Below are 58,801 nucleotides of genomic sequence, written 5' to 3' on the forward strand. Positions count from 1 at the left end.
CACCAACAGGAGCCACCAACACCTCAACACAAAATAGATTTTACAGGTGCCATTTGAGTCCACATCCACCTTCAGACACCAATCTTCCCCAAAATCTTTACCAGTTCTTCAAAAAAAGCAGGTTGAAGAGGATTCCTGCAGCTAGCCCTCTTCTACCTGGAATGGTCACATAGATGAACAGGAGACTTTGAGGACCTGGTAAAACATGGAAAAGATACTACAAACAACCCTTTTCAGACCCATTGGAAGTAGTCCTTAATAACACAGAAAATGCAGCTTTCATTCAACATCTGACCTCAATGCTATAAAGAAACACAGGAGTCCACAGGTAATGATCCAATTTGATTCTGCATGTTGATTAACAGTTAATTGCAATGTCTGATGTTACTTACACAGGTTGGAACTGAAGAAACCCAATGGCATAACTAGATTCCTAGGCATGTCCTGGATGTTGCTGCCTCTACCACAGCACCATGGTATAACATTAGAACATGCACTGTAATCACTCCTGGACAGGAGGCACTAAAACAGAAATTAACACATGCAAGCCACCCTCTTTCACCCAAATTACACACAATTAAATTCCATCCATCACAATTCCTTCCAGAGTAAGAGGACACACAGTTGCATTAAAGGCGACATGATGGTGTCTGTTCAAGGTGATTCCAAACAAGGCTGGGCACGGGGAAACCAATGGATTTCCTTGGAGGAACAAAGGACTGAATGAAGATGCCTCAGTCCTCAGGTATGAACAGTAATACAGGCCAACTCCAGAGCATCAGCAGTCAGCCAAGACAGAGGACAGGTACAGCAAACTGTATCTCTTCCTATGGCCACAGTGCTCCTGCACCTTAACAGGCTGTCTGTCACTTTTTGTCACTTGGTCACACACTGCCTCAAGCACAGCCTTCCTTTGCACCTCTGCAGAAGTACAGAGAGTGGGATTTCACCAGGGGTGGGCAGTTAAACGTGCTGGAGATCAAGTCTGCCAATGTAGGGAGAGCGGAAGGATCCCAGGTACAGGTGCCCGTTGTGCTCGTGCGCCTCGCTGACATAAGCTACTGTCACTCCATTGGGATCATGGAAGCTTCTTTTGTAGGAGCCTGTCTCACTGAGTTCAACAACAAGGCTGTACTTGGGTACAAACTTTGTCACAGTTTCCTGACTCAGCAACTGGAAGAAAAGAAAAAGAAAGAAAATCAACAAAAGGTTTTGCTCTCCACAATCTGATCTCAGACATCTATACAGGCACAGACCACTCCACGCTCCTCAGAAGCAGCAGCTAAGAACACAAGGACACATTTTGAGTGAACACTCTTACACAGGGTTAAAACATCAATATCTGTAAAGCCAGCTTGAGAAGAAACAAAAGGAGCAGCAGAAGCTCACTCAACTCCAGAGGCAGGCTGAAAGGCTGCCACAGCAGCTTGCTCTGGTGCAGCTGATGCCAGGCTCCCCACAGCATCACTCAGAGCTCCTGCACTGCACCAGGAGAGACAGGGACAGCACAGACCTTGTTCAGCTGGAATGAAATCCTAAGCACTGCTTGCTTTTTTTTTCTGAGGACAGAAGTATTTTCAAGTCTTTGCATTGTTTAAAAAGCACCATGCTGTTTCTTTAGCCCTTAAAAAACCACATTATCCTTGCTCATCCTAAAGCGGGGTGACACAAAAAACAGGCATAAGTGAACCAGAACAAAATGTCACCTAACACCATCCACAACGTACACACTGTCTCCTAGGGTGCCTAGGGCAGTCATGGGAACAGCTCACACTTCCCAAATGCTCTTCAGACACCTGGCAATAAGCAGTTTAGGCACTTCAGGTGAAGTCTTCACATATCCAAATGCAGATCCTGTCTTGCTGCATGGTTAGAGAGAGTCTCTTTTTCTTTCCTAAGATCAAGATGGAAGGCAACTTAAGAGATGTGTACTTCCTACTCAAAGAAGCAAATGTTAAATTTTATTACCTATTAATATATAAAGGCTGTTCTAATAGGAGAAAGCAACAACAGTTTTAACCACAGCACCTAATGTTTTTTCAAATCTTCCTGTGAAGAGGAACAAACAGGACAAACAAATATTTATCACTTTCATTCCTCTACTAAAGGTGATATTTTTTAAAAAAAGTTCTTTTTAATTTTTTTTACCTTAAATATCATGCTTTTTATCCATGTTTTTTCAGATAAGAAGTCCAACAAAGAAAATCCGGGATTGGGTCTCACAACTGCCATAGCTACCCAATATCCTCCAGAGCTGCTTAACCTGATATTGTCTGGAAGACCAGGCATGTTCTCAACAAACATATCTGCTCCACCTTTCATCAGCCCAGACACATAATACCTGAAAAGTATAGATAATAGATTAGAACATCTTAACTCAATCAGTTTAAATAATAAATGACAGTCCCAATATTTAAAAAATATTTTTTTCCTATTTGGTACAGGGAAATACAGCACTGCCACACATTTCTCCCCAGGAAAAAAGTCAGCTTACTCCACTGTGCTTAAGGAGCCCATGATGGAAAGATTATGCAACCCAGATGTTTAAAGTGAAATAAAAAAATTAAGTATTGAGGAAGGCCACTTTCTTTGTCATTTTTAACTAGGCATAACTGAAGTGTAGGGTTTCTTTTGTCATTCCATTAATTTATTTAAACAATCCCTACACAGATTAGTAATAATTCCAAAGTCATACTCGCCTTCTGATTCTAGCCATGGTTGTCTCCTGCACCAGGACAAAGTCTTCTGCAGGAGAGAGCTGCACACCATTGGGAAACCTCAGCCCCACCATTAAGACTTTCACTTCTTTTGTCACTGTGTCATATTCAAGGAGGCTGAAAAAAAACCCATTTTTGAGTGAAGGTAAATATGCATCTCTGTTTCATTCTTCAGGCATTCCATCTTTTCTCACATGCACCACATTTAAGTTAAGAAGGCAAAATAGCCAGGAAGCATTTGTTTGTGAACACAAGAGAAATAACAAGGCACTTGAGAGTGGCAGCATTCATGAAGGATTTGGGCTGAACATAATGCTAACACCTTCACTTGCAAAACAAAGCTCCATGCCAGTCCTTTTGAAGGAAAAAGGGGAATCTCATTTATTTTGCTGCAGGCCTCATTAGCAACACCCACACAATTCCCTCACCCTCCCCTGCGCAGTGCAGTGTCTGCAAAGCTGGGTTTATAAAGAGAAAAAATGTGAAGATCAAGGAAGTGGTGAATTCCACTCCTACAGCTGAGCTGACAGCAAGTGAAATGCCCTGGGAAGGAGACACTTGCCGCCCATCATCTGTGCCTTCCATGAGCAGGAACAAGTAGTCTCGTCTTTGCCATTTACTGCTGGAGTCAGTGAAGTAGATCTTCCTCCCATCCCTGGTCACTGTAAGATCGTTTACAAATGACAACTTCTGGCCTTCTATCAGTGTTTTGGTTGACACAAGCATCTTTGTTGCACCTGGATACAAAAAGAAGGGAAAAAAAAGACACACAATGTAGCCACACCAAAATGCATCTCTTCACTTTGCACAGATTTGGGTTACAGGGAAGTGAAGAGCTTTTCACTACCACAGTGAGATCGAGGCAGAAACAAAAGTACAGCAAACATGACAAAAGGTTTTATGTATCAATCTTTTTCTTTTCCTTTTATGAAAACCAAAAGAGCTACAACAGAGCTCTATTCATGGAACCTAAGATAGCAATTTTAACAACAAAAACTACATAATGCCAGAAGATATATCACTGGTAGCTCTGATCCAGACAGCCAGACACAGAGAGGAAGTGATTGCTACAGGGAAATAAATATCAAGTTCTTGCATGACTCATTTCATCCAGACAGCTTCAAATCACTTTACAAGAAAAGACAGGCATTGTTTTGCCTGCAGCATCTGGCAAAATTGCAAAGGAACCCAGATTTGTCAGTGGAAAAAAACTTTGGAGCAGAAAAGTCATACCTGTATCAGGATCAACTTCATAGAGTCCATAATAAGCATCTGCCACAAAGAGGGTGTTATTTGGCCCCACTCGCATGCCAAGTGGTCTTCCACACGTTGGCTCATCTTCACGGCCTCCTAGGAAACATTTTAAAATGGTTTCCCAAACAGAAATAAATACAAGGCATTCAGGGTACCTGTACAGGTGTGCTGGGTCTGGCTGAGATGAAGAGCCCTGCCAGTGCTGTGCTTTGCACAGGCAGCTAAAAAGGTGTTTTGGCTGCTGCTGAGCAGGGCTGGCACAGCATCAGGGCTCTCTCCAACATTCCCCTCTCCAGCAGGCTGGGGGTGGGCAAGATCCAGGGAGGGGACACAGCCAGGACAGCTGGCCCAAACTGACCAAAGGGACTTTCAATGCCACATGGTGTCAGCTGAGATATGAAAGCTAAGAAAAAGGAGGAGGAAGGGGAAGCAACTATTATTTACATTTGCATTCCAAAATAAACTCTACACGTGCTGCAGCCCTGCTTCCTGAGAAGCAGTCAGACATCACTGGCTGATGGAAAAGAGAGAATAAAATATTTTAGGGTTTTTTTTTTCCTTTGCTTGCACATGTGACCTTTGAGTCAAACTGTGGCTTATAAACCCTATGGCATATATATGGCACATACATTTATTTAAAAATTATTCCTACTTTACTAGGTGGGAGTTTTCACCAGTCTAGAGATAATCATAGAATCTGTCAGGGTAGTAACTAACAGCTGCCCAAGCTGGGGTAAAATCAGAAAATTGGATTTAACAAAATGCTTCTTCTCTGAAAGAATCAGTTTTACTGCAGGTTTGGGGGAGGTGTGTGCACTCTGTTTTTTTAATTAAATAATTTTTAATTTAAAAACCCCATTCTTTTTCTGAGAAGCTGCAACACTGTCATGAACAGCTAGTTTCTAAACACAAAGACACTGAAGACTTCTATATGAGGAAGGGGAATTCTGCAAACCTGAATAATTTAGATAAATTCAAGGAGAAAATTGAGCCCTGAAGAGCTAAGAACTTCAGAACATCAGCAGTCTGAAAACCTTAGCAAGAGAAATTTTTGCAGAAGGCAGATGGCAACAGCCTTTCTACTTCCCAATTCAAGGAGCACAAAAGTCCAGGCTCCCCATTACCACTTTGGCCCCAAAGAACCAGGGCAGCACACCCTTCCCACCTCTCCCAAGCTGCTCAAGTCCAATGGAAATGAGCAGGAGAAAGGTGATTCTCCACACCCACCCACATTCATGCCTAAACCCAGCTTCCCATCAGCTGTCCTACCAAGGCTGTTCTACTTATCAGGCTGCCAAGAGAGTGCTGCCAAGTCAGCCCAGAGTCTGTTCATGTGAGCATCCACATAAAATTACACAGAATACATTATGAACATATTAATGAGAGCTAATAGGGACAGCAACAGTTCCTAACCTTAATTTCTAACTGGCAATCAGCACAGGGCTGCAGGACCTCAGGTGAGATTCTGTATCATTGCCACAAACAAAACTCCCATCAGTCCCAACAACCACCAGCCAGGCTTCTGAGACTGCCCAGGCACTGCTGAGATGGACATTAAGCTACTCACAGAGATGGTTCTGTCATAAATAAGTTGCTACCAGTTTTCCTCACTCAGTTCCAGAAATCCCATTAAATGAAGCAAATAGTTCATTGAGAAAGAGGTGCAGAATTCCACAAGAAATAACAGCAATTCAGCTGTGAGGAAACAAAAATACAATGACCAGTGCTGGATCTCTGCTAAAGCACGTGCAGCTACAACTCCCACTGTGCTTACAAACACAGGAAGGGAAATAGGTACAACAAGCTGCAAGGCAAAATTCCATAGATGGGGAAGGTGATATTTATATTCAGAAATCTCTAAGTAAGTTGCTGTCCTGTCCTGGGTAACCCAAAAAATGTGTATTGTACTCATAACTTCCCTACACCAACCTGCCCAAGATGACCACTGTCCCTTTAGAACCCAGGAGCTGGAAGAAGTGGGGTGTTTTAGCCCAGGCTCATGGAGGCAGGTGACCTGGGGTCCCTTTAAAAGAGAAGGAACAGGCACACAGAGCTCCTCTGTTCTCCTGAGGGCTTGGGAGCAGAGGCTGCAGCTTTTTTTGGCCAGGCTGCCAAGAAAGTTATCTGGGGCAGGTTCTCTGAGTCAGGGCAGTGCAAGGCAGCCTGGCAGGTTTGTTTATCTCCAGGCTTTGGAGGATTCTGTCACATCCTTCTGGCTGCTGTTGCCAGGGGCAGCCCGGTTTCTGAGCCAGGGAAGATGTTTCCTTCAGACCTTTACTTGCTGCTGCCACCCAGGACAGCTCCACCAGCACCATCCCCTCTCTCCAGCAGTCCCAGCCACTGACCCAGTTCCAGCTGCCACTGTCAGGAGAGCTCCTCTCAGGTGGTGTGGAGCAGATGGATCAGCAGCATTTGACTGGTTTTGGACAGGATTCTTCTGTTTTGTCCATGCTCCCTGGTGGCTGTTGTTTGGTGGATGAGGGGGTTCTGTGGTCATGGAGGCTTGGTTGCTGTGTTGATTTTCCTTTGTCAGCAAGATTCAGCATGTTTGTATCTAGTGGTTATTACTGTTATCTTGGGTGTTGCTTTATTTTTTAGTGAACTGCTATTTTTTCACTTACATCTTCTCAGGCACATCTCTCCTTATTGGTGAAAAAGGAAGGGTTAAAAATACAACGAGAGGTAACTCATGTTGGAGTGTCCTGTCTGTATAATTGTTTTAAGCCAAAATACTTTTCCACTCACAAATTAGCTCAAGTTCATTCACTCACACTTGCTCAGAAGTCCTCAGTTTTTATCAGGTGGCCCTTCAGCTCAGAAACTTGCTAACTTCAGCTTTCATAAATATTAGACCAGGTTGCTGCCCATTTTTTTCTTAAGACAGACGCTTTTTCTGGATGGACTAACAGGAAAATGAATGTTATTTGTGGTGCACTTCCCTCTTGTCTTCCTCCCAAGGTTAAGATGCATGATTTTCCACCAGCACATCATCCATGGTGAAGGCCTGGTAGTCATGACACAAAACCTCCTTGCATTCTTAAATTTTACAGCTGGAAGCTGTGTGCTTTGCTATCAAGACCACCCATTTCCGTTCTTTTGGCCCTCTGTTCTACTCTTCCTTCCAATGTTCCAACGTTTTCACTCATACTTCACTGATACATTAATATTTCTGCTACAAATTTCTGCAGAGCAAGATGTGCACCTGCAATCCAGACTGAACACAGTTTAACCTTGACCCAGACATTTTCAAACACACTGTGCTCAGGAGCTGTCACTCACCACAAGGACCGTGGCCAATTCTGGCTATTGTTTGTATTTCCCCATCTTCAATTTTGATAATCTTCCCATCAGCTGTCCCAGTAAAGAACACATCTGCAAAAACAACTTGTGTGATTAGGTTGATCACAAAACAATACTGGTAAGCATCCTTCTACTAGCATACAGTAGGGAATAAGGAGACTTCAACATTTATTCACAGGAAACTTATTCCCAGTCAGGTTGATTATTTCACTCATAGGTCAGCTGCCCCTTGCAGGAAGTTTTCCATAAAGAGTTTCCAACAAGACTGATGAAACCAGGCAACATAAAAAATCAATAACTTCAGGTAATCGCTTTAGCACATTGTTAACAGATAACATTGTGTAAAAAAGTGTCATCTGAGGAAAGAATTTATAGCAGCTTCTTACCAGGTAATGTAGTTTCTTACAAATATTTTACTAATAAATTAGAAGATAAGGTAGAAGGAAAATAAATGATATTGCACCTACTGAGCACCCAACTCTTGCACTGAAGGATCTTTCAGTAAGGGTTAAGAGTAGCTCCTAACCTTACCCCTCCTTCAGGAGTCACAAGAAACAACTCCTGCACAATGCTGGGCTCCCACTACGAGGATCTCATGGCATTAGAAGCACAGGGAACTGATTAAGAAATTGCTCAGAGATGGCATGGGTTTGACTTGGGAAGAACCCACCTGCCACAAGAGGAAAGTACAGGATGGCACCTGTGTTGGTTAGATTTCTTGCAAGAAGAATCCAAGGTTTTAGAGTTATTAATATGGAATATGAGGGAGTAATGAATATGGGATATTATAATAGCATTAAAATATAACTAAGCTATTAGCAATTTGAGATTTGTCTTCTGTCATAAAAGCAAGTATCAACACCACAAAACTCAGCTCACTCAGCAGCAATGAGTTTAAAAGAACAGGCAGTAGCTTCTAAATATTAATGCCCAGTTAAGAGCTAGCCAAATGAAAAATGGGACCTCTTCCTCCAAATGTAAGTAGCCCCTGACTCCATTGCTGATGCTCTCAGTGCTGGAAGAGAGGGATTTTTAATGTGACAACAAGATTTATTTCAAACTCATGAAAGAAGAGAAAAACAGCATAGAGAACCTAGATTTTTCTCCATAACACAATTTTAGAAAACCTGCACATTGGAAATAACTCCCAGAGTTTGTTATCTAAGAGGTCTGCTGCTGAACAAACTCTTACCAATGAAAAAACATTTAAAGAGCCTTCTTTAGAAGCTGGTGTTGTCAGTGCTTACCCCCAATATTGACAATGGACTCTGGTCCAAGCAGCTGGTTTTCCCACAGCCGTTCAGCTTTCCGTAACTTGGTGTTGGGCTCTAAAACACCCGTCAGGAGGGGGGGCTCCTTCAAACTACAAAACAGGAGGAGCATGTGATCCTTTGCACAAAATGCAAACACTCTTGAGCAACATATTTCATCATTTTTTCCCCTAGTTTGCCAACTCCTGCACACCTGACCTATGCTTTACATAAAGCATATTTCACAAAGTGTTGCAGTAGCTTGAGCACTTGGCCTTCAGGGAAAATGCAGTTCTTGTCTCACAGAAGGCAAGAGTGCACCTGTGCAATTACAAGCTGCACTGACAGCTTGGGTAGCAGACAATAATTTTCCAGATTAATGATTAAAGAAAGTAATTCAGCTCTTTCCATGATCAGCAGGGACATATAACTGCACAAGATGGCTCAGAAACAGACTGGGTGTGGATAACATTGCAATCACCCCAATTTCTCAATCCAAACAGAACCACTTGGCACTGCTAACTCTTGATTGCTGAAACACAACAACAGAGCACACAGGAGAAGTTAGGCTTCCAGAACACTTGCTTCAAAACAGAACAACCTTTTACCTTATGGGCTGAGGGTCTACAGGACAATCCAGGAGAACAGTCACTCCAAGCAGGGGCACAGCCACAGACACAGCCAAAGTCAGGAAGGTAACACGGAACACCTTGCTGCTGTAAGTACTGCCAAAACCAGAAAGAAATAGGATTAACATAATTTTCAGATACAACAGTCCTCAAAATATCTGTAGCAGCCTCTTTTCTTCAGAACAGGAAACAGTAACACTGTTGCACAGCCACCATCCTCACCTTCAAGATCCATTTTGAACATATTAGGGTAAGAGGAAGGTCTCAGGGTACTGGCATAAAAGGCTGAGCATTTTTATGTGAAGGTTTCATTCATGCTACAAGTTACAGTTGACTAAAATAGAAACAAACCAACAAAAAAAATAAGCCAAAACAAACCACCTGAGAAACAGGATGTTTTGGTTGTGGTTTGGGTGGGGATTTTTTAACTTGATCTTTAGTTTTGGTAATGGTTTCTATCCAGCACAAGTTTTGAATAAAAACTTCCACTAAAACAGCTAACACAGAGGAATGTGTGCTTAACTTAGTGAGCACTGGTTTGAAACTCAAACACCAGAACACAAAAGCAATTAATTATTTTCTCTTTACGCATTAAGCACACAATAAGTAAAAATTTCTTCCAAAGGAGAAAACCATATTTTCCTCTCTACAAGTTTTAGAGGAATCAATCAGGCATTTACAGAGAAAAGCAGAGAGCCAAGCTCAACAAATTCTGGCCTTGAACTGGAAAAGCAGCTGTCTAATTTTAGACATTCACTGGCCCAGCCAGCCAGGCTCCTTACAGGATCAGTCAAATAAAGACAAACAGTGCCTGGTGGTGCTGCACTAATCCCTGGACCACTTCCACTCTTTTGTCCTTCATTAGTCAATCATCCAGGCAGCAGGAAATATGAACCACTTCCCAGAGCACAGAAATCCCCACTGGGCAGCTACACACTTGTACTGGTATCAGCATCAAGGTAACCTTTGGGATTATCAGTGAGAACAGCAATGACAGAACTAGGCATTAGGATTTAAGCACTTCCTATTTTAACAGTAGGTGTCTTGAGGAAGCAAAAACCTCCCAGTCTCGTTCCCCTGGGATCTGGAATTGAGAGCAGGGTGTGTGGATAAAAGGCAATCCCCAAGTTTACAGAAAGATTTCAGCCTTTGGCCTGGTCTGTCCACTGTCCTTCAAGAGATGGAAGCTCAACAATATAAGATTAAAAGTACTGTCAGCAGACACCTGAGCTCCTCTGTGACAGCTGAGAAAGAGCTCACACAAAAGGAGCTGGAAATGAGCAGAAATAGAATGGGAACTCATCTGCCAAAGCCAACCTAATTAAAGCTCCTAAAAGCATGACTTAAGTAAGGGCCATATTTCTGATCCTCAAGCAAACTTGCAAGGAGCTCACAATAAAGAAAAAAGGCAGGAAGAATAAGGTGACAAGCAAACTCACTCTTCAAGCCTGCAAATTGCAAGCCCTAGTTTAGACACTGCTGAAACCACAAGAATTTAAATTAAACCAAAAAGCTTTACAAAAAAAAAAAAAAAACAAACTAAAAAGTCATCTACTCAGAATCCTTCTTAATCTACACAATATTGAATAGTGACAACTGTCAGTCACTGGAGAGAATCAGAGAATCACTGAGGCAAAGTTTCACCAACAGAAGACCTTAGTCAATTGTGTCTGTGATTAATCCTACATGGCCTGCAGCCACAAATCTCAATAAAGCAACCTACCAGGACTCCAGCTATAATTACAGCAATCTAGTTGTTACTACCAACTAAAAAGCCAAGCCATTAAACCAGCTCTTGAAGACAACAGTAAGCTGGCAGGATGCTACTATGGGTCACCACAGGCCAGGCTGCCTCATCCCCTGGCAGAAGAGCTGCTGGGCAGGAGAGAAAAGCATCTGTCCCCAAGAGTTTCTGGCTACCAGCCAGAAAAAGGCCAGGCCCAGGAATTTCCTCTATTGTTTTCACACAGAGCAGCCCCAGTGAACACTCTGGGTCAGTGACAGAGCCCTGGAAATTCAATGGATTTGAACACCAAGGGAGGCTGAAGGCAGGAGGAGCATTCTCTCAAGCTCAGAGATGCTGATGCTCTCCTCCAAAACCAGGGAGCAGTGCAAGCCATCAGTCTTTCATTCTCATGACCCTGAAGGGCAGAGATAAGGATCTGCAAAGTACTCAAATCAGAAGAGCTATAATAGATGGTGAAAAAAAGAATTACAAGTCATCAGCTACCTTATGCAATGAAAGGCAAAGTAAACACTAGCACTTCCTCATGACAGCTACTGCCTTTAGTCACAATGAAGTGATTTTCTGTGAAATTCCTAAACAGAAAATTGCAAACAGAATCTTTTTTCTAACTTAGCCACAAACAGACTGTTTATCAGGTCAGACACGCGTCGATCAGCCGAAAACCTGCAGATTACTCTCTGAACTATTACCACGACGTGGACACACTAACCACAGTAACACAGGACTTAATCACACCCACACTAAACCTGTACAAGCCACACTGGGATAGGTGTTACTGCTTGCCTGGCAAAAGATAAACGGGAGAGGGGAGAGAGAGAGAGGGGAAGAGAGAGGGAAAGAGAGGGAAATAGAGGAAGAGAGAGGGAAAGAGAGAGGGAAAGAGAGAGGGAAAGAGAGAGGGAAAGAGAGAGGGAAAGAGAGAGGGAAAGAGAGAGGAAGAGAGAGGAAGAGAGAGGGGAAGACAGGGGAAAGAGAGGAAGAAGAGAGGAAGAAGAGAGGAAGAAGAGAGGACAGGGGAAGGCAGGGGAAGGCAGGGGGAGGCAGGGGGAGGCAGGGGAGGACCAAACCGATTTTTTTGTTGTTAAAAGCTGTTCCTGCAGGTCGGCAGAGCAGGTGAGGCGCCGTCCCAGCCCCTCCTCACCGTCAGGAGGAGCAGGGGCCCAGGGGGTGCCGACACCCGCGGGTGCCCAGCGCCGGCCGAGCCGGCAAACCGCGGCTCCGCTCCGGTGCCCAGCCCCGGGGCATGCCCCCAGCCCTTCCAGCCGCTCCCCGGGCACCCCGAGCCCGGCCCGCCGCTCCCCGGCCCGGCCGCCGCCGGTGCCCTCACGGGGCAGCGCTGCCCGCGGCCGGGCCCGGCCTCGGCCCTGCAGCCGCAGCGCCCCGCCGGGCCCCACCTGCCCTCCTTGGCCTCCTGCGCCGGGCTGTCCTCGGTGATGACCTGCGGGCGGAGCGGCCGCCGCTGCCGCAGCCCCTCCGCCTCATTCATCCCGATCCCGGCCCCGGCCCCGGCCCCGATGCCGAAACCGCGGCCGCCGCGCACCGGAACCGCGGCCCCGCCCCTCGCAACAGGCCACGCCCCTCCAACCCATGGCCACGCCCATCATGGGGGCCACGTCCACTCATCAGGACCACGCCCATCATGACCACGCCTATCATGGCCACGCCCTTCAGGGCCACGCCCTTCCGCCCGGCCCCGCCCCGCTCAGGTTCCCGCGGCGATCTCCATCTCCCGGTGGCAGAAAAGCTCCACAGGCAGCCCTTGACCGTGGCAGAAGCTCCGCGGGTGCCAGAAGTTGTTTCCTTCCGTAAGAAATGTGAAAAACCTCCTTGTATTTAAAATTTTAAGAGTTTAATCGTAATAAAATGGTTATGAAAAGAGTAATATAATTAGAGTAATAAAAATTTGAGCAGTTTGGATGAGGACAATATGAGACAATAAAACAAAGAGTTACAGACAGTCCGGGTACCTCTTTCTGGGTAAAATAAGCCCAAAAAAGGGCACACCTTAACAGAGGATTAACCCTTAAAAGCAACAGCCTGTTGCATATTCATTCACCTCATAAATTATGTATAAATTCTATTCAAACACAGGATTCTGTCTCGTCAGTGTCAGCTTCTCCCTCTGAATCCTAACTGCATCTTCAGGGCTGAGTGAGGTGGGAAGAACTCGATAAGAGAGCAATAAATTCTTTTTCTCTGAAAGATTTAGGTGTCCTGTGGCTGCTATCTTGGTGCAAGTCCTCTTTTAAAAAAAGGTATCTTACATAGCATGGTTTCTATTATGTTACAATCTAAAACTACATTTAACACACTACTTAAGAAAATTAATACAGCATAACTTTCTAACATAACACATACAATAATCATTTTAATATTTGTGAAAAGCCAATAACAAAATATGCATTTTTCACAAGAAAGTTTTGGATTTTTGTCATGCGGACACGCTGCCATACACAGTGTGGCTCTTGCTCATTCACTGGGCCTCAATTGCAGATATTTTTTGGGATTTTGACATGTATCTGAGCTTTTTAAACAGATTTCCCTGTCAGAACAGTGTTTCCTGTCACCTTTTCTTTGTAACCACAAGAAAGGCACAAACAAATTTCCCCTTTTATATGAAAACGTCTTCAACAAAAATAATAGGATGGACAGGATAATATGATTTTCTGATTAACTAAACTTTTACTGACTCTCACCATAGTCAGGTTACTTGGGTTTCCTTTTCCTGCTTGAAGCCAAGGTTCAGCTTCAGACTAAGGAAGCTCCTCTGGGTGGGGTGACTGACAGCATTCAGGGCAACCTCCTTCTGCAAGGAGTCACCAGTGCACAGCTCCCTGCCACTCCAACGGCATGGAGACGGGAATGTCGACGTGGGAATGTGCTCAGCAAGTTTTTGAAAACAGCTGTTGGACTGCCTGCACATCTTCAGGTGGAAAAAGCAAACTCCAGTGTGGGAAGAGCTGCCCTTGCAGCAGTGTTGGAGTCAGGATTCCAGCCCGCAGCAGTTTGCAGGAGGTGTTTTACAATGCTTGAAGAGGGGGCACAATTCCACTGCTCTCCCCGTGCACTGGGGGATGCTGCTGCTGCTGCTCTGGTTTTGTGTGCTCCAGATTTATCTGCTGCTGCACAAGGCTGTTGAAATGTCATTCAGAGGCCTTGCCTTTCAGCAACAGACCCTGACCAATAGTAACTTCTGCTTATTTACGTGCTGAACTTTATGTGCATTTGATTTTTAAACAGCTCCTTTTAATGCAAACAAGCCTATGCACTAAAATGAAAATTTTGCTTAAAATTAAGTAGTGCATTTTAGTCCCAATTCATGGTGGTGTCTGATAAAAAACCCACATTGATTTATCCTATTAAGTACATGTGCAAATTTGCTGAAGTTCCTTTTGTATACATTTTGCTTACAGAAAGTTCCTTACCACTGCTAATAAAAGTTTGCTTAAATTATATTTACCATAGCTCAAGAACACCTTTTCAGAGACACAGTTCCTGTCTCTTGTGGCATGAAAGCTGTTTTGGGGAGTGTGTATAAACCCCCCCCAGTGTGAGGATGGAGAACATATTGCACTGTCTGTACATAACTGTTTTCTGCTGGGGAAAATCTTCAGTATTAGCAGAAGAAGACGCTTTGATAGTGCTTCTACATTTTTAATATTTCCTAAAATCTTAATAACTGACATTTTTTGAGAGGTTTTGTTTTCAAACATCTGTTCTACCTTTTAGCATGTAACAACGAAAGACATAACAATGTTGTGGTATATAATTTGAAAAAAAATATATTTTGTGCCCCATTGTGCGAGTGACAAAAGATTTAGAAGAAAAACCTGAAATTGCCAAGCTGGATTGGTGCTCCTGTTGCGTTTTTTGAGGGATGTGTGTGGGTGTCATATTCCCATTATGACAATATATCATCCACCTTTCTCCTCAGAACACCATCCAGCGCTGTAGCCAGATGTTTCAAGTAACTTTCCTTTGGTACCTTGGGGCAGTTTGTTCCCCTGCCGCCTGAACCAGGACAGGGAAAGACACGACCCGTTTGCAGTCACAGGCAGAAGGGATTACGGCAAAACCTCTTCATCTTTCCCAGCGCTGCAGATCCAATTGCAGACGCTTGGTGGAGCAGGATATTTACAAATTGCTCGTCACTGCACTCTGTTGGCTCTGCCTGTTCACGCCTGGTAGAAAAGCACATTTTTTCACCTGTTTTTCTGCTTGCCCTCTCTACAGAAGACTGTAGGAGGGCAAGGGTTCAGGCAGTTCATTAAGCTTTCAGTTCCTTCCTCGCCCAGGGTGAGAAAGGAAAGCTGCACATCCAGCTGTAGCGCCCTAAAGAATAACTGCTGGATCCTAAGCCCATCCTGGGCACCTGTGTGAATTGCAAATGGACATGACTTGCAATTGAAAATGGGGAATTTTGAGGCAGTAGTATTTCCCCTGCAAAATGCTTCTTCTGTGGGAGACACAGTGTGGAGGAAATGTCACTCTGCACATTTAGCTGTACTAAATGCCTTTGCAGATGTTCAGAAGAGATACTGAACGTTAATATTAAATATTTAATATTGATCCAAAGGGTGAGAGACATGGCTGATCATATATTAACCAGTGGGAACCGGGTCCAACATACAAACAGGGAAAGACACATACAGCACCTCTGCATAACCAGATGTTCCCATGATCCATGTGCCTGGAGATCCCTAAAGCTTGGATTGTGCGCACATGAGCTTTTCTGCTCTTCCTAGGAAAAATCTTGCAGAAATCTTCCTTATGGTGCTTTTGTTCTCTGCTGCAGCTGTGTATTGCTACATTTAGTCAGCCTAAGGACCTTCTTTGTCCTGTATTTCAAAATAATTTCTGTATTTCTCCTGTATTTCAAAGGAATTCATGTATTTCTGTATTACAGAAAGAGAACTACCTAAACCTTAGAATCAGGTGAAGTGAATTCCGTCAGAAGTACTGTAATACATGGCAGATACTTAAGAATAGAGGTGGAAATTAATGAGCAGAGAAAGGGAAAAAAAAATTGTACTTTCTGTAACCAAAATTATACAAAAGGAATTTCAGCAAATTTGCACATGTACTTAACAGGCTAACATTTGCAGAATTTCAAACCATTTGTTGTTGACAACAATGCTTTTAAAAAAACACTAACCCATGCTGTAACTATAATAAAGCAGCCTTTATACTGGCAAGAGAGTTGATGGTCCTGCTCCTGCAAATTTCTTCAAATATAATGATGATGCAAGGACCCAAAGCAGAACTATTTCATGCTCTTTCCAAGTTCTGATTTTATAATCTTATCAAGACTGTGAAAGCAAAGTGATGCTGTGGACAGAAGATGGGCATTAGAGTCATACAGAAAATTCAGTATATGTTTATATCTGCTTCACAGGGCCTTCAGGGAACGGAACTGTGCCAGGCCAGAAATTCAAATTCCCACCAAAACAAATGGGAATTGCAAGTCCTAGTATCAAATAAGACTGAACCTGTGGAAATGCAAATCTGAAAATGATTGAGGACATTATACCTTCAGCAGTCCTTGATTGTACATCTCTGTGGTTAGTCTAAAACTCAGATGCAGAAGAGCATTAAAATCTACAGCTGAAGGAAAAAATGGTTTCAAAGGAACATTTGATCCTGCTTGACCCAATTACAGCTAAGGAATTATTTTCCATGAAAATCAATGTGGCTGTAGCAATGCAATGGCAGTAAAATCACAAAAATATATGAGCCCACAGGATACAAGACTGTCATAAAAATACAGTTTATTCTACCTTTTTCAAGGTTCCCTAAAAACCACAGGAATTTTAAGATAAACTTGGTGTATTCTCACCCTGCATTGCCAATAAGGCCTTTCTGGGGGAACTTGATGCTCTGCTGTCACAGGCACATGCCTGAGAGTGTGCTGGGAGCTGGGGCACAAAACTGCAAAAAGATTCCCCAGGAGATGTCTGATATCTGCAAACCATATCCTGGTCTGCATCAGAAGCAGCACAGCCAGAAGGTGGAGGACAGTGATTCTCCACACCATTGACATTCCACCTGCTGTAATTCATCCGGCTCTGCAGGGCTCCCCAGCACAGACAGCAAGAACATGGATGGGCTGGAGCAGGTGCTGAGGGACACCAAGATGCTGGGAGGGCTGGAGCACCTCTCCTGCAAGGAAAGGCTGAGACAGCTCAGCTTCTTCAGCCTGGAAAAGAGACTGAGGCTTAGGCTTGCCCAAACCGTGGCCTTCCACTGACGGCAACCTACGGGAAAGCTGGACAGGGACTTTGTACAAGGGCAGGGACAGGGCACGGGAGAATGGATCCAACTGGAAAGAGAATAGGTTTAGATGAGGGATTCAGAAAAAAGACTCTCCTGGAACAGGTTACCCAGAGAAGGTGTGGATGCCCCATCCCTGACAGTGGTCAAGGCCAGGCTGGATGGAGCTCTAGATAAGCCAACCTAGTGCAAGGGGTGCCCAGAAACATCGGAGGGATTGCAACAATGTGATCTTTCAGCTCCCTTCCAAGCCAAACCATGCCATGACTCCATGATTCTGAGATACTTATCCTCTGGCAGAAAAAGAAACTTGGAACCGAATTCCACATTGCAGATTCTGTCTCTTGGCAGCCTGCAACTGCCTCAACAGAGGATGAAAAAAAATTATATTACGGACACGATTTCCCTTTTCTACTTGAAAATTAAATGCTCCACTCCAGTCCACTCTGGCACAACCACCAGGCAGGGAATTCTTCCCAGGGAAATGCCTCATCTCACCCAAGGAAGAAGAAAGCCACAAGCTACACTTTAGTAGTATTGATTTATTCGGTTTTTTCTTCTTCGGCTCTCTCCGTCCCGGCTGTGGCGCCGCTGGAGGTGCCGCTCGCTCTGCTGCTGGCGGAGCAGCGCGGTCCTTCGGCTCCGCCTGGCGCGGGCTCTGGTCTGCAGGCACTTTCCTTTCCACAGCAATGAGGACATCGCCAGGGGCTGGCTCTTCTTTCCACCCTGGGTGTCTCAAGGCGAGGATGCACCTTCTTACAAACGGTGGCCCTTTTCTACAGGAAACAAAATTCAGCCCCCAGTGTTTCGAGGTCGGGTCAGAGGTGGAGTCTGGAGCTCCAAGAGCACGCAGAGTCCGAGTTACTGGACTGTTGATGTTTGCAATATTTAGAGGCTGCCGATATGCATGTACTCACAAAAGCTTTGCCTCCATCTGGATTAGCTCTCCTTCCTCTGAGCCCCACATGCAGCAGGGAGAAGGAGAATGGGAAAAATGGCACCAGCAATGATGATGACAGAAGAAAAAAAGAGGAGTTGAGTTCAGAGGAAAAAGGATGTAAGGTAAGGAGACCAAGCTAAGTCCTGTGTGGTAGATTTTGGTTCATGTGCTGTAGGCATAGCTCTGAGAACTTTTCCTGTGGTGTGGGCCCAGGGAAGCATCTGACCCAAGGAAGAGTTCACTGGCTTCAAGCTGTGTCCAGAGGGAAGGGATGGCAGGTGGCCATGGGGAAAGCAGCCCAGAGCCCAGGCACACGATTGCCTTTGCAGAAGGGCCAGGACGTGCAGTTGTTTTGGGTGCAGGAGGTGGTAGATGAACAACAGCTTTGGTAGACAGAATGTCCAGTCCAAGGTTTGGGCACTTGATTTCAGCCTTGCAGAGAAAGGGCCCAGTGTATACAGGAACTGACCCTTTCAGTGAACTTTGAACAGGTCCTGATTTGGCTCTCTAGCTGGGCCAGAAATTATGGGATACAAGCATGGGTGTGCATCTACCCCAGTGCCTCGTCCCCCATTCCTGGCCCTGGCATGGGGACCCTGGAGCAAGTTGGGCAGGCAGAGACCTTGCAGAGAGCAGCATGGCAGGGAGCTCTGCTGAACTCCCTAAATGGCAGTGAGGCTGAGATGATGGATGTGTGGGAGCTGGAGAGCAGCGAGCATCCCGAGAGCTCAGCAGCAGCATCTGGGCTCCAAGGCTGCTGGGGAAGTGTAGGAGGGAAGGGCAGCAGCAGCAGAAATGAGGGGCTTGGGACAAGCAGGTTTGGACATGCTGCAGAATGGCTTTGTGGGGAAGTGGCTGGAGATCAGCACTGGCTGTGAGACACGTTAGGGGCAGGGAGAGAACAGTGATCTAAACCCACTGCCATGGCATCCAAAAGGCCAGGGGAGGCAGTGGCACCCCAGAACACCTTGATGTCAAACATGTGGATGCCAGCTGGGAATGCAGCCACACTTGCAGAGCAGTGAGCAGGAGGTGAGCACAGAACTCATCTAGCTAGAAAACTTTTGACAGGATCTTTTGGATCCATTGTCCCCCAGACATGTCAATGTGTGGCCCTGTCGTCATGACATGTTAAAAACAGCAGCACAAATGATACAAAGAAAACATGGCAAAAGAGGAAGAGGAGAGGCCCAGTTAGGAAGGGATGTGGTGAGACACTGGCACATCAAGTGAGCTGCACTCCCATAATCTCCAGGCTAGGAGATCCTGGTCTCACATTCTCCTTTGGTTTATTTAAATTTTATTCATTTTTTTAGTTTTTTAAAATCATCAAAATAAAATATATACAATTAAAATATGTCATCAACATTTAAATATACAATCAAACACATTTATTCAAAACTATCAGAACATAGATACATCTATATATATGAAGCCTAAACCTATTCCAAACTCCTAACTCCTATTGCGGATGAATCCTCTTGTGGATGAATTGTCTTCTTGATAATCCTAAAGCCTAAATCCTAACTTGAAACATTCTTTGGACAGTTGGCAGCTTCTTCCTGATCTTGGAGGAAAGAGCACTTCTGGACTGGAGGCAAGGACTTTCTTGGTAAGGGAATATCAGAAATGTCCAGAGAAAACTTCTTGGGAAGACTGTAGCCGGTCAGATCTTTGGAGACACAAAGTTTAACAGGGCCTGCAATGCACACCTAAAGCATCTGAAGCCCCGTATTTCATGGGACAGATTCCTTGGAAGCTTCTAAACAGCTGCACAGGAAAACAGGCTCCTGCTGGCAGCCACTTGAAGCAGACCAGGGGGAAACCCTGCCCCACTTCCATAGAGCTGCCACAGGAACAGCCTGGCCTCTGGGCTGCCCTGGGACAGCAGGGAGCCCAGAGCCCTGTGCTCTCCAGCCATGGCTCAGCTGCACATGCACCCTGCTGCTGCTCTCCCTGCCCCACAGCTGAGCAGCCCTACAGCTCCACGGGGCACTGCCAGCAGCACAGCTCATTGCAGGGCCACATGCAGGCCACAGCTGTTCCCTGCCAATGTGCACAGCCTCTCTGGGCTGCCACAAGACCCTTCCTCCCAACACAGAGCGTCCTAGCTGCCACCTCACCTCTGCGTGAGGCTGAGCCATGCTCACAAGGGAAGAAGTGAGTTTGGTGAACTCCCACTTTTATCATCACATTTTATGGGTGTCACACTCAAGAGGTTTTTTAATTTTTGAGAGTTTTTTTTTCTTGGAACTAGCCTCTGTTTAATTCCCCTGAGCAGTATTAAGTTGGAAGTCTGAAGGGAAGGATGGAAGGCTTTGTTGGTAAGGGGAAAAAAGATTCCTTCTTGAGGCTGGCCTTCTCTGAATCCGCTAGAGAAACCCACACAGCTCTGACTGCTATTTCTGCAAACCACAAAGACCTCTCAGACATCAGGCAGCCTTATTGGTGTTTCTATAGCACCATAATACCATCCTCAATGTTGGACCCAACCAGCAAGCAGAGGAAAAACGGGACATTTATCTGTAGTGACACCCGACACTGATGGCAGAGAAAGCAATAGGACTTTCATCCCCTGACCATGTCCAATTTGGGGTCAGCTGAGGCCACAGTCCCTGTCCTGGCTGACAGCATGAGGGATTTGGCCACTGTTAAAAAGGAGAGAGCAGCGAAAACTAATGATAGAATGTTGTGATGCCATGGGTGTGCTTGCAGGATCATCTGCAGCCGTCAGCCACGTACTCTGACACAGAGCAGCACTGACCACCATGGACCAGGTTTCCCTGAAATCTGGGGAGATTTTTTTCCCATTGGCTTTGGCCTTTTAGCTCCCTTCTAGCCTCACCTTTTCTTTCAATGGTTTTTCCTTTTCCGATAAAATCCATCTTCAAACCCGTGCTTCTGCCTGGCAGAAGGATCTGGGTTTGACTCTGGGATCACTCTCAGAGTTGACAGCGACGGGAGCTTGGTACCCAGCCTCAGAACAAGGTCGGGTGGCTCCGATCGCCAGCGCTCGGCACAGAGAGGCAGAGCCAGACGCGTCTGCTGCCGCTGTGGCCGTGCCAACCACAACCTTCACAACCTTCACAGCCCCACCGTGGGGCTGCCTCTTTGTGACACAATACCCCGTGGGGCTGCCCCTTTGTGACACGCTCGCCATGGTTCTCTCGTTTTCATGGCTGCAAAAGCCCACCCCAACTCCATCCCCTTCCATTCCCTTCCAAAGGGCAGCCAGCCCTAAGCCCAGCCTGGCCAGGCCTGAGGGTTTCACACTGTCTAGGATGTCAACCCTTTCCGAAGCTACTTTTGAAGGCCTTTATATCTGTAATTCCCACTCAGTTCTGGGTTGCAGCTTGTTGGTGGGGGATTTTGTTTCATTTTCTTCACATCAAAGTGATGGGACACAAACAATGGCACCAGGCATTGGAAGTAAAAGTAGCTTTGCACTCCCCAGTAGATGATCCCAGAATCCAGTTGGCCAAGAGCTGTAGGGAACAAATTCACCATCCAAACATTCCTCTTTTGTTCTACTTCATTGTTCCAGGCATGCATTTCCTGCTTTCTTTATTGCAGAGACACCCAAACCAACATAAACATGATCTGTGTTCAGTGGGCAGATATGATCCATGTATCTGTAGGGTGTAAATTTGCCATGCAAAGTTCTCCTTCATTGTGTCTGGGGCTTATTCCTGCTTGCTTTCCTGCAGCCACACCCAAACCCAACATTACAACACCTGCCTCAAAGCAATTCTCATTTTGACTGTCCCTGAAAATCCAAAACAATCCTCAGAGAGTTTCCCTGTCCCCAGGGACAGGCTCCAAGGTTGGGCTCTCACCTGCAAGGAATGAAGAAGAGTGGCTGCACTTGCCAGTGGCCCCAGGGTCTTGCAATCATCGCTTTGAATGCAGCTTTTGTCCACACTCTGCCCCCTGAGCCCAGCAGCATTCCCGGGCATCAGCTACCAGCACCTCATGCTGTGGAAATGGCACTGCTCAGCCTGCCAGTCTGGGAAGGCTGGAGGGCATTGGGTGCTCATTTGCTGTCAAAAATAAATAGTTTTGTTGTCGTCATTGCCATCATTGGAGCGTTTCTTTCATCCTTTCATCCCCGGGGCAGTGGGGAGGGGCAGCACTGGCTGCATTTCCCTGAGCGGTGGGCAGACGAGCATCAGCGAAGGGCACCCTGGGGAAAAGGGCAGGCAGAAGGGCCTCGGGTGCTCGGGTCTTCTGCTGTCCAGATGACCCGAGAGTCTCTTTTTCCAGCCCGCCAGCCGAAGAAAGAGTTGGGATTCTTCAGCTCATGTTCACACAATTTTATTGCCACTGTTTGTAGGCTGGTAATTTTTGCACAGCCATGATCATTCCCACTGCAAAAGGTGGTTATGTCCCCAGGTCCTTCTATCGCAGACAAAACAGGGCTGAGGTCACTGCCATGAAAAGCATGCTTCACCTCTAGAGTCAGCCAGAAGGCAATTCCCTGTCCAGAACTGTTTTCAAGATGGAAAAGGATCATCTGTTCCTGAGTAATTTAAAAACAGAAACCTGTTCCTGAAATCAGTTTCTGTGGCTTTAATTGGTCACAGAGACAGCCCTTAAAAATAATTGCGTTAGACCAGAAAACAGTCTCCATTTTACCAGTAAATTATCAGTAAATAGATCAGAACAGCTGTTGCATTAAGAGACAAAGTGAGGAGATGGACACCTGCTTTTCTGCCTAGACCTTTCTGTGACTTGCCAGAGGGTTATAAGAGCTACAAGTGGCACTGGAACCTTTCCAGCTGCTGCAAAAAAGCAGCTGCTGGAGATAGAAGGCTAATGGTGTTCATCCCCTCATTATGCCTATTGTTTTATCCACAGGGTAGGCAGGGGATCAAACTCAGTCTTTCTCACTCTTAAGGGACAAGACACCCTGCAGAGGATGTGTTTTGTGTCACTTACAAATGATCCAAAGCACCTGGAAAGAAATTCCTTCTCATCTGCTTGTCTCTGGAACAACTATACACTTTGTACACAATGCTGTCTCTCACGTTGCCCACACACACCCTGCTTTCACTCCTTTTCTACTTGTGCAAGGTGTGCACAAAGCAAGGAACTGAACTATCCATATCAACTAATGGTAATTAAATATTCCCACTCCTTATTCTCTGTTTGCATCACACAGGAAAAAGTGTAAAGCAGAGGGATCTAAGGATTTATAGGGGACATGCAGTTTATTAACATCCAAGCATTCTTCAACTTTGCTCTTTTTTGCAGTGGCAGTTTTCTGGCATTATCTCCTCTGAACTACTGCTTAGAGAAAAGGAGCAAAGCAAAACAGCAATTTGGATCACAATTCATTCTGATCTCAAACTCCTTTGCCTTCCTTTGAAAGCTCAGAGAACTGAGGAAGTCCCAGACCCTTGAGAGGACAGAAGGTCTGACACCTACAATGGAAAGCCAACCCATCACACCTATTTCCTTTACTGAAAATATGAACACAGAGATCAGTGAAGACACTGGTTTTGATTGAGGACAAGAAATGTGTTTAAAGCATGATTACAAGTAAACAAAATTCAGTTAAAGGCTTAACATTAGACTTTACAAAACATACTTCTAGACAGATGGAGCTTTCCCTTTACAGAATTGGAAAAATCATGGTCTGTGTCTCCACCTGGGGGGGAAAGCACCATGACCAGGTCTTACTGGCAAACTGAGTGGGGAAACAAAAGCATACTGGCCCTTTGCAATAAATGACAACAGGTAAAACTGACTTTGAATCTCTTTTAATGAAGATACAAAGGCAATCCAACAAACAACCCATACATCACTCATGAACACACAAAGGTTTAGAAAAATTCCACAACTCTGCTTTTCTAAATGAAGCAATTGCCCCCAAGTTTGTCCTATGATCCCATTGATATCTGACCACTGATTGGTGAAGGCTCTTGTCTTAAGAGCCTTGCAGGCCGGGGGTACTTCAGAAATTTCCTCCTTCCCGGCATTTAAGGCACTGAGGAAACCAGTTCCAATTCTGTGGGCTGAATCCCTCCCTGAGCCACAAGCCTGCTGCATATGAAGTAGAAAGCATTGTCACCACACAGGAGTGCTGTTGTTGATGAAAATGCAAAGCTCAGCTCAAGTTGAAGAGGCAACTGCTGCAGTTAGCAGACACAGGGGGTAGAAAGAAGAAATGGGGACTTCTCTGGATGGAAACTTTAAACTCTGGAAGGAAGATATAAAATTTCAATTTTAATTTAAAGCTTTCTATGAGTAGCCTGCTCAGTAAAGTACAGTGTGCTTCTTTTCACAAGAAGTGCCCTTTCCAAGCCCTGCCTAGCTGTGTTTTTACCAGACTCAGGGTGCCATTGCATGGGCTGGGCACAGGCCACTGACAGAAGTGCAGTTTTACCAGGAGACTGAGGCTGCCCAGCACAAGCTGTGCCCACTGCAGAACCCCATGTGGGCAGCACAGCAGCACCACCTGCTCTCTTGGAACACCCCAGGTGGGCCTCTGAGCAGATGGGCATCCCAAGCACCACAGCTCAGCTGTGGAAATGAGCTTTGTATGGAAAGGACCTCAAGGATCATCTAGTTAAACCCCCCTGCCATGGGCAGGACACCTGCCACTAGACCAGGCTGCTCACAGCCCCATCCAACCTGGCCTTCAACATTTTCAGGAATGGGGCAGCCACAACTTTCCATCTGCACCACAGCTGTGCCAGCTGTGAATTCACTGTGCTTCTGCAGCTTCCCGGTTATCCTGGAACCTCCCTGGCAGCCATGCTCCCTAAGCCCATGCAAGCTGAGACAAAAGGGATGCAGGTGAGGGAGTGCCCCCATCTCTCATTTTCCCTGAGCAGAGGAATTGGATGACAAATGTCCCAATGCACCAAAGCACACTGCTCCTCGCACAGAGAGTGTTTGTGAGACAGTTCACATTAATTAAACCATGGGTCTGTGACCACTGGGACAACACACAGGGAAATTTCAGGTCGACAAGACAAGTTCTATGTCCATAATATAAGAAATGCTTTCTTGATTAAAGGAAAAGTGTGTAATCTTGTTCAAAAGTAATTTTTCTTCCTCCACACTGTTATTTCAGACTGCGTGGAAACAACTTGTTTAAACAAGTGAGTGCACTTTTTCTGTCAAAAATATTAACTCTTGTCTGCTTCCCACTTGAAAATTACTTAATGAAGCAAGTTGGTTTTTTTTATTTTTTTCATTGCAATGGCAATAAAGTGGTGTCTATCTCCTAAAATATCAACAGCCTGTCAAACCTTCTGATCTTCAACTTCCCAGAAAGTCCACAGGGTGTCTACTTACCTTAGGTAAAATGCATTTCAGTCAGAAGGATGGGATATTTAACAAAGCATGTATTCCTTACTGTATTATTCAGTCCCTAGAGACATTTAAAATAATTTTTTTAAAAAACCAAATGCAGCTGGTGTCCTTGGAGGAAATCTGGGATCTAAGACAACACACCTGGTCTTTGAGAACATATCATACTTCAAGCAGCCTGCTTCCCACTGTGGTACCAGAATCTCTGCTGGCCAAAAAACTCCCCACACCTTTCCCAGTCCTACAGATCACTCACCCATTTCCCTCCTGCCTTCCCTGCCTCCAGTTAGGTGCACAAATTATCCTTCTGGTACACAGTCCCCCTGGAAAAAGCAGTGTGGATCCAATTAAACTCAGGAGTAAGCAGGCCTACTAGCAAATTCTTCTGTACAGCCCAAATGTAAGGAGCACTTCAACTGGAATGTGGTCATGATAAAATGAATCCAAAAATAAAACACTGACTACATTAAGTGCAATTTTGCATTTAAAGCATAGGAACAACAAAGGCAGTTTTTCCCTGCTATTCTGAGGTTGCTGGTCTGGAATGCTGCTTCACTTTCCAAAAGGCAAGAGGCACTTTCATTTTTAGAGGACTGTGCAGTTTGTGGGTACCCACATGGAATTAACTCTTTGGTAAATCAGCACGGCAGCAATGCACTGAGGATGTGTAGGAAGTCCAGTCATGGGCTTTGTGGCTCCTTTTTGCAGCTGCAAGTGCTGCTGCTGGGTTACCTAGGTGGGACATGAAGGGTCACAGGCTCATCATCTCTGGGAAGCCCCAGGACACCTGGTGGTAGGAACAAATCCATATGAGGAAAGCCAAAGGAGATATTAGAATAATGGGTAAAGTCAGGGAAGAATTATCAGAGTAGCCATGTCCTTCTCATGTCCCTATCAATGCATATGAATCACCTACCAGAACAGCCAGAATTGCTGGAAAGGCACCACAGCTGCAGTGAAATACAGCTGCTTAGACTCAGATACCCAAGCTGAAGGAAAACATTGAAGAAGTGGTTTCCAGGGCTTCTTTTAAAACAGCAAGAAGTATTGTGTAAAAAACATTTCCCTGTACAGTAACATTAAAAAGAGGAACATTAAAAAGAGCATCTGCATCTTGCTTTAGCCCATGTTAAATTTCAGCATAGCTCATGGAAACCACCAGCAGCTGCTCGACAACAGCCCTGAGCACAAGGAAAAGGAGTTCACTGATGGTGGAAAACTGCTGACTGCTTCTAGCCCTGTGCCATCTCAAAAATGTTGTGGAGTGGAAAATCTTGTTCCCCTAGAAGGAAACAGTATTTTTTTTTAAAGCACCAGGATAGAACTATGTTGTTTGCCTGGTTATTTGAGACCTTCCACATTTCCGAACGAGAGAAATTCCAGAGCCGCCTGTTACGAGGAATTCTTCTCCTTGTATTTCTGGTAAGCATCCAGTATCTCCTTGACAACACTTGGATCATCAAGTGTGGTGACATCTCCCATGTTGCTTGACTGTTCAGTGACTACTTTCCTCAGCAGCCTTCTCATGATCTTCCCTGATCGGGTTTTAGGGAGGCGCTTTACCACCTGCAAAGAAGGGAAGGATGCACCTTTAATAGAACTTGAGTCCTGCTGGAAACCACACAGAAATCTGACTGGACTGTCCTAGGCCTGGCACATTATTTCATGGCCACAGCTCCTTTGAGACTCCTGGGAAATAGATCATTCACACAAGATTACATCCAAGGAAAGGAGTGCCACCAGCCATACATTTTATTCTTATTTTGAGTGGATTTTGTTCCCCATTTCCACGTCCAGACTGAGCACTGTAGGATGCACAGCTCTTTTAGGAATCAGGACCTGAATATGCTGTTAACTATTAAAATCCAATTACACATGAAAACTTAGGCACAAATGGTGACACAAATCTCAACACATTGCCACAACAGACAGAAATGCATATATAGTCAGCTTTACAGAGCAGGAATATAAAGCAACACAATTCTGCACATCAGCTGCAGGGTCTCCTACTCAAGGAATATCTCTTGTCTGCTGATATTTCTCTCTGCCTGGTATCTGTCAGCCTACACACCTTCCTTCATAACCAGAACAATCTTAAATGCCTTGGCTAGACCTCCTGGGAAGGACTTAGCAGCAAATAAAAGGCTTTAGCATAAATGTGAGCCTGATGAAGAGTTCTCAGACACTGAGCAGAGACACCAACAGGTCTCACATTTTGCCACACACTCAGGCAGCAGGCTACAAAATTCTATAGCATTAACTGACATGCAAGGAAAGAGTTAAGAGGACTTCTCTGCAGGACTACCCCAAAATACAGAGAAATGGAGGCATTCCCTTGCACACCTGCAAGTTCTGGAAACTTCTCCAATCCACTGATGATATCCTGGGGTGTTCCAAGTTGAAGGAGCCACTCTTGGCTGCTCCTGTTGTATTCTGTTGCCTGTGCCTTGGTGTCCACCTTAAATGCATGTGGCTAAAGCAGAGCCCCTCAAAGAAGTATCTGGTCACTGCCTCCAAGAAGAGAGAAATGATGCAGGCAGACCTTGGGGGACAGCTACAGGGCAGCTCTGTGAGCTCTCCCTTAACAAATAAAGGGTGCTGCTGAAAGGTGAGGAGCTTGAGACAGAGCTTGAGCTCATCACTGCTTCCAGGGCCAGGCCTGCTGTGCAACAGACACAGTCAGTGCTTTGAGGTCTGATGTTGATGCTAATCATCACTGCAAGCTAGCTGGGCAGTGTGACTGCCTCTCAGTGCCTCTCTCACATACAGACAGACCTCTGCACTTGCCCTCCCCCTCCATGGATCCCTGCTGCCAGTCCTGTTTTCCTGCCTCTTTATCCTGCCAGAGCAGGACAACAGCAGCACTGCAGGCAGGACATCGAGGGTTGCTTGATGTGACCATTTCCTGTTGCTGGTTCCAGTTTCAGTCTCCCACTTACCAGGATGTGGTCAGGCACAGCATACTTTGCTATCTTGGAAGCCACTATGGTTTTGAGCTCTTCTTTGATATGGTCTGCATGAGCTGTCTGCTCCCTTAGCACTATGAAAGCAAAGGCACCTGGAAGACAAATGAGCAGAAGCCACAAACATCCTATTAGATACTGTCTGGAAAGACCAAGGATGCTCATTTGAATGCCAAGGAAGGTTTCAGACCATTCCTATGCACATTCTAGGGGCTGACAAGAAATCCATTGATCTTTTTTACAAAAGCAAGTCAGACTGCACCCCTCAAATGATGGCCCAGCCTTTTCTTGGAATCTGTGACTGATGTCCGTGACAATGACAAGTCAACATAAATTACCAAAGTGTTATTGGGATCAAAGGTTGGCCAATGTAAATCAGCCATCCCCATTCTGTTCAAAGGACATTCTATAAAGGAAGCTCTACCATATACATGAACATTATGGATGAAAACAGCTTAGGGAGTAACACCCAGGTTAGGAACATGTAGCTATTTTCCTGGCTGTCTTTGTCTCTTGGGGCTGCAGTGCCAGTCAGCCTAAGGAAAGCTGCCCTCCCATTCCCTCAGCAACTCCTAACATGCAGCCTGAGTTAGAATTTAAGGGAAATAGATGCAGATATCATGTCAGGACACTGCTTTTCACATACCTTCTCCTTTGATCTTATGTGGATACCCAACCACAGCTGTCTCAGGGACCTCAGGGTGATCAGCCTTCACAAAAAGTCAAGCAAAAACACACAAATCAGAACTGCTTCAAGCCCTACAGATTTTGTGCCAGTTGCTCTACAAACAAAACAGCTTGCTCTCCCCTTGACAGCTCCTGCTGAAGGGACAACAGGAAAGCTGGATGCCAGCCTCCTGCTGGTGGCCATGGCCACAGCCATGTCTCAGGGAGTAACTCTGTACTGGCCCTGCTTTCATAAACAAAAATAACTACTCCACGGCTAAGCCCACTGCACACCAAGCTGAATTTGCAACAGCTGGAAACCCTCTTTCTCTTTCTTCTGCATGACTGTGGTCCCAAATGACAACTGGCCACTGCCAAATCACAAGCAAAACCAGTCTTGCAGTGCTCAGTGCTACAGAGAGCTGTGGCCAGCAGAGGTAAAAAGTGAAGTTGCCAATATCACAGTGCACACTGGACTTGTGTTTATATATGCCTAAAGCATACCAGAAGGCAGAAAGAATAAGATTTCTTCATTCCCTAACCCAAATGCATTTTTGTTACTATGCTACACATCAGTGATTACTTCTATTGCACTGCAGAGTTTAATTTAACATTCTTCTGCAGTAAGAAGTGCACAGACCAGAAGAAAACATGCATCTGCATCCCACACTAAAGAATGGATTATGTTATCTTAAATTAGCTTAAAATATGAAAGTAAACACCATAGAGAAATCTAGGCACATAAATATATTTTCTTTACACATGCATACACAAACACAGATTGTGAAAGGAACTGGATCCTATAGTAGGATCAGAAACTTGCACAGACAAAAGAATTACTCACAGAGGATAAAGTATGATTCTGTGCTCCATGTAAACACAGCTCAGGTTCATCAGATGTTACATTTAAGTGCCATTTGCAAGTAAGGCACATAATACAGAAATAAATATACAGGTCAAGCTTTAAATATAAACCCTCTGAGGACTTTTTGTTTTCAATTCCCAGAGATAATACTATTTTCTCTCAAAATGATAGGCTAGCTTTGCAGCTGACATAAATCAGTGTTGCTTTGTGTTTAACACTGCTGAATTCTCAGGCATACTCAGCCAGTTCAGATAGGCAGGAACCACAGGTTTAGGAAGGAAAGGCCAGCAGAGGGGAAGGAAGAAATAGGAGAGACACTTATAGAGTGCCCACCAGCATCCAAAATGACAACTGCAAAGGCACATCACTGAGAGGATGTGCTCTGACAGCTCTGACAGCTCAGTTGCAGGGACTGCCCACAGTGTGGCTCCCCTCACTTGCTCATCTGCTGTCTCCTCAATACGGGAGCTGTTTCCCCTTGCACCTTTGCTGTTCATTGTGCATCAAGCTGTGTCTGTGCAGGGGCAGAGGTCTGAAGGCAAGAGACAAAGCTGCTTTGAAAGGGTCACCCTACCCCACAGACATGCCCTGTCAAGGGACCTCCACCTGCTTGGAACTTACCATTGCATCTTCAATTTCTGCCGTCCCCAGCCTGTGTCCACTTATGTTAATGACATCATCCATGCGCCCTGTGATCTGGTAATAGCCTTCGTGGCTCCTGTAAGCACCATCCCCTGTGAAGTAGTAACCTGCAGCAAGACACAGGGCTGATCAGCAGCAGCAAGTGTGCCCGTGCTGGGCTCTGACAGACCCTGCTCCAGGGTGGCCATTAGGGCAGGGTGCCACCTTTGCAAGCTCGCACCTGTGTGACCTGCCTCCCACCATTTCCCACCACTTCCCACTCCCCTCTGCCATCCCTGCCCTCCTCTGCTCTGCCTGGGCTGTGCTGGCTCCCAATAAGCACCTGAATAGCACCAAGATGGTGAAGCTCAGGTCTCTGCCAAGATGGACAAATCGCTGCAGGCAATCAGCAGCAACCCGTGGCTGATGTTCCTGTTGTAAAACCAAGCCCAGCCACACAACCCAGCCATGCTCAGCTGGACTTACAGAACCAGGAGGGGCTCTCTGTTCTCTCTAGGCTTTGCCTGCCTACATCTGCACAGCAGCTGCGTGCTCACACCTCTTGGTGCACACAGTGCTAAGGTAAAATCACTTCAAATGCCATTTGCCATCATGCCACAGGCTACTGGTCAAGCTCAGAGCTGCTGCTGGCAGCACAAGTGGAAAACTACAGCTGTTCAGCTGAAAGGGAGCAGCTCTATTACATTTTGTACATGGGAACACTGCCAGGTTTTTTTAAATCACTTTCACTACGATGGATGAAAAGCCATTTTCCCTCCCAGCTAACAGAGATTCAGATCCCAGAGAACAGTCACTCCCTAGCATGTGAATGTGGGAGAAACACTGCTAATCAGATCAGCTAAAAACTCCAAACCACCCCATGATAAGCATGGAGGGTCTAAAACATTTGATGGAAACTGGAAAAGGCCCAAGGTTTCCTGGAAACCCCAGTGTCACTGAGGAACATCCTGTAACACAGATTGTGTTGGCTCTTCACCAAGCCCATGTCGGGATCTGAACTGTTCCAGTGGCACATCTGAGAAGCAGCAGGCAGCTACTGCTGTGAAATCTGAAGGTGGTTCTTGCCAGGACCCATTATTGCCCTATTCATGGACTTTCAGTCATGTTTTCTGCCCTTCCAGATCAATTAAACAGCTATCAACTAAACACCAACAAGATATCAGATGCAAATGTAGTGAGTAATGAGAGACTATGGGGTCATTCAATTCCTTGTACCAGTTTCCCTTTTTATTATCTAGCTCATTTTGTACAATTTTCAGGATTGCCTGTCTAATTCTTGCACTCTGTAGCTTTCAAATCCCTTTCAATTTCTTCTGAGTGGTAACAGTTGTCTTGTCCAATGTCCTTCCAAAAATGTTTCCCTGCCACTTCTAGTTATTTGCCAGACAACTTGACCATATTTTAAAAAGGAAGGTTGTATCACAGGGTTAAGATTCAGTGATGCATGAGGTATTTCCCATCCAATATGCCTTTTTCCTAGTGAGATACAAAGCTCCAGAGAAAAAGTGCTTGGGCATTAAAGTTTTCTAGAAAATACATCCCTTTTGACAGCTAGAAAGGTCAACACAACCTAAAACCATCAGGGCATGCTTACAACCTGTGACACACACCCCAAGCCACCATGAAACAGCAGAAAGTACTGCTGAAAATACTCAGTGTGCTTATACTGCAGTGAAACTGCCTTCCCCTGGCCCTTTCCTTACCTGGGTAGGCTTTGAAATAGGCATCAATGAAGCGCTGGTGATCCCCATGGATTGTTCTTGCCATGCCAGGCCATGGCTGGGCAATGCAGAGTGCACCAGACACATCATTGCCCTCTATAACCTCTCCCTGCAGGTTCAAGCACAGCAAGGATGAACAGGTGAACAAAAGAGGAAAAATAAAGAGCTTCTGTGGCATTGATCCAACAAGAGTCAGCCTGTTGCTCACTGCAGACTGCCAGTGGAGGGTCACAAGTGGAGAAAATAAATTGCAAACAACTCTTCTAGACACTTGCAATGCCCTGTTGGCAAATCTGTATGGACAACTGAGATATGCTCTCTCTCTACATATATAAATATATAAATATATTTATATATCTATATACAAATATATTTATATATAAATATATAAATATATACATATATACATATATAAATATATACATATAAATTGCTCATCTATTCTACCATTTTTAAGGAGAAACAAGCATCCTTCTGGACCCTGCTCCTTTGCCATCCAAAAGGTGATTAAAGCAGAAGCACACACCAGCTTCTCATTTGGGCACCCAGCACAGCTCCAACTCACATTCTCATCCATGAGCACAGGCACAATCCCAAAGAAAGGTCTCATAGCCATAGCTGGAACGATCTCAGCTTTCTCCTCTGAGGGCCTTGGGGCAATGCAGATGCCACCAGTTTCTGGAAGAAAAATGAAAAACAAAATATTTGTAGTCCATCCACTGTGGGGTGAAAGCAAATTCCAGTTTTTCTTAGGTCAAGACGAAAACACTGAAGCCACCTTGCAAGAAAGAGCCACTGGGAATGACTTCTGCAGGACCAAGAAGCACAGACACCTCAAAGCAGCACAGGCATGGGCAGTACTTAGCAGCCCCACTCCTACCCAGAAGTGATTTTACAGGGAAAGCATAAGCATGTCAGGGGATTTATCTCCCTCTAGTGTTTCTACAGCTGTCTGAGGTTAGCAGGAAAAGCACTTCAGGAGTCTGAATTACTGTTATTACAGAGTATGAATATTAACCCACCCCGTACAGGCAGGTTGAGCTTATCTTCTATTCAAAATTGAACCTTTTAATCATCCTTTTTCATTCCTGCTGGGATGAACATTAAATCAGACTCCAACCTTAATGAGGTCTTTTCTATTCTAAATCTAATTCAGAAACACAAGAGAGAAACAAAAACAAAGGAGAATAAGGCTTTTAAAACACAGCTCTATAAATAAAGGTATGTTCTGCCACATGGAGAGTGCATTCCTCTTCCAGCTTTGCTGAGCTTGTGAAAATTGAAACCAGGGATTGGAATGGCTCATTTTGACCCTGAATTTGCATCCAGCTCTGAAGAAGGGTCTCTGATGTCCTTAAGCTTTAGATCTCTAGCAAATGTTTTCACATGTGGCTCACACATAGAAGTCTTTCCCATTTCATCGATGGGCATGCATTCCCTTCATGTTTCTGCAAATTTTGAAAAGAGGAGCTTGAATTGTTCCAGGAAGAAGCACCCCAGACACCTGCTGTGCTCTTTGCACAGACAAAACCTGCATCAGGACAAGGACCCTGACTGAACTGAAGGCTGCTCTTGCTAAGCCAGTCCTCATCCTACATGCAGCACTGAGAGCTGTGTTTCAGCATGGGGTGTTTGCCACATCCCCCAGATCCTGCAGCCAGCCACACACCAGGCAGTAAAGTCTCACTCCTGAGGGAGCTGCATGGTAGCAAGGGTGTCTTAAAAATTATTTGCACGGTGAAGACCTATTTTAAATTGGTTTAGAAGTACCAGTTTTAGCCCCTGACAGATGACATCAAGCAAAACTTCTAGGCTCTACCCTGCCCTTTCTATTCAGAGGCAGAGCTGGCAGAGAAGAGCTGTGTTTCCACATTGCCTGTGCCCACGCTTCAACAGGGTACAAACCCACCCAGACTTTGGGCAAGGACAGCAGAGTCTGAGCAGGGGATGGGTGCTTTGAACAAGGCTCCCCTCTGCCATGGAGAGATCCTGTCTGGCAGCAGAGTAGAGCAAGTGCTCTCTACCACAGACAGATTGGAGTGACTGCTCTGGGGGAAATCTGTTCCAGAGGCACCAGCCCAGTCTAAATCAATGTAAGATGATACCAACAACAAAAGCTTCCATAGGGTATTCGGAGATGTCTTTCAAAACCAACTTCTGTTCATGGCTGCTTTTTTTTTTTTTTTTTTGGTGAAATCAGTGACAAAAGTGAAAATACCTAGTGTCTCTTCTGCATCACGAAAAACTACACCTAAAATTCAAACACAGCTTTGATTCCATTACTCTCAATCACAACCTGGTATCTTAACAGCAAAATCCATAGGAATTTTTCATCTGCACACACTACACTATTAAAATTGCCTCTCATGATTGCTCTCTCATTCATTTGCCTCATCCAAAGACTTTAAAGTGGATTCTTAAATCACCATTTGCTGATGCCTGCCAGGCTTTATTAGCTGGCAACAGGTTGCTGCATTGGAGAGCAGTGTCCCGTGGAGGACACTGCACACAGCAGCACAATTAACCAGCTATTCTGAAACTGTATAGGGAAGGTGACACTGCAGGACCACAGCCAGCATCCATCACATTGCTCCTGTGATCTCTTCCCACGCTCCTTTTATGTTTAAATGGCATATATAATCCTTCCAAGATTAAATTGGCTTCCTCTTTATTAAAGCATCAGCTGTAGAAAAAGATTGATTCCACTTTCTAATAAAATCAATGTCATGAATATTTATCATTAATTATGCCTCCAGGAGCTGGTAACTGTTTATTTACAAAACTGGTGCTGGTTCAAGGCAAGACCAAGCATTCTGCACTAACAGATTGTCCAGTGAGTGTTTTTTAACCTGTCACCTGACAAAATCTCAGAAGAGATACAGTTTAATACAAGATATAACACTGTACTTTGGAGAAAATAGATAACACAGCATGAACACTGCATGTACCAGTTAAACAAAGCAAAAAGTGTTAGGGCAAAACTGGATTCTTCTCAATTACATCAATGTGCAGCAATCAACTGGTTCTCCGTGGTGTTTTCTTCCAGAGCAGTGAGGAAGAAAGCATATGATGAGCAAAGACCTAGCCATCACCTTTCCTTCTGCTCAGCATGTAGGAACTCAAAAGATTTAAGAAATCAGTAGGTGAAGGAGATAGCTGTTAACATTGCTGCTCTGAATTCTGAGGTGGTTTTATTTCAAATCTGAAAATTAAAAAAAAAGAGCCTGCAAGTCTGGTCTGGATTAAATGGAACTTGGTTGTGTGCCAGGAGAATATTTATCACACTGAGATAGAGAGCCTGCTAGCAGGAATAAGGATGAAATCAGGAGCAGCTTGACTGGAAAGGGAATGAATATGCTGCTCAATGGTAGTCTAAGACTATTTTTCAGCAGAGGCAGAATGCCAGCAGCTGTGCTCCTGTCTCCATGGCAAACTGGATCTCATGACTTGAGAAGGACATATTGCAAGACACCTCTAGCAACTGCTGAGTGCTGGTGCCCAGGGAAGGGAGGACTGGGTGCTGAGGAAGGAGCCAGGAAGGAGCTGCAGGACTCCTTTGAGCAGAGGGCCCCACTGGCAGTACAACCCCACTTTGGGTACAGCACATGGCCTCTCCCTGCTGCTGGCCAGGGCAGCCAGGAGGAAGAGGCCAGCTCTGCTCCAGCTTGTACACAGCAAACAAACCTCAACTGCTGCACACAGCTGGGCCAAGCACGCTGCCAGTACACAAGTGCATCCTTTCTGAGGCATCAGAGCTCCAGGGCCAACGCAACTACAGAATATATCATGGGAGAAGGGGCTCTTCAGCAGCACTGCTGGGTGATGACCACTGTCCTCCAGCCACCTGATGGGCAGCCAGCAAATCTCCACTCACTCCTTTCCAATCTGCCAGAGTAGCTACACCAGGTCCCTTTGGCTACACAGTTTTCCATCCTCGCCTGATCATTCCCAGAAAAGGGAACAAAGCACACCTAAGTACAGATTGTGGCTATGTGGTGCTATCAGTGCTTTAGCATGATAAGACCATACCAAGGTTAGTACAGTTAATAAACTGAAAATGAGTTTTGCAATCCAAGCTGATTATTGCCAGCTTTGCCCAGAAATTCAATCTCTGCCTCATATTTCTAGCAGCAATTGGCATTTTCCAGCACTCAAAATATCAAAGAACATTTAGAGGAAAACAAAAAAACCAACACTGCTATTGCTTTTACATGTTGTATAAGACATTCTGCACGTAACCTTGCTGTTATGTGCAGAAACTCCCCAGTGACTTTCAAAAGCTTATCCAAGTGCCAGGAGGGATATTTTGACAGACTTTTTGGATCAAACTGAAATGTGTTAAACCCTCTCTCCCCACCAGCAACCTGTCAAAGGTCAGGGTCCCCTGTGCCCCCGAGGCTGCCTCTCACCTGTCTGCCACCACGTGTCCACAAGGGTACAGCGCCCTTCTCCCACCACCTGGTAGAACCACTGCCAAGCTTCCTTGTTGATGGGCTCTCCCACTAGACCAAAACAAGAAAGAAAACAACCTGAGACCCAGGAGACTGCAGGCAGTTCATTCTCCCTCTGGGTGCACAACAAGCTGAACACGTGATCTCCAAGCGGAATGCTCACCACACTTTTCCTGGGATGCACAAAGGACTGCAGTGCACTCATGTAACTGAGGACTGACTTCTTCCAGAAGGATCAAAAGGCAAGAAATTAATATCACTGAAAGTAACTGATCAATGCAGGTCATGTAATAAGAACCTCCAGAATAGAAAATAATGCAGGAAAATTCTGCTTGGGTCACCTATGCCAGTAAAATTCAAAGTGATGCCCTTTGACATTAGATAAATCTTTTTAGCCAAGAATGTGATCCTGAAAAATAATCTAGGAAACAGGCAATCATACAAAAGTTCAGTGGACCCAAAATGTGATTTTATTTTTTTTTTTTTGCTTCTTCTGCTGAGAAAATATTTTAAAAGCTAGACACAGAGCCTGCTTTATCATCTTTTTTCTAACCACATCCCGTGTGATCAGCTGAGCTCCTCTGGCATCTTCATTTCACCAGACAGAACCCTTTGTCTTTTTCAGATGAAGATTTCATGTCCCTTACCTGAACCCAAAACCTTCAAGGAAGATCTGTCATATTTCTTCACCCACTCCTCTCCATAATTCAGCAGCAGGCGTATCGCTGTAGGTGCTCCGTAGAACTGATTAATTTTCAACCTTTGCACCACTTCCCAGTAACGACCTGCAAATCACAAACTGGCTTTTTACCCTTCCAGCACTGACATACTGCTGCAAACGCTCAGCTGAAAGGTCAACAGCTAAAGCTGGAGCTGTTACTGCTGTGAGTACAAAGCAAAAGCAATGACAGCTTTTTTTTTCCTACCCTGGATTCACAGATGTTCCTGAGTGTTGTACACACACGATCCAAAGCAATGGACCTTACCTCACCTGAGCAGGCAGGTCATGCTGGACAGGTCTCTCTAAACCTCTTTGGCCACGTCTAGCCAAACCTTTTCCCACCACTTCCTCACCTGGGTCAGGGTACACTGGAGTGCTTTCAAACAGGACAGAGGTGGCTCCATTGCAGAGTGGTCCATAGACAACATAGCTGTGTCCTGTGATCCAGCCAATGTCGGCCACACAGCCAAAAACATCTCCTTGCTGGTAGTCAAACACATACTGCAAAGATAAAGGTAAGGCCAGCTGATTTCCTGTAGGCAGGTGCTCAAAGCTGGGAGCAGGAGAGGGCACGGGGCAAGTGCCACACAAAGACCAGCCCGAGGTGAGGAGGCGAGTCAGAGTACCAGGGCTCCCAGGCTCCTGACACGTTTGCAAACACACAAGGAAGCATGGCTCTACCATCAGCTGCTCAGCTGGAGCAACAAATCCCCAGCCAAAGCTCAGAGCCTTGGACACCTAAGGTTGCCTGCTCCAGGGTGCTCCACATGGTAGAGCTGATTCTGAGTCGCAGGGATACTGCAGACCACAGAGTCTCAGACCCTTCACCAATATCAACAGATTTCTAGGAGAGATCTAGAGGAACTCACAGGTGCCCATAAAACATTTCCTGAGAAATATTCTTAGCTGCTCAGCTTCTCTATATGAGTGCATCGCTTTCCAGATGCCACCCTCTCCTTGCTCATCAAATTCAAGATAAAGACCTTGGAGAACTCATTATCTTCTCTTGGATATGGCAAATGCTTCCACTGTAAATCTAACTCCTCTACCATATGGTGAAGAGGTCCTGACTCATAAGGAGTCAGGTTTATGGATGAGAACTAAAAAATTCCCCATGAGTGTGTGATAAGAGTGTCACATGTGAGTGTGCAAAAACCACAGAGATCACATAGATCAGCTGATCCCTGTACCTATAAAAGACAATTCTCACCTTACTTTTCCAAGTGCCTTTCCCTCTCATGCACTCTGCAGATGGAGAAAATGCACCAGGGTGCAGATCTACATTCTGGACTAAAAAAGAGATGCCTTGGTGTTTATGCTGTCACTTAGAAAAGGTGACGTAAAAAAAAAAAAAGTGCCCTTCATGCACAGAAGTCTGATACTTCAACATTCAAGTCTTCTAAAAATTCAACCATGTCAGCCTAAAGAAAGAAAACCTTCACATGAATTGTGTGTGATTACAAACAGGGTGATACCACTAAAGCCAGATGGAGATCTTTCACCACAGTCCTCTCCTCATTTCACTGTTACCTTTCAATATGCAGACCTCAGACCAGAAGCTTCAAGAAGCAGTGCCTTGACTCTTTCCTTTTTCATGAGAAAGGGAGTTAAAACATTTTCCCTAGATCACCCAGAAAAGCAGAACAGAAGTGCAACCACAAGAGGAGAAATGCAATTTTTGTTCTTCAGACAAGTACAGTGTGAAGAGGCTGTTTTAAGCGTCCAGATCCTCTCTGAAATAAAAAAATCCAGCAACCCAATGCAAAATACTACAATAATATTCACATTACCAATGCCAGTAAGATACTTTCCAGAATCTCCTCAGCTGCAAATTTTGGGCAGCCAACATTGGCACATTTTAAATGCAAGAGCAGCACTGTCATTTCCTTGCTTTCATAATTCTATGTTCAGGTTTGAATAGTATCATATTCCTCAGAACAAATCCTGAAGATTAATGACACAGTTCAGATGTTTTCCAGTTTGTTTACAACCAATAAGCCAACTGGGCAGCAGGCAGAGAATCCAGCATTCCTCCCTGATCCAGGTCTCTCCTGTCAGCACTGCTAAAAGGTAAGTGAACCTTTCTCAGAGGAGGCAGCTGAGTTACCTTGTGTGTGAGAGCAGCATACAGCAGGTATCCAGCCTGGGTGTGAACGATTCCTTTGGGTTTCCCAGTGCTGCCTGAGGTGTACAGCATGAAGAGCACATCTTCACTGTCCATGCTCTCTGGAATGCAGACAGAATCTGCCTTGGTCATCTCCTAAGAAAGAAAACATGGTAAAGACAGAAAGACTGATTATGTGGAGCCAACCATCACTCCCTCTGCAAGCAAGGCCACAGGGACAAGAGCCCCCATTGCTGTTGCCCCTCACAAATGTCCACGGATATATCATAGATGAAATGGGCTCACCTGGTGGAAAAGTTCCTAGTATAGCATCTAACATTTCCACCAGTACCTCTGCTAGGCAGAGAAGTCAAGGAGAACTGGCCAGATAAAATAACATTTCTGGGGAAAAAAAATGGTAAGTCATAGCTGCCTACATTTCAAGCCTTTGCAAGCTGCTGGTAGAAATCCAAAATGTGACTGCAAAAACTTGACAGCAGCAGCAAGGCTGGCTGGGTACTGCCTTGTACCTTCCTTTTCTTGTAAAAACTGCAGTGCTACAGTTAAATGGTGTGTTCATCTCCCTTCCCTGGCCCCAGCAGTGGATGACTGTCCTGTCCATTTGACCCTCAAGTTCTAATTTTTCTACGCAGAAGAAGAGTGCTTTACTCTCCTGCCTCCATCACTCTCTTCATACTCCACTATTTGGCCAGCTGGGTGAGACCCTCTCCTCACCCCACAGTCAGAACCACAGGAGGGAAGGATGCAATGCCCTGCTAGGTCAGAGCCTCTCTCGAGCTCTGTACTGTCCTGATGAATAATTCCTGCAAGAATTATTAGGTGGCTCCTTGGAGGAATTTCTTGGTACTGCCTTTTTATGAGAATACACTGTAAACACACTGCATTTACAAGTGAACATTACCATCAGTAGGTCCAGTTGTTTAAAAGAGTCTGACAAACAAAGCTTAATAAAATAGGGAGAGTTCACAAAATGTAATTCTTAGCCTCTGAGTTACAGCACTGCTGCTCATCTCAGGTATTTCTCATGACATTTCAGCACATCCAGTTCAGGTTGACTTGTCAGTTTTTTAAACAAAGATGGCATCCTCATATGCTCCATTACAAAGAGAGCTTAAATTTTGCAGTAAGCCATTGCACAAGAGCTGGAAAGTACAGCTGCTGTAAAGATCAGTAAGGACAGTTAACACCAATAACTGTTTAATTCTTGTTCTATTTCAGATCCCAAAACTGACACTGGGATGAGCTCAGCTCTTAGATCACTGAAGTACCTCAGGCTGTTTGCAGACCAAGGAAAATAATCAGAACGTCCTTTGTGGAGTAAGGAGTAAGACAATTTCTGAGTAAACTTGTCTTCTCTGTTTAACTTACACTAGTACTTCCTATCTCACGTGACCAGCACAGAGACTCTTGAGCAATTATCTTGCCAGTAGATTAGCTTTTTCCAGGCATTATTAGCATGAGTAGTTCCTGTTTACTGCTGCCAGCAAACTGATAAAACTACTTCTGCATTAGGCTGGAATCCCATGTGTGCCAGCTAAACACATAAAAACAACTGCTGTTTTCTTCCCCAGGAAACACAGGCTCTAAATATTTCCAAGCCATCACTATTCTACCACCATGGGACAACCACAACTCTATTCATGTCTGGATAAAGCCTCTCTAGGAACTTCATTATTTCTGCTCTGCCTTTCAGCAGTGTCCAGTCTGAGTACACATGCAATCCATAACACAGTGTCTGAAAATAACAACAGCCACGATGTTCTCCATGGCCTCTGGGTCTCAGGAAACACTCCTTAAATCTCAGCACTATTTGCAAGACTTGTGAAATGGAGCAGCATAACCCCTGCCCACGCTGAGATAAACCAGACATAGATTGAGCTGCTTCGACTCACACTCCTAGCAGACTGTAAATACAGGCAGTCCATTTGAGGGTGAAGATCCAGATGCTGTAAGGAGCAGAACTCAGGTCCCAAAAGCACTCATGGAGAGAAAGATTATCCTAGCCAACACTCAGGCCTGAAAGGAGTTATCCAACAGCAACATACCTCTTCAAGGGGAATATCACGGTCACCCATGTGGACTTTGTTATCTGTCCTCTGAGCCACAAACACATGTTTGATGCTTGGACAGTTCTTCACAGCTTCATCCACAGTTGCCTTCAGCTCTATGGTTCGGCCTCCCCTGACTCCCTGGTTGTATGTGATAACTGCTTTGCATCCAGCTAAAAAGAGAAAGAATCAGCAGACATGCCAGCCTGTCTTCCAGGCTAGTATGCACACCTAACTTTCATTACTTTGGGGGTGATGTATAGGACACATGTGTGACAAATACTCAGAACTGCGGTCAGTCAAAACCAGTCAGTGTCACTGAAGAAAACACTTTAAAACCTGAGACACACAGGTTAAGGGAGACCCCTGAGATTAAGGGTCCTCCCCTGGGACCTCCATAGGTTATCCAGTCCAACTCCCCCACCTCAAGGCAGGGTCTGCTTCAGCTAAACCAGTCCAGCTACCCCTTCCATTTCCTAAAACACTCCAATGGCATCTGCTCTACCCTCTCCCCAGCAGTCCACTCCAATGCCTATCATGAATGTGAGGAAGTCTTTCCCAACATCCAGCCCAAGTGTCATTCACTGCAGTTTAAATCATCCATCCCTGCCTTCCAAAGCTGACATGCAGAGCAGCTTCTTCCCAGTTCCCTGTGTGAGGGATAACTAAAACATGTACTTGCCCTCTGCAGATCAACACCACTAAAAAGAAGAAAAGAACATGACAATTTCTGTAAAACTTATTCCCTCACACTAGCCACAAATAAACTGATGTGACTGCTAGGACGTGAGCCACTGGCTATTTTCTTCTTCTGTTGCTATTTTTAGCATCACTTTTTACCTAATCACAATATACAAGTACTTTGGGGCTGAGAACAGCTCTGTCTGCTGGTAGAAGGGCTCACAGAACAGGGGCAGGCTGCCAACACTTCCAGTACTATACATAAATCACAGGATCCCAATTGAGAATGCAGAATTAGTTCTGTCCAAGAGTATCAAAGAAACATTGCAATTATACTGCAAAACAACAAATCAGGCCCTATTCCTAAGCTCTGGTTTTCCTTCCAGTTTCACTGCTGTCAAGCAACAACCCAGTGTACACTGAATGTTAAGCAATTTATTAAGTATTCTAAGGCCAGAGGACACTGCAGGTGTCACTCAGGAAAAGGCTCCTCACTGCACTCTGCAGTGGAGAGTGAACTGCCATGCTAGGAGAGAATGAATCAAGAAAACTCTTTCTGCCAAGAAAACACAGGGCTGGGAAACACCTTGGAGCACTGAAACAGAGGTGTTTGTTCCCCAGTCTGCAGCTACTCACAGTCCATGATTCTCCCAGCCAAGGACTCAGCGCTGAATCCAGCGAAGACCACAGTGTGAACAGCCCCGATCCTGGCACAAGCCAGCATGGCTGCCACTGACAAGGGGGACACAGACATATAGATGGCCACCCTGTCCCCCTTCTGGATCCCATATTTCTTCAGGGTGTTGGCAAGGCGGCAAGTCAGATCCTGAAGTTCCCTGTGGCACAGAAGGAATGTTGTCATGTGACTGCACAACCTGATTTACACGGGGTGAGCAAAGATGAACTTGGGCAGAGTGAGGCTTCATGATCACCTCTGCACCTCATCTCAGCAGTGCAGGGCATCTTAAAGAAGATGGGGGCATGCTGGTAGCCAGGCTGCTGCTGCCATTGTGGAGGGGAGAAGAAAGGGCAGAGTGGTTCTGACAGGAGGGAGAGCTGCAGGCACTGTCCAGAGCTGCCAGGCTGTAATGTGGCCACAGCACCCAGCAAGCCAGGTGCTGTCATGCTGCCTCCAGAAATCAGGGTTCATTTCAGTCACTGCCGATGCCATTTTACCCATGAGGCTCAGTCAAAGCCACTGGGAACACAAGTGGGATAAACACAAGATGAAATGGAAGTGTTGTCCAAAGATTTGCCGCACTGTCTAAGTGGGGCAACAGCTGGAAGTGCTCCACAACCAGGAGCTTCTCTTTAAATTGCAAGGGTAAGCAACACGTTTGCATGCACAAGGAAAGAAAGGAGAACTCTGGAGGCACTTGTATGAGGGGCAGACTTTACAAGATTCTCATCAAAGCTGCATCACCTGCAGCTCAACAGCCTTGCAGAACACAGGTACTGCTGCCACTCTTGCACAGAGAAACTCAGCAGCACCAAGAACAGGAACAAAGTCTCTTCTCATGGGACTCTGCTATGACATGGTGACAACAGCAAAAACGTTCCTCTAAGGAATGAAAAAGCACTTTGTGGGCAAGGGCTTGCACATTCCCTTATTCTGATGCCTGCACAGGGGATAACACAATTGCAGGTACAGCTGGGACCAGGATGCTGCCATGGGCTGAACAGCTCTGTACGCCTGCAGTGGAAGGGCTTTGGGAACAAGGGATACTGTGCCAGGTGAGGAGTGGGCTCATGCCAAGGGAGGGTGCTGACAAAGGGCAGCAGAGCACTCCTTCTGGGGCCAATCATCAGCTCAGAGGAGCTGACTGGCAGAGTCTGCCAGGAATTGTCCTTTGGGTTCACGAACTCTCCGAGTACCAAGGCTCAGAGAAGAGACACATCTTCTACTCTCCAGCATGTTCATCATCACCCTGCCACCTGTGAACCCTTAGGGGTTCTAAGCTATACCACCAGGGACCCCCATAACTTTTAACAAAGAAATTCATTTGGGGGGTTGCATTCCCTAACAAGCTGTAAAGCATGAATCTTTATCTTAAGTATCCTCTTCTTCCATAACTGGCAATAGCTGCAAAAAAACCCAATTTTCAACTGCAGCTAAGCTGCAAATAAAATGAAAAGCTGTTCCTGGTTCATCAAAAACTATTTTGTTCCTTTTTTTAAACCCTCGCAAGTTGGAAATAAAATCTGAAGTGCTCTGCTTTGGAAATATCTTATCAAAACTATGGGCTAAGAATAAGTAATTTTTGGAGTGTCCACACCTTAACTTGTCTTAAACCAAGAGAGAAGACAAGGAAAATGAGACAAATCCAAGGCACAGCACTTCATGCTATTTATTCTAAGACTATTCCAATAGCATCAAGTAAACAGTCCATTTCTGAACCCGGAGAGGTGGCCAGATGTGTTCAGTGCCTGTTCTCTGGCAGTAGCTGGTAACAGCTGCCCCTGCAGAGACCACAAGCCTGCAGAAAGCAGGGATGGAGTAGCTGCACCCCAGACTGAATTCTCTCTAATCCCTTATAGTTTAAGATCAGCCTAAACTCTAAAGCACAACACTGAACACCTCTTCCCAAGCCCTTCATGACCATGGAGGTGCACAGTCAGACTTATTATTTTGCTTTTACTGAGTTCATGAACTGAGCAACTCTGTGAAATAATGAATTCCCACCCAACCATTGGTTTGGTGTCTTGTCCTAAAAGGCCACATTTTCAGGTCTGGAATTTACCTGATGCTGAATCAAAGAAAAGTTTCAATGTGGATAAATAACAGAGGCAAAACAAAAGCTGCTCAACTACAAAGCACATGAAGGGAAACCAGCCCCAGAGAGACAGCTGTGAGAAAGAAAAATTGAAACTACTTATCTGCAATGGAAAATACTCATGTGCTTTCTGAGCTGCAGCCTCTTTCTCCCATACAGAAATGCCAGAGTATCTCTGTCTAAGGTTTGTTTTCTGAGCAACTCCATGACTTCTCTTGTTCCTTTTGCTTATTCAGGATTTGGTGACCACAATGGCAGAAGCTCTCATTGTTTTTTATTATTAACCCCAATTTGACATTTGCTTAATGAGCATGTGTAAGTAAGATGATAGACAACATGGATCAGTCTTTACCCACGGATCTATCTGCCTCTTCTTTGTATGCTGAAATGCTGGGATAGAAAGACCTTGGATGTCCCTCAGAGCTGCAGCACATGGAGGAATGGACACAAAGGTGAGGGAAAGGTGAAGCCAAGAACTCCAACAAAGACATCCACAAATCCCTGAGCATCAGGTATGTCTTTTGGCTCTTGTGGCAGCAAGTCAGGCTTGCTCTCCAGCTCAAGAAAGGGAGTTAGCAAAAATACTGTGTCAGGAATCCTTCCCTTGACTCCTTCAAGCACATTTTGTAATCTAACAGGCAGGCAGCTGGTACAGGCAGGCAGCGTGTTACACACTGTCAGTCCTCAACCCAGACTCATCCTGGGGAGGAATGAGCACTGTGCAGTCACTGCACCTAAACAAACTGAGCAGCAGGAGACCACAGCCACCATCACCCTCCCCATCTGCTACTACTGCCAAGCTTGGCATTGTAGCTCCTCCATCACACAAGGTCAGAAGAGCCAAGAGTAACTGAAACCCTCAAACCCACTCCTAACACAGAGGCAATGGCATGGAATGCTGGCCAGAAGGTGTGTTGGCAGCATGGCACATCCACCTGCTGCCTGCATTCCCAAGGATTTCTTCAGTGCAGGCACTCAGAGCAGGGCACTGCACTCAGCAGAGGGAGGCAGGAATAACCACCAGAGAGGAACAAAGCCATGGGGCACACAGAGGGTCCTGGGGCACACAGAGGGTCCTGGAGCACTCAGCTCCCTCTGTGCAAGCAGGGCAGACAGCAGGAGGATCTCAGCAGAGCCACTGCAGGAGAAGGAAATGTGCTGCAAGCACAAGGAAGTGCCCAGCCCCTCCTGACAGAGACGGGCGAGAAAGTGAGAAACCACAGAGTCAGTCCATGGCAACAACAGTCTGAGGATCCTCTGCAAAAGCAAATTGCAAGAGCTGAGAACAAGTAAGAGAACAAATTGTACAGGAAAACACTGCTTCAGTGGGTAAAGTGTCAGAGCAGCGAGGAGAAACGGGGAAGCAGCAACCAGAAGGGGAAACCATTTGCTGAGGAGAAAGAGCAATAGATCCAGCCTGTGCATTTAGAACAAAGCAAGCCAGGAAGATGGCAGATGCATTAATGAACACAAAGGACCAGAAAGAGACATGTTCACCTGCTGCTGGACAAATGTGGGTATCGGTGGTAACCAGCAGGACCTATTTCTTTCTGTATGATTTAGGATTTGAGTAAGAAGATTAGAGTGTTAAGGGCTAAAACTAATAATTAACTCTTGTGTCTCTCTCTATAAGGTGTGCTTCCATTTTGTCCATAGATAAAAGGCTTTGAGCCTGTTGTCTTCCAGACTCATCACTCACTATGCAGGCATCTCCTCAGCTACCACAGCATCATTCCTAAGCAAGGCTAGCCCTCCAACAGAGCCAGCACATCATTGCTCAAGCCAGTCCTGTTTAATCTGACAGCCAGCACTCCTCTCCCTGTCCTTACATCTCTGTTCAGGAACTGACAGACCATATTTCTCCCAGATCCCTCCCCAGATACAGCTTCCAGAGCCCACTGCTCAGTGCAGTGTCTGGAACAACTTCTGTAACACCCATCAGCACCACGTGGCACTTCTCTGACGCATTTCAGGGATGCTTTGCACAAACAGCCTTCCAGTAAGCCTGATGTTACCTTTAGCCACAGCAAGACAGCGTACAGCTTTCTAAAACAAAGGAAGCCAGTTCCTTTTACATTAAAAAAAAATTGCATCAAGACCTTCTTTGGGAAGCAGCCTTTTGCAAAATGATTGTAAACTTTTTCTTAATATGTTTAATGACATATACAGGCTTTGAGAGTACCTGGTTTAGAGCCTTAGCCCAAGCCATGTTCTCTGCTGTCATGACACAAAAGCTGGGTTGACTATTTCTTGCAGCAATCAGTTTATTTCCTGGAACCATAGTTTGGATTAGGCTGAAACTGTTTGAAAATTCAGGCCAAGTGTCCAAACTGGCCATCAGAGAACAACTGCCCAGCCTTCCTGCAGACATCCTGAACCCAAGGCAAGGGAAACCCCTTGTAACCTGTTTCAGGTGACAAAGTGAAAAATCCATGAGCTGTCTTGGATGGGGAAATCTGCAAGCCTGAGAAAGATTTACTTGCAACCTCAACTTACAAAGACAGCTCTGGAAAAGAGTTTTGCTGCCAATGGCAAGTACCATCATGGCTTCCAGCTACAGTCTTCACTGTGATCTCTAATACAATTTCATCTACTTTAGCTCAGGCTGAGGAATCCATTTTTAAAGGCATAGCTGTCATGTTGCTCATGAAGATGTCCAACCACTTCTCTCCCACCTACCCAGGACCCTGATTTCTGGTCCTTTAGCTTTCCTCTCTCCCTGCTTTGTATTTTGCATTTTGAACTTTCCCTCTGGCAGCAACATTTTCTGCACCAAAATGATCACCCTTCTTTTGAGACCTGCAACCCTCATGAAAAACAGTTTAGCTAATGCATTCTGCTGCCCACTTCCCACAGCTCCCATTGACAACAGCCATGGGATTTTGCAGATCCACTGGGTCACAGGTGGATAAACTGTAGAGACCATGGTAAACCAGGGAACGCCAGAGAGAATAAATAACTCCATGTCAGACAGGGGGAGGGCTGGCTAACTTTAGCTGCTGTCTCCAACACCTCCTGTTGTTGAACTTAGAGAGGCTGCAACCCAACAGCTCCAGCCACCAACTCCACCTGCTTTTATAAGGCACAGTACTTTAAAAACCCAGGCTCAACAATGCATTGGGCAATTCCTCTGCAAGGTTTCAAAGGCTCTGAGCCTCGACAACATCCACAGAGCAGGACAAAACACTCCTGGTCTGGTTGGACTCTTCTGACAATAAATTCAGCTGTCAGCTCACAGCACCACAGTGCTGCTAAGCAAATGAGCTTGTGGTGGCTTAGCCTCTGGAGAGCCAGAGAGCCTCTTGATAACTGATTTGCATGACCTGTCCCCACTTTGCTGACTGCAGCCACAAAAGCCAAAGAGGTTTGTACTTCCTGTTGTTACATAGTAGTAAAAAACCAAGTCTCTTGCCTTCTCATTCAAAACCAGAGATGACTTGAAACTGAGATAAATTTCTACTTGATAGAAACTAAACCCACAGGAAAGAAAAGCAAAAATAGCCAATGAACATTTTTTTTCTTGACAGGCTGTCTCTCTAGCTGATGCTTCCTTGCATCAGCTAGAGACACAGGACAAAACTCAGCAGTGGAAAAGATCATCACAACTGAGCTTGTAAGGACAGCCATCATCTCCTGGTGCAAATGTGAAATGTTTCACCCATGGCTTTGGGCATCTTTGCCCACCAGCAGATGTTTGGATTCCTTCCCTAGCACACAGCACTTGAACTCTGCTGCACAAACACAACCCACCTGGCTGACAAGGGTGCACAGGGATGTGGGCTGACTGACAGCACAGCCCACCAGCTTTTGCCCACTGTGGAGGCCAATTGAGGCTTTTATTTCTGCCAAGGATGAGCTAGCTGGGACAGCACTTTCCAGTGCAGCTCTGTTTCCTGCCAGTGCATGGAGGACATCCCACTGATTAAGGTTTTCCCCTTCCTCAGGGAGGAGAAAGCTTGTTCCAGCCCTTTTCCTGCACATCCACCTTCTTCCTTTGCAGGCTGTGATGGGAACAAGGCCAGCACTCAGCTGTTTTCTCATCCCTGACAACTTCCCAGAGGAGAAGGCAGAGAACCAGGCCAGCAGCTGCATCTCTCCTTGTGTTGCCCAGGGCTTATCTCTGAGGAGAAGCAGCTCACAGCAGCAAGCTTTGCAAAATAGATAATGCAGAAAACTGGTGCCTTGAAGCATGTTGCACATAAGCCCTGGACAGCTCTGTCCCAGATGAATCCATGACCTTACTCAAAGGTCCATAAGACAGTGCCCAAATTAAAGTCTTTGTTTCCCTAGAATGCTAAGTCCTCACTCTAAGGCTGCTGTGACATTAACAGGACACCCAGAGCCTAAGGAAAGGGGAATCTCCCTTCTGCCAAGACATGTCCAGCATCCCCCCTGCACGCTGAGGCTGATGTGCTACAGAAGGCTCACCAAGGACTACCAGCACCCCAGCTCCTGGGCCACGTCCTTCTCTGACAGGCTTTCCCTCACAACATTTCTAGCTCAAATAAGGCACTACTGCAAAAGGTTTTCAACTAAGCTCTGTCTCAAAGGGAAGTCAATGCCAACACGCTGTGGGAAAAGCTTCCTGACACATTAAAAACCTGTAAAAATGCAGCCCAAAGACCACAGCAAAGGCAAAATACTCATAGAGTATTGCTGTTTTCAACAAAGCTATTCCTGCCTTAATGAGATAAGCAGAGAACCAAGTGACCTGTTTTACCACGTGGTAGGACCAAAGTCTCTTGAGAAACTCAAACGCAGTCAGATCTGACCCAGAGTAGCAGGCAGAAACAGAAACATGGCTCTCAAATAGAGGCAGAAGTTTGAAAATAAAGATTGCCAATACGTCTTTCTCCTTTCTGGTGCCAGTTACTGTATCTCTGTAAGGCTGCACAAAGAAGGGTTCAGCTTTCAGATATGGGTTACTTGTCTTCATGTCACAGCAATCACATTTCCACAGGCTGAAAATATACTTTCTTCCAAATGCACTTGGGCATGGCCAGGAAAAAAACACCAGTCCTGTTGCTGTTCAGAAAGGCTGTCCCTTATCTCCAGAGATTGCAGATAAGATGTTTGAGTGTCTGTAGCAGCTCAGTACATTTCAAGCAGCAGCCTGAGGGGGAGGTTAGAGCTGCCTTGAATGAGGCTGTGCTGTTTGTTGGGCTGCTTCTCTTATCAGGTTGATCTGAGCACAATTGTAACCTTTTCCTTACCCCTAGTGTTCGTGCCTGAGGCATAAAGAGAGAAGTAAAAGTGCACAAACCTGGGAGAAAAACATACAATACATACTCCGGGAGAAACCTTAGGCTCCATCTCCGTGTTTACCACCAGAATGGCAAAAGGCAAAAGCACTTAGCCAAGCTACCCAGCTCATTACAACATATTTATATCATAACAGGCCTAAACACCCTGCCCAATAACAATATCAAGATTAAAACCAATGCACTCCTTTCACAGATTTGTATCAGACAGTGTTTATTTCTGTTGCATGGAGCACTAACCTCTCAAAGTTATTTTCCTCTCTGCTGACCACTTTCCTCACTCAAATGAATAATGTTTCCAGGAGCTTTCATAAATTCTGGAGATGAATCAGACCATAGAACCTATTCAGACCCAAGGAACTCTAGGAATCCCAACAAGTTCCAGAAAACATTCTGTAAAGGCCTGATGCTAGGGACATTCTTCATCTCCTCTGCTTTCTGATCTAGCAGAGCAAACATCTGGCTCCCTGAGATTCAGCAGCTCAAACATTTGGCTCCCTAAACATGCAGTGAGGAACGTGCAAGTCTGGGGAACATTTAAATCTCACTAAAGATGATGTAAAAGGCAGGGCTGTCTCCTAAATGAGGGCACATAGCAAGGAGAAAAGAAATATGCTTAAACCTGCCATATTCTAACAAACCCTGCAATCTATAGCATCAATTACAAGTCAGTGTCACTCAGAGCAGCCTCAAGGTTGCTCTAAACTGCACTGAGGAAGGGAAAGAGAAACATGGAGAGCTTAAAATCCCCTCCAGCCAGGGCTCAGTATCAAACTGTTGACCATCAACTCAAGATATTTGCACCAAGACGTTTTTTACTCTGCTGAAACCAGAAGCTACTCACAGAAATTTTCCCAAGTGTATCTCCAGCAAGCAAAAAGGAAACTGTCAGGTGAAAAAAATCCCATTTCCTGTGTCTCCCACACTGCCAGGCATAGTGAGAAGGTGCCATACCTGTATGTGACATGCACTGCAGTGCCAGGTTCATCTCTCTCCCAAATCAGAGCCACTCTGTTTGGAGACTTTTCGACGTGCTGATCCAAGCAATTTACTGTAAAAAAAAAAAACCCCAAAGCTTTAAACAAAGCTTGAACATATGAAAGGTGCTTTGTAAACCTAGCTTGGTCAAGTGCAACAGCAAGCAAGAGCAAGATAAAACATCAGTTTTTGGGTTGCTAGACACACACTAAAGTATAACACAGGAACTGAGAACATCTGCAGCTCCAGTAAAGCTATACAACACATTCTATGCTTAATTGGCACAGTGGCCTTAGAGATGGATGCCCATAAGAGGCCATGGCAATTTCAGATATGGGCTGAATTCATGGCTCAATTCAGCCATTTAGCTGCAGCCCAAATCCTTCCCCTGCTCCCAGCAGCACAAAGGCAAGACACCCTTTTGATGTTTTTGCTCCCCAGAGCAGCATTCCACTGCAGAACTCGGACAGTCTTCCCCAGCTGGCATATTTAGCACTGCACCATTTGGATTTTCTAATTAAAGCTCATGTGAAACATTTTTGTTCCAGGGTATAACAAAGAGCTGAACCTCAGCTAACTGAAAATGTCTAAAACTGAAGGATCTATGGCAAACTCAAAGTTCAGACATCTACAAATTTTCAGACCCATGGGAAAGATTAATGTGTCTCAGGCTGCGTATTCCACCTCCTAAAATTTAAAGGTATAAAATTCCCTTTTAAAGGTGCATCTCTCCCCCTCAGTAACTTGAAATGAAGGACTTGGGGAGAGCACCCAACCTGAAGAAATTTATAGAATCCACAAAAGAAACCTGCCCGCATGTCCAGTAGCAACTTGCTTGATAGTTAGAGAACATCCTTGTTAAATATTAATTCCAAGCCTATATGACACTTACTTATTGCATTGGAATCTTTCAAAGGCAGTTACTTTATTTCAACAGGCAACTAGTCAGGGACACTGCTGCATAACTCAGAGAAAACCTTTTTAAAAATTGCTGGATTTCAGGTCATATTTCGTGGAAACATTAATACTGATGGGAAAGGATTTCATTTTTCTAGATAAATTTTAAAAAGCTGTGTGCTGTAGGAGCTTTGCTGGTCTGTGATCACACCATCACAACACCACACAGGGTGGGAATGAGACCCTAAAGGTGCACAGAGAAAGAAATTCCTCAGAATTTAACACATTTCATTGCAAGAACAAGTATTAGTCTCAAAAATTTGAAAAAGCATTCTTCAGCTGTTTAAAGTCTTTTAATGCAAAATCCTGCAGCAGTACTATAAAAATAAGACAAAGTCATTTCTTAAGCCATCCTAATAAGATACAAGAGGACAAAAGCTTTAGCGGGGAATTTTTTTAAGCAGTTATACACTGGTTTCCTCTACCTGTGCTCATTGCTGTGGCTTGGTCCACAACAAGCAGCAACTCCCACCTCCAAGCTCCTCACAGCTACACCCTCACATAATGTGCCATGCTACACTGAATCACAAAATGGCATTCATTGCCCAAACAACTTTTCTTACTCATGAGCAGCCACACGGGCCTTCAGAGGGAATTTCTGCTGCAGAAAGCCCTGGCTGAGCCAAGTGGGAGATTTAGCTCTGTGTTCAGTAAGAACCAGCAGGTGAACCAGAGCCAAGTGCTATTATTTCCTTCCTGATCTTAGGCTTACATGAGCCTTTTGCTCATTTTACAAAATAGAATTTAGTGACCTTCCCCTTACTACTACACCCTAGTGGTTTCTCCGTACATTTCCTTGCTTCCTTGACTGCTCAGAAACAATTGATCTCAGTAAGACAAGCTCCTGAGAATGTGTCCTGGTGGGAAATGTAGTAGTTTGCCAGGTTATTTTCCTGGCCAGGGGTTACAGTGTGAGAAATCCAGAAGCCCTGAAGCTCCCCAAAATCCTGCTGCAAGGGCCCCCAAGCAAAGAGCATCAGATGACTCGGTTGCTCATGGTTCAGCTGTGCTGGGAGATATGCACACAGGATGTTCTGGATCAGGGACCTGAACTGTTGCCATGTTTCTGCACAGTGTTCAAATCAAGAGAGGAAAGGACAAAATCAGTGTCTCCTAACAGAAGAACAGCCACTTGGCTGTGGCAAAGTACTGAAGAAATCTCACTTCCTGTGTCCTCCACACTGCCTTCATCACGCTTGAAAACAAAACCAGCAACAGCAAACCCGTTTAATTCTGTGCGTTTGTTTCAAAGGCCTACGATTTCCTTTTATGTATGCAAAAAAACTAAATGGCATTTTCTGTCTGTTGAGGAACCAGACCCAAGGCCAAGCAATATGTAGATATCAAATATCTGACGTGGGATCCAGAAGAAAGTGTTGATCCCACTCTACAGAGGAAAAAAATAGATCCGTGGTAGGCTGTGCTCAGACAAGATCTTCCTTTCAACAGGAGTTAATGACAACAAAACTCTGGCTAAAATCCTCTGATTGCTGTGTGCTGGGCACAGGGCTGTAAACACATCTCCATAGCTTGGGATCCACTGCTGGGCATCATCCCCTGGGAGGAGACAATCTCTAATGCTCTCTGGAAGACCTGAGGGGGATTCTTTCTTTTGGCCATCAAAACAAGTGGCCAGAGATGTTACAATTACTGCACAACTGAATGGTGCCCTCCCCGAGGAATGGGAAATGAAGGTCAGAAATGTTCAAAGACATCACCACTGCGTGGTACCCTGGATGGGGCTGGGGCTCATTCCCACCAGATGAAGCACAGCTGAAGCACACATGAACCTTCAGGGCAGACATGGCATGGACAGAATTCAAAGGCAGCCACGGCAAAGTTTACTCTTACTTCATGTTGAGTGGTGAAACTGGAGGAAAATACCAAGATCCTCGTTTAAAAGGGGAAAAAAAAAAATCCCTTTTATGGCAGCTTGGGACTGTACCCCACCTGTGGATCATCCTGCGCCACCACGGGGCCGGGCAGCACCCGGCAGAGCCCAAAGTGGGCATCCCATCCCGGGGCCGATCTCCGCAGGTCGAAGGGCGGCCGCCCGCGAGGCAGCGCCCGGGCAAGAGGCTTAGCCGGGGTTATCCCGGCTTCGGATTTTCTCCCCGCTTCCAGCATTTCGCAATTCCTGGCTTGTTTCCTCCCAGCGCCGCCCAACCGAAATCCTCCTTTTCACCCCCAAAGACGGGCGACGGCGAAACTTCTCCCCGCGGGGACGCCTCCCGTCCGGCGGGGCGCGGGGGATGCGCGGCCGGGACCCCTTACCCGAGACGTTCAGGCGGCCGCCGAGGAACCAGCGGGCGGAACCAGCGGTCTCGCCGGGCCGGCAGGCCGTGTGGAAGGGACTGTCCCAGCGCAGCCACCCCCGCGCCACGTCCGCCCAGAACCCGGCGGGGTCGCGGGCCGCCCGCTCCCGCCAGGCCCGGTACCCGCCGGGCGGCAGCGCCCCGGGAGCCCCCGCGGGGCTGCAGCGGCTGCGGGCCGGCACCGGGACACGGCCCGGGGGGCGCGGGAGGCGGAGGGCGCGCAGAGCCCGCGCTCGGGCGGCCGCCAGCGCCATGGGGACACAGAGACACAGCCCTGCGCCGCCGTCCCCGCCGCGCCCGCCCGCACCGGGAGAGCGAGAGGCAGCGACCGAGGGAGCGAAAGGGAAAGACCGCCCGCGGGGAGGGGCTGCCCCGGCGGGGCGGCTCCGGGAGCGCCGCACACCCCGGGAGCACCCTGCGCTCAGGGACATCCTGCACCCGGGGACACCCTGCACTCGGGAGCACCCCGCACACCCCGGGAGCACCCTGAGCTCAGGGACACCCTGGGAGAACCCCGCACCCAGGGACACCCTGCACTCGGGAGCACCCCGCACACCCCGGGAGCACCCTGCGCTCAGGGACACCCCGCACCCAGGGACACCCTGCACCCGGGAGCACCCCGCACACCCCGGGAGCACCCCGCACACCCCGGGAGCACCCTGCACCCAGGGACACCCTGCACTCGGGAGCACCCTGCACACCCCGGGAGCACCCTGCGCTCAGGGACACCCTGGGAGAAACCCGCACTGGGAGCACCCTGCGCTCAGGGACACCCCGCACCCAGGGACACCCTGCACCCGGGAGCACCCCGCACACCCCGGGAGCACCCTGCACCCAGGGACACCCTGCACTCGGGAGCACCCCGCACACCCCGGGAGCACCCTGAGCTCAGGGACACCCTGGGACAACCCCACATTGGGAGCACCCTGCGCTCAGGGACACCCTGCACCCCCCGGGAGCACCCTGCACCCAGGGACACCCCACACCCAGGGAGAACCCCTCACCGGGAGCACCCTGCGCTCAGGGACACCCTGGGAGAACCCCGCACTGAGAGCACCCCGCACCCAGGAATACCCCGCACCCGGGAGCACCCGCACACCCCGGGGGAGCACCCTGCGCTCAGGGACACCCTGCACTCCCGGGAGCACCCCGAGAGACACGCCTGCACCTGGAGAGAGAGACCCAGCGCTTTGCCCTGTGGGGACATCACCCGCACGGAATGTGCGGGCAGGGGTGCGCCCCTGTTCACATCCTCACCGCCACAACAGCGGTGCCCAGGTACAGCCGGGCGCTTGAGCATGAAAAGCGGCTCTCGGCACACAGCACACGCTGTCGTATCTACCGGGCACCGAGCGCAGAGTGAGCACGGCCAGTGGCACAGTCCTCATGCACACGCAGTAATTGTGCTCGTGGGTAGGTGGCAAACACATTGTGCCCTCGCACCCCACCACACACAGCGGTCATAACCCTGTCCCCTCTGCTCGAAATGGGGTGGGGGTCTCCAAGAGGGGTACACATCCATTTTTACTTGGCAGCCCTGCGAGCACCGTCATTGCCATAACGTGGAATTCCTGGCTTTGGTATCACAGCACTTCTTCCTCCGTATTATTTTAGGGACCAGATTTCACCCCGACTTCATGGTGCCAACCCTCAACAATGAGTAGCAAGGTTTTACAGCAGGTAGCACAGAGCTTATTCCTTGTCTATAGCAGACATGCCCTTTTCTGGCACGAAGAAACAAATTCCTTTAGACAGCTTGGTCCAGCCTCCCAGCACAGAGTCTGAAAGCTCAGAATGACATAGTCTGGACATCCTTAAGAAGTGCCAAACTACCTGAACACCAGCTCCACTCACCCCCGGGGTTTGGGTAGGCAAAGCACATTTAATGTTCAATATTAAAAACTTGAAATAACTCTATGTGCTATGAAACTTCTTCTGGCAGTGGTAGAAACAAATGGTGGTTTTCTGTTCTAAATATATTACCATGCACTTTTTTGTGATTTTTGTGCGAGATTTTCTGACACTGTTGAACTTTTCTACCGTGTTTTAGAGGTAACAAGCAAGAATAAACACAATGTTAATTTCCTTGTAAAGTTGGCATTAGTACACGGCTGCTGTAGTTCGATATTGCTACCTTGTGTTTTGGCTGTCACTTTCGGTTTGCCCAAGCCCTAAATTCCAAGCGGCAGCACGTGTGCCACCTGGTGCCAGACAGGGGCACAGAGAGCACTTCAGCTTTCACTTGGTTTGCCCAAGGATTGCTCAAAATTTTCCTATCAAAGGTGACTCATATGCAAGTCCTACCCCTTTCAGGATTTCAAAGGAATGCTTTTTCACAAAACAAACAAATGACTTGCCAAAAAAAGAAGCACTAATTTGAATATTTGGCCTTAAAGCTTACCCGCTTCACTTGCAGCCTTTGAAATGTGGGAACCCTTCTCTGTTTTTCTTCCACCAAGGCTGACTTTCCTCTTCTACCAGGAAGTTTTGTTTTGCTCATGATTCACCAGAACATCCCACGCTCTCAAATTTTGGCTGCATTTTTCCTCAGAGAAAACCATGGCCAGCAGCAACACCACCCAAATCCAGTCTGATCACCCCATTGAGAAGGGTGGCTGAACCCAAGCACGAGCCCAAATCTCCTTTCTTGCCTCAAAAAGAGATGAGGAGAAAGGAAAAGAGTCCCTGAGATTTTGCAATGCCTACTTGCTCTACCCATGACTTTCTGAACAAGAGAGTGAAGGCTGGCACATCAGGCTGTCAATTCTTGGGGAACCAAGGGGGTGTTACAGCAGTTCTCAGGTATTTTGAGTGTGCCAGGAAAGGCTGGTGCTGGATAAAAGACAGGTCACAGAATTGCTTCCTGCATTCACTGTGTCTCTCTCCATTCTTAGGGCCCTCTGGCATTATGGAATCCCAACAGGAATACTGGCATTCCCAGCTCTGGAGCAGCCTGGTGACTGTCATGTGGAAATGCCACCACTGTGTGGCAGCTTCCAAAGGCTTGCGGCTGCCAGGGCAGAAGAAATCATTCCCTGCTGCAGCCAAGCCTCCTGGCACAGTCTCCCAGACCAGCCAGGCAATCTCCCTGCCCTGCAGGAGATTTTAGCAGGTAACAGGCACAGCTGCTGAATAACTGCAGATCTTGGCCTGGATCTTCTGTGAGGTCTTCTGTGCTGGTGTCATGGCAGGCACTGGTGAGCAATGGCAGTAGTGGGTTGAGTAGGGGCTGAGATTTCTGCTGGCAGAATTAAACCAAAAAAAAACCCCAACAACAAAAACAAAACAAAAAAACCCCAAACAAACAAACAAAAAGAAAACAAACAAAAAAAAGACAAACAAACAACCAACCTTAAAAAACTGAAATCCAAAACCCCACAACTTTCCATATTTTTCTACTCCTATTTTCTACCACCAGTTACTTATTGGCCTCATCTTTGATTCCTGTTTGTATATAAAATACTTACTCAATGAGGTGTTCTGTTTCTCAATTTCTCATCCCTCTGTTTTTGCTGTTTTTTAATGACCTAAAAAGAAGAATAGTACAGTTCTGGAATCCAGGACTGTCACTTGGTTATCACTGATCTGCTCCTAAGTGTCCTTTCCAATGGTCTTCTCACATGGTGTGCACACAGTTGGTATCTGATTCCACAAAGAAAGTCAGGGCCAGGCAAAAACACCACCACAGAGCACAAGTACACTCTGGTCTGTGTTAGAAATTCTCCCAAGTCACAATTAACCCAGATTTTAATAAAATCTTTTGATCATTTTCAGCTGCATTTCTGCCTGCAGATTAAATTGGACGTGCTCCCAGGTGGCTGTTCTAGCAGGTTTCTAAGCCCATTCAGCTCCATCTGCAGAAGAGCAGGCTTAGAGGGAGGTTTAAACCAAGGATGAAATAAAGCTAAAATGCAGTTGCTCAGGTACCACTTTAAGAGATGAGCATGGACCTTGTGTCCAAAGCAATGGGAACAGCAGCAGGTTTGAAGGAGCTGAGTACCTGAGCTAATCTGGAATGTGAATCTTTGTTAGATCTGCTCACATTTGGTCACACCTGAAGCAAAGGTCAAAACTGTGTGGAAAATGCAGATTTGCTGCACTTCCATTTGTGAATCTGTAATAAATGCCCAATGAGTGATAAGGGAGAAAAACAATACTTAAAAATATCCAGATAACTAGACTGCTCTTGTACAGGCCAGGCCATCA

At 46.1% G+C, this 58,801-nt stretch overlaps 2 protein-coding genes and 1 long non-coding RNA gene across 4 annotated transcripts; 1 reads left to right on the forward strand and 2 right to left on the reverse strand.

The window, feature by feature from the left end:
- Nucleotides 1-329: 329 nt before the first annotated feature.
- Nucleotides 330-12,471, reverse strand: APMAP (adipocyte plasma membrane associated protein). Of its 2 annotated transcripts, XR_010359513.1 has the most exons (10): nt 12,292-12,471; nt 9,130-9,246; nt 8,519-8,634; nt 7,251-7,343; nt 3,951-4,067; nt 3,280-3,454; nt 2,700-2,834; nt 2,149-2,341; nt 1,728-1,894; nt 1,035-1,173 (listed from the first exon to the last, which is right to left on the reverse strand). XR_010359513.1 is itself a non-coding variant. In XM_064415258.1 (9 exons), exons 1-9 carry the CDS (start codon nt 12,381-12,383, stop codon nt 964-966), a joined length of 1,248 nt encoding a protein of 415 aa, XP_064271328.1. In that variant the 5' UTR covers nt 12,384-12,471; the 3' UTR covers nt 330-963. The 2 variants fall into 2 exon arrangements, 1 of the variants encoding a protein (XP_064271328.1); XM_064415258.1 differs by lacking the exon at nt 1,728-1,894 and having other exon boundaries at nt 330-1,173.
- An 8,822-nt stretch (nt 12,472-21,293) lies between these two features.
- LOC135297564 (uncharacterized) lies at nt 21,294-22,184 on the forward strand. Its single transcript, XR_010359517.1, has 2 exons — nt 21,294-21,431; nt 21,917-22,184. It is a non-coding gene; the product is annotated as an uncharacterized LOC135297564 (long non-coding RNA).
- Nucleotides 22,185-23,853: 1,669 nt separating this feature from the next.
- Nucleotides 23,854-54,888, reverse strand: ACSS1 (acyl-CoA synthetase short chain family member 1). Its single transcript, XM_064415262.1, has 14 exons — nt 54,555-54,888; nt 51,300-51,396; nt 42,947-43,146; nt 41,627-41,802; nt 39,564-39,716; nt 37,810-37,957; nt 37,383-37,520; nt 36,694-36,786; nt 32,850-32,962; nt 32,267-32,393; nt 30,543-30,670; nt 29,037-29,100; nt 28,367-28,485; nt 23,854-26,993 (listed from the first exon to the last, which is right to left on the reverse strand). Exons 1-14 carry the CDS (start codon nt 54,847-54,849, stop codon nt 26,820-26,822), a joined length of 2,025 nt encoding a protein of 674 aa, XP_064271332.1. The 5' UTR covers nt 54,850-54,888; the 3' UTR covers nt 23,854-26,819.
- Nucleotides 54,889-58,801: the final 3,913 nt, after the last annotated feature.

The sequence above is a fragment of the Passer domesticus genome, chromosome 3 (genome assembly GCF_036417665.1).
Source record: "Passer domesticus isolate bPasDom1 chromosome 3, bPasDom1.hap1, whole genome shotgun sequence".
In the NCBI taxonomy this organism is placed as follows: domain Eukaryota; kingdom Metazoa; phylum Chordata; class Aves; order Passeriformes; family Passeridae; genus Passer; species Passer domesticus.

Excerpts from the sequence above, each read along its gene's own strand:
- ACSS1 (XM_064415262.1), bottom strand. The coding sequence starts at position 54,849 with ATGGCGCTGGCGGCCGCCCGAGCGCGGGCTCTGCGCGCCCTCCGCCTC. Across the intron at positions 36,787-37,382 it reads CTTGAAGGTTTTGGGTTCAG|TGGGAGAGCCCATCAACAAG; the intron begins GTAAGGGACATG and ends GTTTTGGTCTAG. Across the intron at positions 30,671-32,266 it reads CTATTTCAAAGCCTACCCAG|GTTACTACTTCACAGGGGAT; the intron begins GTAAGGAAAGGG and ends GTCTTGCTGCAG.
- APMAP (XM_064415258.1), bottom strand. The coding sequence starts at position 12,383 with ATGAATGAGGCGGAGGGGCTGCGGCAGCGGCGGCCGCTCCGCCCGCAG. Across the intron at positions 7,344-8,518 it reads GTCCATTGTCAATATTGGGG|ATGTGTTCTTTACTGGGACA; the intron begins GTAAGCACTGAC and ends TTGTTTTTGCAG. Across the intron at positions 4,068-7,250 it reads AATTGGCCACGGTCCTTGTG|GAGGCCGTGAAGATGAGCCA; the intron begins GTGAGTGACAGC and ends AATGTTTCCTAG.